Source organism: Podarcis erhardii (assembly GCF_964252035.2).
Source record: "Podarcis erhardii genome assembly, chromosome: 6".
In the NCBI taxonomy this organism is placed as follows: Eukaryota; Metazoa; Chordata; class Lepidosauria; order Squamata; family Lacertidae; genus Podarcis; species Podarcis erhardii.
The window spans coordinates 74,780,334-74,852,422 of record NC_138510.1 but is presented as its reverse complement, the minus strand read 5'-3'; the positions used below and the strand labels follow the sequence as shown (position 1 = coordinate 74,852,422).

Below are 72,089 nucleotides of genomic sequence, written 5' to 3'. Positions count from 1 at the left end.
CCTATGCATCATCCTGCTCATGCAAATTGCATGGTCCTATTGTACATAAGTGATGGAAAGTGTGTGTGTGTGTGTGTGTGAGAGAGAGAGAGAGAGAGAGAGAGAGAGTACAATTCAGTTTAATATGGCACCGAGGGCTGCCATTCCCCCCCGCAAACCATAAATGTGCATGCAGCACAACTAAATATAGTATGTTTAAGTCTTAAATATTGTAGATGAGTAAGGTAAAGGTAAAGGACCCCTGGACAGTTAAGTCCAGTCCAAGGCAACTATGGGGTGCGGTGCTCATCTCGCTTTCAGGCCAAGAGAGCTGGTGCTTCTCTGCAGACAGCTTTCCAGGTCATGTGCTGCATGTAGATGAGTACCACAGAATTTGTTAGATATCATTTAGGAACTTGGGTGCTGATATCTGGAATGTTTTTCTGAATTTTTCAAGTTTGTAAAGAGGTGGGATGAGATCCAACAGCGGAGAGCCATTTGGATATACGTATATAGACTTAAGCAATTTACATCCATTGCTTTCAGTGAGTCTGTTCAGAGTATGTCTTAGTTGGACATCACCCACTGATTTCTCAAAACATGCCAGGAAGATAACTACTTGAACAGGGAGATGAAGAGAATAACTACTCTTCTTTTTCCTGGGAAAAAAATTTTGGCCACTCCATTAACTCAACTTTTTCTCTCTAACAAGGTGGTCCTCTCTTGGACCATCCTGGGTTCCCAAGGAGATGTGGTCGTCTCCTGCTGCATGACAAACTCCATCTGCAAAGCTACTGATTCTTGGGAGAATAGTTTAGCACCTCCCCCCCACCCCCCCACCCCCAACACATTTTGTCTGGAAGTCTCTCAAGCGGAATGTAGATGGTGTTTTTGAGCCTGGTCTCCATACAGTCAGTACTTGGCTTAGAAGTGCATTTGGAACTGATGGGCTTGTTTAACAATGGTTCTGATCATCTAAAGTGCTGTCTTATATTGGAGGTTGTTCATGCTGATGTTGATTTCTGTCCTTTTTAACCATTCATCTGATGCACGAGGCACAGATGGCTGCAGAGAACAGTCTGCCAGGAAGAATGCATTTGGGTAATGGTTATCAAAATATGAGGCAGCGGTGATGTTGTTAGAGAGGTCTTTCAGAGCTGCGGACAGTTGCTAAGGGCAGTGCAAGCCTCTCTCTCGCTGTTCTCCATTGTATGCTTGGGTGGTAACAGGCATGGCGTTCTTATCACAGAGTCGCTGCTGAAAATGAAAATCCAGGGTCAGGTTCACCCATCTTTCCATGTCAGGCAGAATTAATGGGCTACAACTCCCATCATCCCTGACTAATTGTCATGCAAGCTGACTGGAGCCCAAAAATATCTGATGCAAGGCTGAGTTAAGGAGGTGTGTGATGTGACATATCAGAGATTAGGGCTGCACATTATATCTAAGGCAATGTTTCCTGCAAGCATACTGCAAAACAACAGAAGAAATGGCCTTTCAGGGCACAAGACCTCCCATGGCAGCTCACATGAATAGCATCATATTTGTCATACATCAATAAGTTCACAATCCAAAACAAAGAACATTAAACATTAAAACAGCAGCAGTTAAAACAATACAGAGCACAACTCACAATAAGCAAGCCAATAGGTTAGATCAGTGTTTCCCAACCTTGTGCCTCCAGCTGTTTTTGAACTACAACTCCCATCATCCCTGACTAGCAAGACCAGTGGCAAGGGATGATGGGAATTGTAGTCCAAAAACAGCTGGAGGCACAAGGTTGGGAAACACTGGGTTAGATAATATCTCTTCAAGGTATGCTTGAAAGCCAGCAAAGTAGAAGCCATGCCTACTTCCTTAGAGACAACCACAGAAAGATCCAATCTATAGGCATCTGTGTAACTCTGCAGGGAAATCGTTCCTATAAGGAAGATGAGAAAACTTAGCAGTCCTATACATGTGTACCCAACTGAGTAAGTGTATCTAGGATTGTATCTCCATGCTGGCACAGGTGAGGAGCAAGACCAGTTTAGGATCCATCAGGTTCATGGTCAGCACAGCTCTAACTCTCCATGGCCACTATGCTTTCTACAGTAAGGGGGAGCACACTCTGCAGTACAGAATGTTGGCTGGATCCTAACACACACACCCCCTGGGTGCATATATCGAAGATTAGGGTTGCACTTTATATCTAAGGCAACTTTTGCTGCAAGCATACTGTAAAGCAACACCAGAAGTGTTCGTAAAATCCTTCTCCCATTGTTGCTTCTCATAGCGGGGGGGGGGGGGAGTACAGAGGAAGACAGGAGTATTCTTGGCATTCTTAGCCCCAGGGAGGGACTAGCAGAGAACAGGACAAGGTTGATGATCCACCTTTGGTTTTTGCTTCCTCAACCATGGGATTCCACCCTTATTGGAATCAAAAAACTTTTTAAAAGGTTATCTGAATTCAGCAAGAAAATGGCACCATCAAGAATATCTGGGGAAACCCGACTTTATTTTCAGTTCTCAAAAGGGGGTAAAACGCCTAGCCCATGGAACTGTGGACCCAACAATTCATTTGTAATCCCTGCCCCTTGCAGAAACAGCACAAGTGGTATGACTTAAAGCCCATTCTCCCTCCAAGAATCCCAAGAAATGTCCCTCACAGAGCTGAAATTCCCAGCGACTCTTAACAAACTACATTTCAAGATATGCTTGAAATGTGCTTTAAACTTAGGGTATCTATGCAGCCCTAGCTCCAAAAGCAGAACCACCTGACCTTGCCCTATTTGTATCCTTACACTATTAGTATCCTTACACTGATCTCCTATAGTTCTGATTGATTCCATCAACAGGTCACTGCCCAGCCACTAGCACCCACAAAGAGTCAAGGGAGCTCAGCAGGAGGAAAGAGTTTGCTATGACTTTCCTTGAGAGTTTGCATGAAATAACTTGGAAACAACAGGAGGAAAAGAGACAGAAATCAAAGGATCGGCGCCTCTTGCACACTCCTACCTTGGACAGCTCCTGAAGCAGCACTTGCCCTCTACTGCAAAGTGCAAAACAATGTTAAGATAGTCAGTGACATCCCTGACATGGTGAATATTTAAAGGGTAAGATGAGAGCAGCAAGAGTCTCAGGTGGTGATGTGGAGCAGGGGTGTTGGGGGGGGGGAGATGGCAACATGACATTATTCCTCCTCGTTTCCAAACTGGGTCACCTGGTTTCTCCTTACCATTTCCAATTAGCAAATGGTTTTAAACAAGAGCATCTGTCAGCAGCAGGCAGTGAACACGCAAGGAGGGAGGTGGCGGGTGGGGGGAGGTAGAGCCGAGACGGAACAGAGATGGGAAAATAGAAGACAAAAATCCATGTGGAAGGAGGGGAAAGGGAATACCAAGAAGAGGATGGAGGTCAATGAACTACTGGGGCAGAAGAGGCTGGGATTGGGGCAGGGATGTAGGCCAAAAGAGAAAGTAAGGAGATTCCTCCCCTTGTTCGTAATGTAGATCTTCACTCACCCCTTCTTCCCTGTGGTGGTGTTGAGGGGAACATTATGTTGTTAGCCTCAAGTACCAAAACATATTGGGCTGTACCTGTGCAGATGCAAAGCACCCGTACCCCATCCTTTGCCAATGTAACCCATAGTGACTCGATATCTTGGAGGAAAGTGGAGTCTACTGATTAAGACAGAAAGATGACGTCATCTTGGCTTTTGTGTTCGCCTTCCCAAATCTCCATAACCAAATCCGAAATGGTCTTTCAGTTGTTCAGTCAAGGGTTTGACATGCGAGATTTCCCAATATAGAAATGCTGTGATGATTCACTGTAAAATAAAAATTGCTGCTGAACAGAAAACTTGTTAGCCCAGGATGAGTATTTCATTGGCGATGGAACGCTATGCGACACTGAAAATGCCAGTCACGTTGATGAGCCTCCACAAGGCAGCATCCTTTTCTAAGGTGGATCTACTAGTCATTATGGTTATTTATTAAATCTGTATACTGTAGATCCGTAGATCTCAGGGCAGTTCACAACATGGAAAGCACCGAGCTGGTGTTGCTGCATTACAGAGAAATGCATGGAAGTCCATCTGCATTTGGATACTTCCCATGCAAGCCAGCCAACAAGGTCCAGCCCAATACATTCTGCCGCTTGAGGAGAACCACAAAATGGTGCCCTCACCAGTGAAGAAGGTGAGTAAAGATCTAGATCAGGAACAGGTGGAGAGTGCAGATCTACATCACGAACAAGCTGAGGGGAATCAAATCCACCTTACCTGATGGTTGAAGTGGGAATCATGGCAGGGAAATGGCCTGCTCTGAATCTGACTGGGTGTGCTCCAGCAGCAGGTAATTTATCCTTGGAGGCTGAGTCTGCTGCCCCTCTGGATCCTGCTGCCTGAGGCGGTCATCTCACCTTGCCTCATGGGTGGGCCATCCATGCACTCATAGCCACCAGAGGAATTGGAGTGATGGTGTAAAGCAGCCTTCCCCAGCCTGGTGCCCTCCTGTTGTTCTGGACTATAGCTCTCATCCCCACCCCCAAGCTGGCATGGTCAGGGAAGATGGGAGTTGTAGTCCAAAAAATCTTGAAGGCACCAGGTCGGGGAAGGAAGGCCGAGGTGAGCCATACTTGTGGAATGCTCAGTTGATGTTTAAACAATTCAAAACTAGAAGGAAACCCAAGAATTGATAACTGTGTATAGACAAAGCTCCATTCTCACCTGTGGGAATATGAAAACTTTATTTCTTACAACACATAGAAGGCTGAAATATTCCAGTCCAAGGTGCTCTGATCCAGAGTGGCCTTCATTCTTTCTTTTTTTTCTGTTTATGTCTGACAGTGTGTGGCTATTACTTATTACACCATAAAGTCCACCTTGCCTCCTATGCTTTAGGTTGTACTTTAGAACAACTCTATTCTCGTTTTACAGTGATCTGATGCTACACAGGCCATGCAGTAAATCCCAGGAGGTTGTTGACACTTTCCATTTGGAATCCATCACTTTTCAGCGTCAGCTCAAGGGGGCAGGTGGGTAAGCAAAACTCTGAAGCTCTGATGACAGCAAATCAGAATCAAGAGCGAGAGTTTAATTTGGTGTTTATGAATCAGGGAATGTTCACCACTGGTCAGTAGGATGCTGCTATCTTTGGATATCTGCACTAAACCTTATTTAAAATTCCAATGAAGAGGAGTAGGGGGTTGTAGCGCTGAATTTTTCATGAGTGCCCAAAATTTGACTCCTCTGTATTTTGCATTCATAAAGTGTTGCAACATTTTGCAAGCTCAGCCACATCAGCATTTCTGGCATTCCTCTGCTGTATCTGCGTGAATATCAATTGCCATCTCCTTTTTTTCACTGTTCACCATTTTCACAAAACATGGACACCCCATCTTTTCACTTTTCAGAGTTAGGTTCTAATTTAAAACTGACAGAAATTATAAGCGACTGATCAGGCTTTCGTATATATATATATATATATATATATATATATATATATATATACCCAAAATGAATTGTGGATGCATAGACTTGTTCCTGAATAGATGATTAGTAGGAAGAAAAGGAATGGGTTTAAATCTGTTTTTAGTCTATTGTTATTTTAATTTTTGGAAGCTCTTACATTAATGTCATCACCTTTTCTTACTGATAATTTTATTGTTTTATCTTTTTCGTAAAGTGCTTAGAGGGGTATAAATTTTATAAAATGAATAAATGGGTATAAATCCTCACATTGCCAGGACACATAGAAAACTTTTAACAAATAAGAGATTAGGACAAGAATTTATTTCATCAGATAGAGTTAAGAAAAGAGGAGTTGTGATCTATGTCAAGGAAAAATTTGAACCAAAACTGATCTTTAAGGATGACCAAGGAAGATACCTGGCAGTGGAAATTCAAATTCATGGAGAAAAGATTTTGATTGTTGGAGTATATGCACCAAATGAGGGGAAGGCTGAATTCTTCAAGAAGTTGCATGAGACTTTAATGGACTTTTTGGACTTTAAAATTATAATGATGGGTGATATGAATGGAGTTGTCTCCACAAACATGGACAAGGCCCAAAGACAAACAATATCTAATGATGGAAGACTACCAAAGACATTCTTTGAACTGACTGACACTATGGACCTGATTGACATTTGGAGAACTAGGAACCCTCTGGAAAGGGAGGGGACCTTCTTCTCTGAAGCAAAAATGACATGGACTAGAATTGATCAAATATGGACTTCTAGTAATCTGGCATCAAAAGTTAAAAAAGTAGAAATCTGCCCAAAGACCTGTTCTGACCACAATGCTGTCAAGATGGAAATGAAACTGACAACAGCTGGAACCTTTAGATGGAGAATGAATGACACTCTCTTTGGAGATGAAGAAATTTGTAAAAAGGCTCAAAAGACACTTAAAGACTACTTCGAGATTAACCTGAGATCAGACACTGAAAAAAGAGTTATTTGGGATGCAAGTAAAGCCGTGATGCGTGGCTTCCTAATACAACAGAATTCAATAAAGAGGAAAAAACAGAATGAGAAGAAAGAGAAAATTTGGAATCTAATAAAAGAAGGGGAGAAGAAATTGAGATCTAAGCCTAAATCTCAAGAGATACTAAGAGAAATAAAATTTTATCAAACACAATACATGGAATTGATGAATCAGGAAATAGAATGGAAAATTAAACAAATGAGACAAAAGACTTTTGAGTCCGCAGATAAATGTGGGAAGCTACTGTCTTGGCAATTGAAAAAGAGGCAAAAATTGAATACAGTGACATCACTCGAAGTAGATGGGAAGTCTATTAATAAACCAAATGAGATAAGTAATTGTTTTCAAAGTTTCTTCAAGAAATTATACAGACAAGGGCCAAAAAACGAACAGGAGATAGAAGAATTTATTGGAAAATACGGCTTACCAAAAATCTCTGAAAATAATAGAAGGAGTTTAAATGAGAAAATTACAGATCAAGAAATAGAGAGCGCCATTCAGGATATGCAGCTGGGAAAATCACCAGGACCAGATGGACTAACTGCGAGATACTATAAAGCACTGAAGGATTGGTTAATACAACCATTGAAAGAAGTTTGCAATCAAATTTTGGAAGGGAAAAAGGCTCCCGAATCGTGGAAGGAAGCATTCATCTCACTTATACCGAAGACAGAAACTGAGAAACATCAAGTTAAGAATTACCGCCCTATATCACTCTTGAATGTGGATTATAAAATTTTTGCAGACATTTTAGCAAAAAGATTCAAAAAAGTTTTGTTAGAGGAGATTCACAGGGACCAAACTGGCCTTCTACCAGGCAGGCAATTGTCAGACAATGTGAGGAATATTATAGACATTTTAGAACTTCTGGAAACTGACATAAATAGAAAAGCTGTTTTGATTTTTGTGGATGCAGAGAAAGCCTTTGACAACATTTGTTGGAGCTTTATGAAGAGGAATCTCCAAGGGATGGGGGTAGGCAAAAACTTTGAAAATGGTATAAGTGCAATTTACTCTGAGCAAAAGGCCAAACTAATTGTAAATGGTATGGTTATGGACGAAATTCCAATAGAGAAAGGGACACGACAGGGATGCCCAATTTCCCCTCTATTGTTTATATCGGTACTGGAGGTTTTCCTAAATATGATTAGAAGAGACCAGCTGGTTAAAGGTATACAGGTCGGAACTAAACATTATAAGTTAAGAGCATTTGCAGATGATCTAGTCTTGACATTACAACAGCCAGAAACCAGTACAAAAAGAGTTTTGGAACTTATTGAAATATTTGGTCAGGTAGCAGGTTTTAAATTAAATAAACATAAGACAAAGGTGTTGGAAAAAAATCTCACGGTGGGGGAAAAAGATAGTTTTCAAAGAGAAACTGGTTTGGAAATTACTAAAAAGGTAAAATATCTGGGGGTGAATTTAACATCTAAGAATGTGAACCTATTTAAAGACAATTATGAGAAATGCTGGGCCGAAGTGAAGAAAGATCTCGATATATGGTCAAGATTGAGACTTTCCTTGTTAGGCCGAATTGCTGTTATCAAGATGAATGTATTGCCGAGATTGTTGTTTCTGTTCCAGACATTGCAAATTTTAGATAAGATGGACTGTTTCAAGAAGTGGCAGAAAGATATATCTAAATTTGTCTGGCAGGGCAAAAAACCCAGAATAAAATTTAAGATTTTGACTGATGCAAAGGATAGAGGGGGCTTTGCCCTGCCGGACTTAAAACTTTATTATGAAGCAGCGGCTTTTTGCTGGCTGAAACCATGGCTACTTCTTGAGAATACAGACATTCTGGACCTGGAAGGTTATGATAATAGTTTTGGTTGGCATGCATATTTATGGTATGACAAGGTAAAGGTACATAGAAATTTTAAAAACCATATTGTTAGGAAAGCATTGTATAATGTATGGAATCGATATAAAGATTTGCTTGAAAGTAAAACCCCCAGGTGGTTGTCACCAATGGAAGCCAAGGCGGTAAAAAGACTGAACATGGATACAGAGTGGCCAAAATATTGTGAAATTATAGAATATGATGGTGAAAAGTTGAAACTACAGAGTTTTGAGAAATTGAAACCTAAAGTTCGAGATTGGTTACATTATTTCCAGATCAATGAAACTTTTAAGCAGGACAGAAAACTAGGATTTCAGAAGGAGAGGTCAAAGTTAGAAACAGAATTGCTAGAACCCAATACCAAGAATTTGTCTAGAATGTATAATCTGCTGCTAAAATGGAATACACAGGATGAAACGGTTAAATCAGCTATGATTAAGTGGGCACAGGATATTGGTCATGATATTATGTTTGCTGACTGGGAGCAGTTATGGACCACAGGTATTAAATTTACGGCATGCAGTGCCCTGAAAGAGAACATAATGAAAATGATCTATAGGTGGTACATGACTCCAGTCAAGCTTGCAAAGATATATCATTTGCCCAATAACAATTGTTGGAAGTGCAATGAATGTGAAGGAACTTTTTATCACCTTTGGTGGACCTGCCCAAAGATTAAGGCCTACTGGGAAATGATCTATAATGAAATTAAGAAAATCCTTAAGTGGACATTTGTAAAGAAACCGGAGGCTTTTCTCCTGGGCATGGTCGGCCAATTGGTACCAAAGAAAGATAGGACCTTTTTTATGTATGCAACAACAGCAGCAAGAATCCTTTTGGCGAAGTATTGGAAGACTAAAGAATTACCTACTCTGGAAGAATGGCAGACCAAGGTGACTGAATTTATGGGATTGGCAGAGATGACCGGCAGAATTCGTGACCAGAAGAAAGAGACAGTGGAGGAGGACTGGAAAAAATTTAAAATCTATCTTAAAAATTGTTGTAAAATTTCGGAATGTTAAGATGTCAAGGGATTGGATACAAAGAATTACAGCTATAAATTGAAATTTATAAAATAGAATTTTTTTAAAGAGAATTAAATATAAAAATGGGATGAAGAATTGCTAAAAATTTTTAAAATTTGGATGCAGGGAAGGGGAGGTTTGGGGAAGTCGTGTTATGTTTATTTGTTTTTTGTTTATGTTGTAAAATCAATAAAAATTATTTAAAAAAAAAAAATAAATAAATCCTCAAATTTAGGGGAATTTGAAACTGGATGATGGCAAGGAGAAGAGATTGTCTTGCATTTTCTCATTTCCTTTTCAAAGGACTACAGGGGTGCCCCAAATCATTTTGTGCTATGATTTAGGACAAGCATCTTAAAAGGATGATACATGCAAAGGAGTGCTTGCTTACTCAAAAGTAAGCCTCATGGAGTCCAATAAGACTGACTTACATGTAAGTGTAAATCAAATTCCCAATATTCTGCCTTTAGGGAGAGAGCTTGCATGCTGGCATACAATTCCCAACCTGGCTTGAGCCCAGACACTTGACCTTATAATTTATAAATTAAGGAAGAGATTGCTAGTATGAATCACACATTAGGAAACATTAGGAAAGCTAATGTTAACAGGCATGGGATGGTATAATCTAAAGCCGCAGTTCTGAAAGCACAGGTAGTTGCAATGGAATTCAGTCACCCAGTCTTTATGTGTAATGTACTGTAGATAAAGGATGAGAACCCCGTAACTTCAGTATGGCCAGTGGCAAGGGGTGAAGACAGATGTAGACCAACAACGACTGGAGCATCACAACTTTGGCACATTCGAAGCTGAATGTTGACTTTCCTATGCTATTCATATAGGATCTGTTCCACGACTGCAACATCTCTGGAAAAGTGCCTATGATTATGTCATGACTAAGGTCTTTGAGGGCAGAAACTGGAAAGTGCTGGAAGATTCTGAAAGCCTCTAGCACATTCACTTCTGATGCAAATATTGTTTTGACCACCCAAGGACAGATTTAGGTTTGATGAGGCCCCAAGCTACTGAAGCTGTCCTTTGTCAACAACAAATTGTCGCTGTTTTTTGTGTTGAATATATGCTATATGGTAATTTATGGACCTAAGAGGTCCATACACAACACAAAACACTGTTGCTGTATGTAGGTTTTATTTTATTTGTTTTTTATCTTATATTTTGGAAATGTACATCCAGTTTGTTTGTTTTTTCATTTAAATTTTTTGGGGGCCCCCAAGAGAGTGGGGCCCTAAGCTATAGCTTGTTTAGCTTATACGTAAATCTGGCACTGGGAGGGACGCGGGTGGCACTGTGGGTTAAACCACAGAGCCTAGCACTTGCCGATCAGAAAGTCGGCGGTTCGAATCCCCGTGACGGGGTGAGCTCCCGTTGCTCGGTCCCTGCTCCTGCCAACCTAGCAGTTCAAAAGCACGTCAAAGTGCAAGTAGATAATTAGGCACTGCTCCGGTGGGAAAGTAAACGGCATTTCCGTGTGCTGCTCTGGTTTGCCAGAAGCGGCTTAGTCATGCTGGCCACATGACCTGGAAACTGTACGCCGGCTCCCTCGGCCAATAAAGCGAGATGAGCACCGCAACCCCAGAGTCGGCCACGACTGGACCTAATGGTCAGGGGTCCTTTTACCTGCAAGACACTGTCATTCAGATTATTCTATCACAGCTGTTCTCTGAGTGTTTCTCTTGTGCCCAGCCATTGGCTGTTAAACTCTGATGTCTACCAGCTTTTTGGTTGAAATATAGCTGAAGAGGTTTGAGCCACCATCTTTCTCAATCAACGTGACCAGTGGATGAGTTACAGATAGGTAGCCGTGTTGGTCTGCCATAGTCAAAACAAAATAAAAAAATTCCTTCCAGTAGCACCTTAAAGACCAACTAAGTTAGCGAAAGCTCATACCAAGAACTAACTTAGTTGGTCTTTAAGGTGCTACTGGAAGGAATTTTTTTATTTTGTTTTAACCAGTGGATGAGAGAGATTTACAGCATGGGGAAGGCAGAGTGCATGCATTCCCCCACTAACCCCACATTCCTCAAACCAGTAGAGGCTTGGTTTCACCAGTCAGAGAGTTTCTCTTTGGAAGCAAACACCACATGCAATAGTTGCTTTAAGACATTGACCTACATACTGCAGGGTCTACAAGGAGAGGACATGAGAGGACAGCACTTGGCATACGAAATGAGAAATTAATGAATAGAATAGAGACAATTGCTTTGAGCTGTTGCAACTTGAAGGCACTTTTCAACTTTCTTGTACTCTCCGGAGACGTCTGTTGTATATGTGAGCGCACAAATGCACATACACACACTGAACCTGCCCCACTGTGAAACTCCTTCTATTTTGTACAATTCTATCCTGTTCTCTTGAGGTCTACAGTGTGGACCAAAGCAGAGAATGTTTCTCCGATAGAAATAAAACTTTAGAAAGTGGGGGGGGGGAGTGAAGCTGCTAAAAGCTAATGTAAAAGTTAATAATTAACAACTGTCTTCCCTCAATTCTATTCAAAAATTCCATTTTCACATATCGTTCACAGTTGTTTTCCCTTGCTCCCCACCCTTGCTAATATTTCTCAGATTTGCATTTTATTTTTTTGAACAAGCGGTTTGTGAGAACAACCAAAAGTACTTCCACACACACAATTTGAAATCAAAACAGCATCAAGATCGAACTGAAAAGTTTTTCAAAAGCTATTTTTTTATAAAAAAAATATCTCTAAGTTTATATATTATGGATGTAAGCTGTTCCTGCATGGATAAGCACTTTGGTGAAGATCTGCAATGGAAGTGATTGTCCTGCGTCCAGCTGGGATCCAATTCACTTTGCAAGAGTAATATGCGCATTCTGGAGACGAGCTAAAACTGCCAAATTCAGCCCAAAGGCTGTTCTTACACAGCAGACTTTGACTCCCATAATGCAGCTGTCTCCTGGGAGGATTATCATATTAATGTGATAAACTCAGATCGTGCAGCGGCTGTCAATATTCCTAAGAACACATTTTGTCGAAAAGTGGAACTATTTGTTTTACTTAAAAACATGTCTGCATTCAAAAGAATATATTTTATTCAGCAGAAAATTCCAAAGCCGTGTGTAAGATCAATACAAAGCAATTCAGTAAAGCTACGATGAAACAGAACACAGTAGGCAAATACAGCAGGCAGAGAAGTTGCTATCACTGAGCATCAGCTACCAGAAAATTCTTCGGCGAATACATACTTTTTTAGCAGATGGGAAAAGCTCAAAGTAGGTGCCACCATGGAAAAGGCCCTGCTACAGGTTTCCACAAGCTGGAATCTTGCAAGTTGTGGCACATGCAGGCAGACCTCCTCCCAAAATCTTAGTGAATAGGCAGGTTCGTATAGAAAGGAGTTGCTTCAGGTGACTAGGTCCCTCCCCCCTTTTTTCCTGCTTTATACACTGTGGCGTTTGCCCTCCTAGGTGTGTGACATCCTACTGGGTTCATAAGGAAAGGGTTAACTAAGTGTAAAATGATTAACCAATAGGAACCCAAGGGGAGGAGTTAGAGTTAGAGTTGTTAAGAAGTCAGTCAGGAGTTAGAGAAGAGAGAGAGAGGGGATAAGTCTGTGGGTTGGGCTAGTCTGATGTGAGAGAGTGAGAGAATCTGTTAAGAGGAGTCAGTTAAACAGTTGAGATAATCAGTCAGAAGGTATTAGGAAGGTATAGGCCGGTAAAGAAACTAAAATTAAGAAACTGACAAGACTATTATCTGAGAAACCACAAACTTGTTAACGCATATAAAATAAACTTGTTTATTTGGTTTAATTTTAACAACTGTCTGGACTCAGTGTTTTACCCGAGAGTAACGGGTTGGTGGCAGCGGGGAAGCGAGGACAGTGGTGGCACAGGGATCAATAGACCGTCAAATGTCCGGGGACCCTGTGTGATCGCCACATACACTGACAGAAAAACCTTAAACTTGGCTAAGTAGCAAATGGACAACCAGCACATTTCCAATTGTTTCTACTTCCTTCATTTCAAAGACCATTTTGGACATCCTTTCTGCCTTCATTATTTCTTTTGCTGTCTAAGAGCTTCGTAAGCCACAGGGAATTTTATTGGCAAGCTGGCAGGATCTTTCTAGCTGCATGGGTAGGCTGAAAGTTAATCTAAATATTGCCAATATCCCAGTGGCTATGCTGTGTTTTCTATAAACAGCACCCATTGCCCTCAATACCCTGACATCATCTCCGCAGCGGTCTTGGCTTACTCAGCCCACCTGAGATTTCAATTACTCCAATTAAGCAGGAGTGGACCAAGTATAATGAGACAACCTTCTTCTCTTGGATGCCGTTTTTTTCCCCAATGTAAACCAATGTTCTAAGTACGTAAATAAATAAGAACTGTCTCTGGTGCATGAAACCCTTAAGGAGAATATAGTGTTATAAGGATTCCAAGAAGGATTCCAAAAATGGGGCAAAGAGCAGGGATGTGGACTGTGTGAACCTCCAACCTCTGTGGGCCTGAAAAGGGGCAGATTGGGGCACACTAGAAGAAGGCTAGGACACGGGTGGCGCTGTGGGTTAAACCACAGAGCCTAGGACTTGCTGATCAGAAGGCTGGCGGTTCTAATCCCCGCAACGGGGTGAGCTCCCATTGCTCGGTCCCTGCTCCTGCATACCTAGCAGTTCAAAAGCACATCAAAGTGCAAGTATAGGTACCTATAAATAGGTACCGCTCCGGCGGGAAGGTAAATGGCATTTCCATGCACTGCTCTGGTTCGCCAGAAGCGGCTTAGTCCTGTTGGCCACATGACCCGGAAGCTGTACGCTGGCTCCCTTGGCCAATAAAGCAAGATGAGCGTCGCAGCCCCAGAGTCGGTCACGACTGGACCTAATGGTCAGGGGTCCCTTTACCTTAGGAGAAGGCTTGGATCTGAAGGAGCCAACACTTTTCCAGTTCTCAAACTAGGAAGGTGACTATGCCAGTCTTTGAGCTCCATAGTTTATGTCTCACCCATAGCTTCCACACACCAAAATATCACCAGAGCTCGACAGGGCAGTTTGTCCACCTTTAGTTTTCTCCCTTCTTGTCCCTAGAATTTAGGACTGCAGCCTAAGGAAATGTATGTGAAACACCTTTTATGTAGAGTATAAAAATGCTAAGGAATATTATCATATGAAAATGGCACTGTTCTTTCTTTGCAGGCTGCTTCTGTGAATTGCCAAAAAAGGAGAGGGTAGTATCTCATGACAACTACAAATGCAAATATATACATAACAGATAAGCACACACTGATGCACTGCATTTACGGCAACATTTTCATTAACTTCAATGGCAGCTTAAAAGGAGGCTTCCGGTTTCGGCCTATTATATTATTCTCCCCCAAAATAACACAGCTCACCATGGAAACAATTGCTCATGGTGAAGTCAGCTTCCTTCAGGATCCTGCCAGGAATAATACAGGATACTTTTGTGAGTGCACAACTCAATGTGTGAGTCATTTTCTCAACTGTAATAATGCTTAGGCTGCAACCTAGAGATCTTTCAATGGGCATGCCAAGCTAGCAGACGCCTCTCGCCGGTTCTGGACAACACATTAAAAGTCAAAGACTGGCAGGTCCAATGCAAAGGTACCTGCCAAGATGCAAGTAGGGCTGCCAAGTTTTAATCTACACCGATTCACACTGATTCAAAATATTTCATTCATCATTTCCCCTTCCATCCATTCATCTGTTTCTTTCATGCATCGTCACCCTGCTTTTCGTGGTTCTCCAAGCATCATGAATATACAGAGAAAATCCATCCAATACATTTAGGCTGAAATCCTATACACACCTGCTTATGGGTGAACACCACTTTACATAATTTAGTTCTGGATAGACATGTGTAGGACCGTGTTGTGAAGGTGAAACTAAAATCAGCCATAAACTATCAAGGAAGAAATGTTAGTTTTGGTAAAGCCTCCCAAGTCATTAAAAAACTACACACACAAACCCAAAAAATGTCTTTACCTCTTTAGAAATAAGCTGGGAAGGTGAAAACTCATCGGCAGTGAGTTTTTCAGCAGAGATGCAACAGCTTTTGCATCCATTTTAACCCAACAGGGAATTCTAAGAATGCAGAAGTCATGAAGGAAGCAAAAGTTATTTTGATAAGACTGGGAAAAAGTTATGAATAGGGTCAATTGTCACTAACTTTTTGCCTAATGCAATTCAGAGGTTCCTATTTTGATAAGTTGATGATATGTGGGGAGAGAAAATTAATGTCTTTTCTGGAGGTTTTGCCCGTTTGTTCATTTTGTTGGTAAAATGTTTGGTCAGCATGATCAGAGGTAAATTGGGGAATCAACACTATTATAGTCCAGTCCCATGCATTAAAAATAAGCCCTATAGAATTCAATGAGCATTACTTTTATATGCACCCTTAGGCCACAATCCAAATTCCCCCCTCCTCCTGCAGGGCTGTGAAGCAGTGGGGCCACCACACAAGCAGCCCTGATGCTCATAGCAGCCACCATGGAAGGTGGGGAGGCAGGCTGGTGTAGCAGTTGGGTCCCAATCAGTCTCAATGCATTGGATCTTGGGCTGGCTCAGCCCCACTTCCTTCTCACTCTTGGAACACCATGTTTCAGGGCTTTCCATTGGCCCAGGAGTCTGGCTTCCTGACTATTCACACATTCAGCAGCCAGCAACTGACTCCTTGAGACAGACAGCTGAAGGGAGGGACATATTTGCCTAATCCAAACTCCCCCCCAGCTCCACATAAGGGGAGGGCATTGGATTGCTATGCCCATATGATGATGCAACCTTTTGTGGGATCCACCTCATCAGATGAATCTCTCTCTTCTCTTTCTTTCTCTCTCTCTCTCACACACACATACATGTTGTGTGTTGGGGGTGGTGGAATAGAGGCAAGGGAGTTATAAATGCATAAACAACAATGACAAATATATGGGACCATTAAGATACATGTATATATGTTTGTAAGCTGAACATAACGTCCAGTTATTTATTTGGACATATAGAGATTACTGGAAAAACTAATGATATGCTAACAAAAAGGGACGCAGGTAGCACTGTGGTCTAAACCACAGAGCCTAGGCCTTGCCGATCAGAAGGTCAGTGGTTGGAATCCCCACAACAGGGTGAGCTCCCGTTGTTCGGTCCTAGCTCCTGCCAACCTAGCAGTTCGAAAGCACAACAAAGTGCAAGTAGATAAATAGGTACTGCTCCAACAGGAAGGTAAACAGCGTTTCCGTGCGCTGCTCTGGTTTGCCAGAAGCGGCTTAGTCATGCTGGCCACATGACCCGGAAAAACTGTCTGTGGACAAATGTCAGCTCCCTCGGCCAGTAAAGTGAGATGAGTGCGCAACCCCAGAGTTGTCCGCTACTGTACCTAATAGTCAGGGGTACCTTTACCTTTATGCAAACAAAATTCATCACATTATCCCTGCTGTCATCTCTGGAGGTGTATTTGCAACTGTTAGCAGAAATTATCTGTGGTTCTGTACGTTCTCATTCTCTCTTCTTTTGCAAAAATCTTTCCTTATATGGCCTGTCTTCCCACTCACTTTCTTCCTTTGCTACAGCTGCATCTATGGGCTGCTTCTTGCATGACGTTGCTATTTGGGTGTCAGTAGCCTAGTACAAGCAGGGGGAGGGGATCTCAGCCCTCTAAGGCAAATGTGGCCCTCAAGGCCTCTGCAGATGGCCCTCAAGACTCTGCCTGGGTCACATCCCCTCACTGGCCCTGCTTTCCATCCTCCTCTAGTGAGTTTACCTGGCTGGAATGTGTCCTTGGATGGTGACCACACGTCTTGCTTGCCTAGATGGAGGATGACATTTTTCTGGCCACACCCACTTTTCCTACACCCACCAATGATATGAAGCCCCTGGAAGGTTGCAATAGATCCCTCTTGGGCCTGAAAAAGGTTTCCCACCTCTGCCTGAGTAGGGTGGTTTCATCAGATATGAAGGGCACATGTGTAAACAGTACAGGAAACATAAAAATTGTTTTCAAGAGAAAATAAATAAAAAATGTTTAAAACAGGAGTTGTTTTTTAATTGGAGTGTAATTGTTTTACATTTTTCAATTATAGTTTTAAAGAGAGGGGGGAGCCTAGCTTAAAGGAAATCTGAATTTAATACAAACTTGTTCAATCCCACACACAATTTCAAAGACTGAGTTGAAGGTTGCTTCATGAGAAAATATCTCATGCCTCTGTGGAAAATATATAATAATAATAATACAATTTTATTTATATCCCACCCTCTCCAGCCAAAGCTGGGCTCTGATATTTGAGCTTAAGCATTTAAAATTTCACAGGAAATTTTGCAATATGCTAATAGTTGTAGGCTTCATACAGGACCAAGAGATCGTTACAGATGTAGGAATCCCAGAAATGCTTCTTTTTTTCTCACCGTGGTCATCCACTGAGTCACTGTGGTTGTTCTTTGAGGTCCTTCAGTTACCCAAGTCCTATAATGTTTTCAGTTCTCAAATTACGAATGTTTATGACTCTACAAATCAAACACCATGCACATTCACTTTCTATCTCCTTGTTGGAAACTTGATAGCCTTCAAGGAAATGATCTTGCTTAGTATCCTTGCATGTGTACCAAGTGCCAAATAAAAATCTGCCTCTTATCTCTAAGCAGGTATCACTATCCACAGGAAAGGGCACATAAGGATGGCATAGCTAAAAGTTTTGGATTATGCTTCTAATTTGCACATTTTTTAGGCTCTGTTTAGATCCAAACAAATATGATAATTCTTACAGCAACCATTTTGTATGAATGCTGATTCAAGAAATACCGGTATGTGAATTTCAAAATAGGAAACTTGATATAAATTAGTGATTTAAATATTCATTCCCCCCATGGGCTTTTTAGATGGTTTGATTCTTAAGACTGAACGCTGGTGGTTATCTTTCCTCCTTCTCCTCATCCTTCTCCTCTTCCTCCTCTTCTCAGTTTAATCTTGAATTATATCCAAGAAAAAGCCTTTACATCCCTCTGCCTTCCCAGTGATACCTCTTTGCCCCATCCCTACTGAAATCTAAGCTGGTTCCTTGATTTTCAACCAGTACAATAGTCATCAATACATGTCATTCTTATTTTACACAACTGCTTTCTTGAGGATTGCCATAGCATTTAAATGCTGCTTCTGAGTACGCACAGAATCCCATTTCTTCAGTAAAATGTAAAGGGACCCCTGACCATTAGGTCCAGTTGTGGCTGACTCTGGGGTTACAGTGCTCATCCCGCTTTATTGGCCGAGGGAGCAGGCGTACATCTTCCAGGTCATGTGGCCAGCATGACTAAGCCGCTTCTGACGAACCAGAGCAGTGCACGAAACGCTGTTTACCTTCCCACCAGAGCAGTACCTACCCGGTATTTATCTACTTGCACTTTGACGTGCTTTCGAACTGCTAGGTTGGCAGGAGCAGGGACCGAGCAATGGGAGCTCACCCCGTCGTGGGGATTCGAACCGCTGACTTTCTGATCGGCAAGTCCTAGGGTCTGTGGTTTAACCCACAGCGCCACCCGCGTCCCGATTTCTTCAGTAACCTTAGACAATTTCATCCATCTGGTATTATGGTGGTGCATGTCTCCTGAGCTCAGCCTCTCCCTTCTAACCATTATTCTAGGAATAGTAAAACATAGTCATAGAATCGTAGAGTTGTCCAACTCGTCTAGTCCAACCCCTTACAATGCAGGAACATGTAGCTGTTGGGCTATTTCACGTATCGCACAGAAGCCAAGCAAGTTTCACCACCAAGTGCATACTCAAAAGGAAGCCCGGGTTCATACATTCATGGACCCCCTTTGCTGTGTTGGCTTCTGATATGTTATTGGGCCCAAATTGAGGTGTTGACTTCTAACATATGAAGCCCTGAATGACATTGGACCCAGATACATTTTTAAAAAGGGCTTTCTATAAAAACCTTCAGGAGAAGCCCTTCTGGGTTTATAGCCATATGTGACCTGGGAAAGAGCCTTTTCTGTAGTGGTGCCCTGGCTATGGAACTCCCTCCTGTAAATCTGATAGATGCCATCACCGGCTATGTTTTGACTTTATTTATTTATTGAATTTATATACCGCCCTATGTCCGGAAGTCCCAGGGCGGTTCACAGAATAATTAAACCTATTTCTGTCCTCCAGGCTTTTATCGGGACTCAGTCTTGTAAGAGGTGAAGACGGTTGCTCTAGCACTGCCGGGGTGGATGCCATGCTGAGTCATACGTTGTCTGCTATGAAACTGCTGTTTCACTGATTGTGATACTTCAAATATGACAGGCCTATAAGAACTGCTGCTGCGGCTACCACCCAGGAGGACTCCCCTGCTCAGCGCCTGACGGCCCCAGTCCTGCCACTCAACACCTGGCCCAGGGCGGGGCCTGACGGGCTCTGTAAAGGACTGCTGCTGCTGCTGCTGCTGCTGCTGCTGCTGGACAGAGAGGGCTCCGTTTGGTTTGGTTTTTATTTAAATTGCTGTTATTTTTTACCTATGTCATTTTAAACTGATATTAATGCTGTGTTCTTAGTTTTAGATTTTGATTTATGTGGAAATTGTTTCCCCTTTGGTTGTGTATTTTTTTGATATGGTGTTCTTTATTGTTTATGACTTTTGTAATTCTGTAAATCTTGTTATGCTGTAAGCTGCCTTGATCATCGTTTTTTAACTGTGGAAAGGCGGCATACAAATAAAAAATGATGATAACGATGATGATACATTTATGTATATAGAAGTGAGGTGTATGGAATTAGGGGAGACCTCTGGTGATGGACAAGTCATGCTCCTTCTGGGGTGGTTTGTCCACCTTTGGTTCCCACCCCTTCACTCGGCTCTCATCTGCGGCTCCTAGAAGCTGTCAGCATGAGACAGCAGACACATCCTGAGAATGGCTTCAACTGGTCAGCTAAACCAGGTGAGGGTAGCCGATGGGTCTCAAGTCCTCTTTGAGTTAGGGACTTCCCCTGCATGCAAAGGCAGGCTCTGGGAGATTGAGCGGATGAGACCAATAGTAGGTCCAACAGTTAAGAAAGCAGTTGTAGAGGGAAGTGAGGCACAGATGGGGCTCATCAACCTGGCAAGGTAGCCCATCTAGGAGAAGGAAACCTCTGATCCTAAATCACGGCTGTCTTGTGGGACATCTTTGCGAGAAGAGAAGGCTAAGGAGGAAACCCTACACAAATCCAGAGTGGAGTCCCTAAGATGGTTGGATGGAGCCTTGCATGCCTCCTTCTGTCAACTCTTGCAGCCAAGTTGGTGCCAAACGTATTGATTTGATTTCCTTTGGACAACATCATTGAGGCTCAGAAGGGGGTCTTGTTGTCTGGGCATCCCAGAACTACCATACACACTGCCCACGCTTGCGTCCCAATCCTAAGGACATTACCAGGATTTCAAAGGTGGAATCGACATCCAGGGGGAATTTCCAAAAGGTGACCTGGATCTTCGGCAAGTCAATCAATAAATCGCCTTTTTTGGCATTTTTGTAAAAGAAGCTCAACAAAATCGGGGTCTTTCTAAAATCAGCTCAACAACTTTCAGGGTGTCCTTTTTGAAATATGGTAACCCTACAATCCTGATAGTTTCCCCCTACCCCTGAGCATGGAACTTACTCTTTAAGAGGATTATACAAATTCTGGAAGGATAAGGCTAGCAGTGGCCAGCAGCCTCAATGGTTATGTTCTCCCTCAACTACAGGAGGCAATATTTTTTCTGAATAACAGTTGTTGGGGAATCACAAATAGGGAAAGCGCTGCTACTGCCCTTGGCTCTTGCTTGCAAGCTTCCCACAGCCATCTGGTCTGTCACTGTGAGAACTAGCAGTGCTGGAGCACAAGCTTGGTAGGTTACAGTTTGAGCCTCATATTATGATAGAATTGTAGTCGGAAGAGACCATGAGAATCATCTAGTCCAAACCCCCACAATGCCATTTGCCCAATGGGGGGCTCACACCCACAACCCTGATACTAAGAGTCTCAGGCTCTTCCAGCTGAGCTGTTAGGAGGGGCCTCAGTGCACAAAAAGCAAAACTAATTGTCACATTATACAGCAAATATATATAAAAATACAGAAATACAGGCATCATTGCTCTGATACAGCAAAAAGATGCTTAAGGGCTACTCCATTATTCTTGGCCCCATTTCTAAATCTGTGCAAAAACAGCTATATTTGTTGTTGCTGTTGTTAGTATTATTACGTGGGTGTAGCCAAGGGGGAAAGGAGCAGCTGCCCCCAATCAATAAAGATCAATACAAATCTGAGGTTCTGCCCCAACAAAAGCCTGCCCCCTTCAACCAAAATCCTGGCTACGCCCATGTATTTACATCCGGCAATCCAAATTCCCTTAGGCCAGGTGTGCAGCAGCACCTGAGCCAGGTGAGCTCCCGTCTGGTCTCTCCAACTGGACATCCTCGTGTAATCCTGAACCCCGACCTAGCTGGGGCCCTTCCCCGCATCCTGCCGGATGGCGCGTTCCGCGTCTCCCGGACGCGTGTGGGCGCCTGTGCGCGCGCGCCGGAGCGGCCACGTGTTCCGTCCGAGGCGTCCCATAGGAGGCGCCCGCCCGCCCACGCCGCGAACGTGTGAAGGGGGCCTTCCTTCGCTCGCTCGCTCGCTCGCGCGTCCACCCTCCCCGGGCGACCTACATTCTGGCGCAGCTGCCTTCAACCCCCGACGCCACCCCACCCTGCCGTCGCCGAGGAGGAGGAGGAGGAGGATGCTGCTGCGTCGGGGCTCGGCGGCGAAGAGGTTAAGGCGGCCGCCTCCCTGTGCCCGCGCCCCTCCTTCCTCCTCCTCCTCTTCTCGCTCCACCACCATGTAGGCAAGCGGGCCCCCTTCCCCTTTTCGCATGGAGCAGCTTCCTTGACGTCAGACCTATGAATATTGCACGAAGAAGCCGGCTGGCGAGAGCGACGGCTGGCGGCAGCGCTCGATGTAGGCAAGGCGGGCCCTTCGCCGGAGGGGAGTGCGCCGGGCACGAGGAGGCGCTGATCGCCGCCGCCGCTTTGGAGAAGGAGGCCGCCCGGCGCCTGCTGGCCGACAGGGGAGCCGGAGGAGTAGCGGGCGGCCGGCCGGCCAGCGCCGGTGGTGGCTGTGGCGGTGGCGGTGGCGCCGACGGCCAAGCGGGCTTCTTGCTGCTGCTGCCGCCCCGAGAGGAGGAGGTCGTGGGCTGCGCGCTGCTCCCGCACCGGGAGGTGGCCCCGGGGGGATGTGACATCAGCGCCGCCGCCGCCGCCAGGCAGTGGGGCAGGAGAGGGGGACGGCTGCCCGGCAGCGCCGCCGCCGCCGCTGCGGTCGCGCACTCGCTGCCGCCCGCTCCGGCTGCGCGTCTCCTGCCCGCGCCGTCCAGCATGTCTTCGAAAGAGAGGCAGAAAAGCAAAGTGGTCAAGGAGAGCGTCACGCTGTTGCCTTGTTTTTATTTCGTCGAGGTGAGTGGGGCAGACGATGGGGGGGGGGACGCCATCCTCTCTTTTTTGGGTGATGATGATGGGGAGAAATGATGTAAGGGGGCAGGATCTGTCGCCTGCCCCACCTGGCACGCGCCAGGGTCAGCTTCCCCAAAGCAAAGAGCAGTTGTGTATTAGTGGCGTGGGGGGGGGGGTAAGGTTGAGGTGGGTTGCCTGTCAACATTTAGCATGTATGCTTTACATGGGTGGGGAGAGCCTGCTTGGCATTTCTGCCCAGAAACTGGGTCTCCTCCTGATCTCATCTCTAATCAAGGACTGGTGGGAGGGAAGAGAGGCGATGTAATTCCCTTCCCTTTGCATCACCTTAAAGAACTGTTTCCTGAAAAGCAAAAACAAAAACAAAAAAAATGATGATGATGCATCAGGAAGCATCGGTCTGTAGGAGTGTAAACCTGGCTTGAAATTGGGGGAGGGGCGAAACACATACACACAGAGACTTCATCCACTGGGAGAAATCATTCCTTTAAAGATTGAAGGAGGGTTGCAAATGAAGGGGAGATCACTTCACGTGCTCAGGATCATTCCAATAGGAGAGCAAGGTTGGGGGGAGGAAGGGGGTTGTTCTACATGTACATGTAGCGGGCACACATTATTTGAGAAAATTAAAACGAGGGCACATTAAGGTTGGGAACAAACGTTTTTAGATTGCTAAACAATTGGTGTTGCATTATTGTTGGCATGCACTTAGATGGTGAATGTTCAGGTACATGGGAGGTGCTTGGATGCTTCCTGTTTCCATACATGGTCCGAGGTGTGATGTGTGTGTTCGCAGAAGCAAAGCGGTTGTGTGAATGCATTTGCCTGCCGCCCTTCCCCCACTGATGGCTTCAGAACTGTTATGGCTGTTCTGTATTGTACCTTGTTAGTGTTCCACAAGCACTCATTTTGGTTCTTTTCTGACAGCGTGATGTATAGGCACTTGTGAACTGCTTCTTTTGCAACTGGGGCACAAAAAGGGATTTCGTATTTGTACGTTTTGTTGATAGCTCAGGAAATGAGCAAGCATATCCTTGGAAGACCTGAGGATATGCTGAGGAAAGAAGTGTTGGACTGAGTCAGTCTGTGTTTGCTTCAGAGATGATTGACAAGATGATTCAGAAAAAGTTGTAGAAGTCAGCCGCCTCCCACCATCACCTGGAGAAAAGAAGCTCATCCCATCCCATCTAGACCCCCAGTGATGGGCTCTGTGTTGACAGGATAGGAAAACTCTGGTCCAGGATAACCAATAGCTGCTTCACAAAGCCTAGCTGTTGTGTCTCATTTGCAATAATCAATTGGCATATAGCAAGGTTGGCTCGCCAAATATATTGTTGGACTCCAAATCCCATTGGCTCCAGCCAATATGGCCAATGGTCAGGAATGATGGGACTTGTAGTCTAACAAATCTGAAGGTCCACAGATGTTCCACCTTAGTCATATAGAGCGGTTAAGTTTTAGATATCTGGAATACAAGGACTGTAGAAATTATTACACTAAAGGTGTAAAGATGCAGAGACACTGAAAACTGGTGCAAGCAAATGAGTGTTTTTAAAATGTTCCTTGGGTGCATTGTTTTACTGATCACTCAGAAAAGCATTTATTATTTTGTTTACGGGCAATGCCCTATATACTGAAGCTTAAGTATATTCAGGGAAGAGACTTCAAAGATTCCTCAAGTTCTGAAAGGGGAAGGAGGGAATGTGTGAGTTATCCCAAATAAGAAAAGTTTTAAGTCTTTCCCTAACTGTCCTCCACTTCCTTATTCTCCATAAACAAGAAATAAAAATGGAGTCATTAGCATCTGTGCCAGAGTGCTCAGATGATATTAAATGAAAAAAGCAGAAGTTTGGGGTCCTTACTCCCTCCTGGGCACGTAGCAGAGTGGGAGGAGATAGGATAATGGATGGAATGTTCTTCGTAGGCCCTTTCTGACTCTTGCAAAGTTTGGCCTATATTGGGAGAGAGCAGCTATGACATCACGGTCACCATACTTTGAAAGGTATGGTCCTCCTGACACCGTAGGGTAGAATAAGGGCTGAAGCTCAGTGGTAAAACATCTGCTTCGCATGCAAAAGTTCCCAGGTTCAGTTCCCAGCATCTTCAAGTAGGGCTGGGTATGTCCCTAATCTGAAACCCTCCAGAGCATCTACCAGTCAGTGTAGACAATGCTGAGCTAGCTGGACCAATCTAGCTGGACCAATAGTCCAACTTGGTATGAGTCTACTTCCTATATTTCTTTGAAAATGCTCCATTGTTGATAGGCACTCAAAAGATGAGATGCTTAATTTTTGAATTACTACATCACTGCTTCCACTTGGGCCTTCTTTCATCATCCATGGTCTTGGTTCAGTCCAAAATGACAAAGTCAAGGGAGTCTAAGACTGGTTGGCTGCTTTGCCAAAGGAAAGTACTCAGAGGTTTCATATTAGTTTTGCTTAGGTAAGTGTAGCTGTTTGCTGATTTCAGAACACAACACCCTCTGAAACAGGCTGCAGAGAGCTGAGCAACATTGATTAGAAGAATCTAATGTACATGTGGAGAATGGAACATTATTTATTTCATTGGAGCCACTTCGAGCCTGGCCTTTTCAAAATCAATCCCAAAGCAGGTTACAACAGGGAAAATTAATATTACATGCTCAACAATTAAAAAAAATTAAAAACACATCAAAAGCCATTACAAGAAATCAGAATCAACTCTACTGACCAATTTAGCCAAATGCTTGTGTGAATAAATGTCTCTTTAAAGCAGATGTGGTGGACCTTTGACCCTCCAGGTGTTGCTTGAACTAAAACTTCCATCATCACTGGCTGTTGGTCCTGCTTGTTGGGGCTGATGGGAGTTGTAGTTCAGCAACATCTGGAAGGTCAAAGGTCCCCCACCACTGCTTTTGAAGGTGCCCACAGGCTGTGAGCATTGGTGCCAACTGAGTCTGTGAATTGAGGGCATTCCATAATCAAGGTGGCGCGATTGAGAGCATCCTCTCACAGGTTTCTACATACCATTCATTGGCACATGTCACATTGTTAAGGGCACGTGTCACAATGTCTTAAAGTCTGGGCTGGTATATAGGGGAGTAACCGATCCAATGGGTATGTGGGCCCTATGCCATGTAGGGCTTTAAATCTCAGCCCAAGCACATGTCACAATGTCTTAAAAGTCTGGGCTGGTATATAGGGGAGTAACCAATCCAATGGGTATGTGGGCCCTATGCCATGGAGGGCTTTAAATGTCAGCCCAAGCACCTTTGAACTTGGCTCAGCAGCCGACTGGTAGCAAATGATGTCATTGCACTTCAAGCCCCCCACACGTGGCAGCAGGGGAATGGGAAGCATGATGATATCACGTTAATGCATTTTGTTTCTCTGTCCAGAGGAGGGAGGAGGGTATGTGGGCTGGCTCTCTCCCTCTTAAATCAGAGAGTATGTGGAGGCCGCCATCGCTCCAGAAGAACCCACACAGAATCAGTCTAAAAATGGCTTTTAAAAGTCATCACTTCATTTTGTCGCCCAGGGAATAGCTCTCAGAATTGTATACAGTACAGGGAAACCAACCATTAAGACTTCACTGCACTGAACAATGAAAGAAATAAAACACACTGCTGGCTGTTATTTCTCCAAAGCCAGCAGGAGAGGGCAAGGCAGCCTGCAGGTGTGGAGAGTGGGAGGGAAAGAAGAAAATGTAAACTTGCATGGTTTTAGGTAGCCACAGAGCATGAGGGCAACAGTGAAGAGCATGTAATAGAAATATACTTGCATGCAGAGGAGAGAACACTTTCTCAGGTGGGGCGTTTGAGAAGGGGAATGTTACTCATTTTGGAATGTGGTGTGTTCAGTGAGGATTCTCATGTTTGGATTTCCATGGTCTGGATGGCTCCAGACACATATCGCCCTCAGAACTGCACTGAGGTGATTTACAGTTCATGAAGTGTACAGTCTATCAGGGTTCTCACTCATGTGGATGATCTTTGAGTGCATAGGCCTCCCTCACAATAGCACCAAATGTGAGGTAAGCAGAGGCCTACTTTACAAAGGACAGTCCTCTGTTTGATAGTGTCCTCTATTTGAGGGTTGTCCAGTCCAGGGTTGCATTCACATTCAGGGTTGCATACATTTAAAGCACTATGATACCACTTTCAGCAATGATGGCTTCCACCCAAAGAATTCTTGGGCCTCCGTAAATATGGCCTAAGACTGGTTTTAAAATGACCATAGAAAGAGAGAGCAAAAGCTTTGAAGATGCCCATCAACAAGTTTTCATCACTTGATCTGCAAACTAAGCAGGCAGACAAATCACCTCTGGTGTCTTCTCCACTACGGTTAGATGTGTCGCATTTCTGTTTCAGTTATAGTAAATATTACCGCATGACAATCTTATGAAAATTGGTGTCCTCTTTTTGGATCAGGCACACTCTTGAGCCTAAGTCTGTTGCTACCACCCATCTTCACATTCTGTTTCTGAACATCCTGGCGGATGGGGTTTCCTGAGGACCTGCAGACAGAAAGGATTTAGCAAACCTGAGTTATACGTGGAGCGCCCCCCCGCCCCTTTTAAGGCAACTTTCAAAACTCATACATGAATATTACATCAAACATAACACATCAGGCAAGGCTTTGTGGATTTGTCAGGGCAAACAAAGAACTGTTAGATGGAGGTAAGATTAATTTAGCAAAGCATAGCATCATTTCAAGTGTGGGAAAAGAAGAGTGACATTTTCTGCTTATCTGCTGGGAATCTTTTTGTACAAAGAAGGCATGCATACAGTGATATGAGCCCCTGAGGTGGCTACCAGCTGGAGGAGAGCAAGGCCGAAGTTCTGTATGGTAAGCAGGGAATTTAGACTTCTTTTCTTAAAGGTCATTGATTATTCCTAGAAAGCAAAAGCAAGCCAATCGTCCAGCCTGCCAGAGATTGTTAGCAGCCAGCGTCACAGCCAGGCAAGCACTAGAGGTGTTCACATCTGATTGTATTATCTGTGACCCTGTGTACACTGTACTTGAGCTGTGCAAAGCAACAGGTGTACACTCTTTCACGCAAACACAGTGTAGAACTGGTGCTGTTCCGGGTGCCAAATAATACCACGTTTGTAAGAAATCCATCTTTTAGTGTGGCAGCACCTATACATTGGAACTTTCTTCCTGTTGACAACCTCAGTGTTTAAACCTTAAATGGAGTTAGGCTTGTGTCCCCAAATCAGATTCAGAGAATCCTTAACCTCCAGCAGAAGAGCCGGGCCTTCTGGCCCCAGGGTCAGAAAATTAGGTGCTCTGGCAGAGATGTGAGTTGCTTGGTGAAAGATCCAAATAGGATCTGAACTTCTTCTGAGGTTCTTATTCAGAGCAGAGCTGGGGAAACCCAAAGATCTACCTGGACCGATACTTTAAGATACTTACCCTCTGCTAATGTTACAGTGGTACCTCAGGTTAAGAACTTAATTCATTCTGGAGGTCCGTTCTTAACCTGAAACTGTTCTTAACCTGAGGTACCACTTTAGCTAATGGGGCCTTCCGCTGCTGCCACACAATTTCTGTTCTCATGCTGAAGCAAAGTTCTGAACCTGAGGTACTATTTCTGGGTTAGCCGAGTCTGTAACCTGAAGCGACTGTAACCCGAGGTACCACTGTATTTGTAGATCCTACAAGGTATACAGCACTTAAGTTGAATCCTGACTCCATTTAAGGCTTAAACACTGAGGTTGTTCTGGGAAAAGGGAAATAGAACGTTAGGAGACTTGCCAGTGCAATTATCCAGTGTTGCCACCCACATGGTCTTGACAACAAGGCTCAGAGTAAATTCAAAGGGAAGGCAAAGATAAGGGGAGAGAAGTGTTTGGTTTATAATCATGGACAAAGGATAGCATAAATTGTCTGGAAGACGCAACCTTTTGCCTCTGTGCGGCTCTTACAGTTGAGATGGTTTCAGAATTAATACAAAGGCAGACATGTTCGTGACATGAATTTAACTATGGATGGATTCAGCCCACCAGCTTTCACTCATGTTATAATATTCTGAAGCTGCTACATTTGGAAGCCTGTTGGGAGCTCACTTTTATAAGTCTTTCAAAAATGCAACCAACCCAAGGACTACCTTATTTTATTTTATTTTATTTTAAAGCCCAAGAACATGTGACTGGCTGAAAACGTGGTGCTGGAATCAGTTTGCCAGTACTGGGGAAACTGGTGCCTAGATATGCAAATATACCTTCTATTTCTTTAGTATAGCCATGAGTCAGTGGCTTTTTCATGGTATTCCCACTAACCTTGGGCGGGGGGGAATAGACACGCACACAACCACTTGCCAGGTTGCTTGGGAGAAATGCCTCTGGCCTTCTGCAGAGAATTTCATAGCTCTAGTGTGTCCTTGTTCCCAGAGGCAGCTAACATATTGGCAGCCACTAGAGACAGGGACTTAAATATGTGGAACATATACATTTGGCCCCAATTCACTTTCAAACAAGATTTGAAAACCCATTTCTTTCAAGCAGCCTTGACCATTTCAAACCATTTACATTATTGCTGGTTTTAAAGAAATGTTGTTTTTTTCCTTAATTGCTTATGTTGATTTTATATGAGAGTTGTCCTGGTGCATTGTGATGTCCACTACCGAGAAGAGATGATGGCCCATATATCTGAGGATATGGCTAGAAACAAAAGCAAGTTCAGGATCATGTACAAGGACTTTAGCGTAGGTACAGGATCATAGCTGGAAGTCGAGCAGCTGAAGTAGATAGAGAAAATTGTCCTGGATCTACTGGCAGATCTTTGTAATCTGGACTAGGTGGACTAGGTGGTTAAAATCAGAGATATGAAAAGCTGCATCTGGTCAGTCAAAGGCTCAGTGCTATTTTCTGCAGCCATTGGCTTCTCGGGAACAGAATTTCAAGTTGCCAAGAGTAATCTTTTCAGATCCCCCTGGTAGACCGGGGGTGGATCTCTCTTCTCAGGGCAATGAGAAGTTTTCATTTGCAGATCCTTCATTCATGGCCCTGGCAAGTATAAATGGCTCATGTGAGACATAAGTTGCTGCTGGATTCTCTCTGATGTTAGTCATTTTATTATATCGATTTTTGTTCTATTTATATATGTGTTACAAGGTTTGTAATGATGTATTTTTATGAATTGCCATATACCAACCACCCTGGGAGCCTTCAGGTTTAAGAGAGGGATATTAAGTAATAAATAGACAAATGTTGTGCTTAGTATGAAATAAGAGCATAAGAATAGCCTGCTGGATCAAACCACTGGCTCTTATTTCATATTAAACACAACATGTGATAGCCCTCTCCTCCATGAATTGGTCTAATCCGTTTTTTAAAATGCTGCTGTTTTAATTGTTTAGTTTTACTAAAATGAGATGCTTTAGCTTTTATATCTTGTTTGCAAAGTTGCCTTGGGAAGGCTTTGCCCTGCATACAAATATACTGGTGACCTATATTACAGAGAGCCGGCCTTTATTTGACATGTCCAACTCTAATCTAAGGACAGATAATCCTAAAAAGGGCTAGCAGGGACCTTAAATTTGTCCATCAGTGTTTAGCAACTGAGGTCACTTGGTCACAATCTCCCCCCATTATGGTAGTTTGTACTGTGTTTTCTTTTGTTTTGTTTTTCAAATCGTAGTAATTACTTCTAAATTTTGGATTTATACTATCAAGCTCTCTCCCACTTGATCCATCCCCATGTTGAGATGATTTGCTCTTTCTGCCTCCTCAGCTGCACTTCTGCCTATGGTGCTGAACCAGCACTATGGTCCTTGTCCATGGTGCTGAACTTGCTTTTGATTGCAGCCTAGGCTCATCTAGACTTCTTCTTGTCCTGCCTCTTTCCACTAGGATAACCCAATATTTACAGCTGAATTGGAGCAAACTTCTACCAGGTTTTCTGTGGATTGATGTTTGCTCCAATTCAACACTAAAGAGCGAATTTTCCCAGTGAAAGGAATGGGGAAAGCGGAAAACCACTCAGACCCGTGCTTTCTAGGCAAGGGACAAGTGAAAGCTGTCTGTTTCAGAGCACTGGGCCTGTTATAATTAGTCATTAAATTTGTATATCCAGAGGTTAACAGAAGTTAGGCTATTCCTTTTACAAATTGGGGGCACAGCTGGGCCACCAGCCAAAAGTGATGGAAGACAACTCTGCGCCACCTGAGCCTCAAGCAACCACAAAGGATCCAGGAATACCCCCAAGCTACATAACCACCACTTCAGAGGGAGGGTAACCGCCTCAAGAGCAGGCAGCCTCCCATCTGTCCAGTCTAGGGAACCACCCACTAACAATGCCTCAATCTTATCTGGATTTAGCTTCAGTTTATTGGCTCCCATCGAGTCTGTTACCGAGGCAAAACAATGGTCTAACACATCCACTGCCACACCCACAGATGTAAAGTGAACTGTGGGAGGGAAATGATTTTCTGTATCCATTTCAGTGGGGGTTTAGGCCCGGTTTTAGCACAGAAACTGCTTGGGTCACCCTATATAAGAGAGAGACATGGGAAATATAACCTTGTTAATTCTCCTCAACCTCTTAGTGGCTTTTGATGCCATTGACCATGGTATCCTTCTGGAGAGGCTGTCTGAGTTGGGGGTAGGTTTGTGGTGGCTCCTGTCCTCCTTGGATGGTCTCCCCCAGAGGGTGATGCATGGGGAGTGCTTTTCAGCCCCATGGAGCCTTCAATGTGGAGTTCTTCAGAGTTCAATTTTATCCCCTATGCTATTTAACATCTACATGAAACCACTGAGCAGCGTTTGAAACTCCCATTGTTCTAGGTGCGTTTTGCGATGGGGAGTTTCATTAATGCAAGCAGTTTCTGAGCTGTGGGCACAGTACTGAGCCCAAGATTTCAGTTTAAAACTGCCACTGCTGGAAGAAAAGGAGGACCTTTTTCTGCCTCCTCACTTCCATCCACTTTCTGAAGACTGGAGAAGGGACCCTCATAAAAATATTAGGGGGGGCAGGCAGGGGAAGTATGGCTTTGTTTTTTGCAGTCTTCAGATGAGGACTAAGGCATGTGAAAAACGAACATAAAATTTTGGCTGCAGTTCATTCATTTTCAGCTTTGTATTCTTGTTATAAAAAGTGCACCTAAACGCTCCATTGTGGCGCCCGTAACCTCAGTTTAATGTGCCGCTCAGCTCCTAGCTTTCATATCTCAGTTCCTAACACTGCCACTGAGTGGGGTCACCCGGAGTTTTGAGTACGTTGTCAGCAGTATGCTGATGACACACAGTTCTGCTTCTCCTGCACACCAGTGTGGACCAATGAAATGTACTCTCTGAAGGACATGAAGTAACTTTGCTGTGTACATTTTGCAGAAGGGAGACGATAGCTTGTGTGTGTAGCAATGGATTACAGTGGGCCTGCCACTTAAATGAGGGTTCAGGTCCATGTATCCACATGCAAAGGCAAAATTGCATTGTCAGGAACCCCCAGAGCTGCACACCTGCTTCATAACCATCCCGACCTGTCTGGAGCTGGGCTTGCTCTCTGCATTGCTTAGAGTTGGGAAGGAGGAATAATGTAACTGAGCAGAGTGGACATCATCAGGATTCGTAGTGAGAAACAGTTGGGCTAAGTGGGTTTAAGGTAATCTCCCATGTTGTGATCATAAAGTAGAAAAACATGTCACTTGTCAAAGAACAAGCCAAGCCAAATTGTGGTTGTCAGTACAATAGTATTTTAAACAAATACAATAGTATTTTAAACAAACTGGCCTGTCCAACCATGTATTGTTTAAGAAGCTGCACTAGCACATTCTGCAATATATTCCTGGAGAATAAAAGCTGCATCGTCTGGAAAAAGTAGTAGCAGGATTTGGGAAACCCTCAACCTCATGAAAATAGATTAACGTCTCACTTCACGAATTCCAAGGCTGAGTCATGGCAGCGAAAATAAATGTGTCTGGACTTATGCCCAACTCAGGCCATGCCCTACCACATCACTCTCTGTCTTGCAAATTGAGCATCCAAGCCAGCTTCATTAAATTTACTGAGAAGTTTCCAATGAAATCAATGGGGAGTGAAGTACACCTAGCCTTGTGCAGGAATGTGGCCATTGATTTTATACCCTTGGCCCGGAAACTCTCACTAGAGGGTCATACACTCTGATACAGTCTTAGGACATCCCCACACTATAGATCTATATTGGCCAGCTTAATGGACATAACAAGAAATTTGGGGATCCTGGGTTACTTACGAGGCAAAGGATTATGTACCAGACCCCTGGGACCTTTCAGGGAACGATGGTACGAAGGGTTCCTTGAGAAAGGGGAAATGCTATTCAACCATAAAGACATAAGAAGATGCCTACTGGATCAGACTAAGAGCTAATCTAGCACAACATCTTGATTCCCACAATGGGATGTCTCTTGAGAAGGCCACAAGCAGGGCATGATGACAGCTGTCCTCTCCTGATGTGGTTCCACGGGAATTGGGATTCAGAGTCATTCTGTCCCTAATAGGATACCTCAGTTGGTTAGAGCATTGTGCTGGTAATGCCAAGGTTGCAGGTTCGATCCCCGTTTGGGACAGCTGCATATTCCTGCATTGCAGTGCTTTGGATTAGATGATCCTCAGGGTCCCTTCCAACTCTACTATTCTATGATTCTTTGATCTTTGAACCTGGACTAGTACTAGCCCATGATAGCCTTACACACCTTGCATTTGTCAACCCCCCATTGAAAGCCATCTGAGAGGCTTTCTTCATTAGTCTCTGACATAGTTATGCCCCTGAGAGTACCACCATAACACTTTATACTGACAGGTCTAGAGAAAAATGGCAAATATTGAAACCTATCCAATCATATAAACAAGGCAAACATCTGTATATATGCCATTGATAAGTATGAGTTTCTTTTTTTCTTGCTTTCACCTCCTGTGCACAGGATCAGATGTGAAAACCCATTGAATGTCAGGAAACCCATTGAAGATATAGGAAAGTGTCCCAAGCCTGTTAATTATCAGAGTCCCATGGACGCCATTTGTAAACTCTTCTATATGTAGTGCCATTCGCCTTCTCCATTGCTTCCCGCTGAAATATTTGGCTCATCGATGCATTAATGAATGTGGGCTGCGCATGTACATATATGCAAAGCAAAGTTGTGGCGATTGTGCTTTGGTGTGTGTGTGTGTGCATCAAAAAGAAAAAGAATGTGATTCCTTTGCTTTAAAATGCCAGCGTGGATACAGCGTTAAGGGAACAAACCCTGTTTCAATCATTCATTATCCTGCAAATAGCAAGTTGTTCCTTTGTTATTGCATTATGTCATATTAGAAAAGGGGGGGGGAATTATGCAGAAGTCTGTTTTTTTTATCCTCCAGATGGAGTGGGATTTAGTTCTCACATGTTGCAGGGAAAGTTACAAGGACACAGATTATTTGATGAGATACAAAGGGGGAGATGGAAAGCAAAGAGATAAATTATATAATTAACTCTTGCAGGGCCAATATCACATGTGAGCAGCGTTGCGTTCCTCTACGCTTAGCACCATAGGACACGGGGGAATTCCAGAAGCAAATCTGAAGGTTGTGGTTGCTACCATACCTGCATCAACTCTACTTGTGATTTTTAAATTGCGGTGTTTCAAAGCTTCTAAAGCGTTGGACATTTAAAAGCCTATCTAAGCAACATCTTCCTCTTTTAAAAGCTGTATGCTCCTGTCCTCCAAATGCTTGACCAGTGAGTTAGACTGACTGACAGACATGCTGTTTCAAGTGTCTCTGAGCATGCAAACAGTGCCTTATTCCCAAAACTGGCTTTTCCATAGCACGCTATCCATAATATAAAGCACATAACTTAGACTTCAGTGTGTGCAACTGGTGTGATGGTGGAATTGTGCCTTATTTTTTATTCATTCCTACCTCCACTTTCCTCTCCCTATCTTCCTCTCTTTCTCCTGTGTCAGATGGTACAGGGGCTGGAGTCTGCTCTCTTGTACTGTGTAAAGCACCAGGTCACTATATAAGTACAGTGGTGCCTCGCAAGACGAAATTAATCCGTTCCGTGAGGCTCTTTGTATAGCAGTTTTTTCGTCTTGCGAAGCAAGCCCATTGACAGTTTAGCGGATTAGCGCTATTAGCGGTTTAGCGGCTTTTAGCGGATCAGCTGATAAGCGGCTTAGCAGCTTAGGAAAAGGGGGGGGGAAAGGGGAAAAACCCCGCAGGAACTCGCAAGACATTTTTGTCTTGCGAAGCAAGCCCATAGGGAAATTCGTTTTGCGAAGTGCCTCCAAAACGGAAAACCCTTTCGTCTAGCGGGTTTTCCGTCTTGCGATGCGTTCGTCTTGCGGGGCACCACTGTAATAAATAAGGATGTAGCATAGAAGCCCAAAGATGAGTTCTTACCCATCTATGGAACGTACTTGCTCAGCGACACTTTGCAGCTGGAGTTGCTGGTGGAAGAGGCAGGGAACAGACAGGGAACAGGCGACAAGGGAAGGAGGCATCTCTGTAACTGCAGCTTACAGACCTTCCACTGACTGAATTGGACAGGAGCTTTCTGTCAGCTGTTAGGTTACATGCTGATTTGACTCATTTCATTTCATTTAGAGAAGATGTGTGTTCTGGAGTGTCACTTAGTGAAGGAAAGGCACTAGCCCTCCCCTTTGCTATGTTCAGATAAATTCCCTTTAGAAGACATCTGAAGGCAGCCTTGTACAGGGAAGTTGTTTAATGCATTCCTGCACCATGTGGTAACCTATCAGAATGCTAGATCTGTTTTGAGCTTGCTCAGAGCTCTTTCTTTGAAGGCCAGATTTCCTTGTAGCTTTCAGCATGTTCTGATAACCAGAGAAGCAACAGGTAGTGTTTCCTACATTGGAGAGCTTTTGTTTGTTTGTTTTGCATTTCCTTTATGGCCTTCTGAGAGAGAGAGAGAGAGAGAGAGAGACCGGGAGAGAGCACAAGCAAGCAATGCAATACAAACGCATGCAGAAACAGAGAAAAATAAAACAACGATGCAATAGGGAGGAAAACCTGAAAGCGACTGAGAATACAATATAGCATTCAACTATCTCATATTTAAAAGGGTTGTACTGGTTACACTTACTGCTTTTACTGTATTTTGTATGTATTTATATTGATAATTTTTTATTTTTTAAAAAAGCAATGCAGCACAGGCATGTTTCTGAAATAAATATATTTTACTTAATCGTATTGTATGTATTTTTGTCAATCAAACTGGGAGGAGAAATGGTGAGTGGCTTGTGTATGTGTTGCAAGAAACTCTGTAGTAACTAGTTCGCTGCACTCAATATTAAGAACTGCAGCAGAAGCTGGGCAAGATAGGGCAGGTTGAACAGAACCATGAACAATTCCAGAGTATTTTTCAGGGCATTTCCACAAATGTGTGTGTATTCGCTTCCAACAAGTCCTTCCCCTCCTGTAACTTCAAGATATTAATTCTTGCTTACTTTTTTTTGTCAGAGAATTTCTAAAAGTTTGGGCTCTGTGCCCGTTTGGATATCCTAATGCTCACCTCTGCTTCTCCTGCAGCATGGCTGCTAGGAGATCAAGTAAGCACATTTTAGTGTTGCCCCCAAACACTAACCTAAATTATGATTTGTTGAAATAAGGCAGCATCATAAATCATAGCTGGAAGCTGGCTAGTTTAAAATAAACCATAGTTATGCTTAACCACTCCTTCATGGATCACTGCCTTGTCGTGGCGAAGGGGCTTGAATAACTCAGAGAGCTGGACCATAAAGAAGGCTGATCGCCGAAGAATTGATGCTTTTGAATTATGGTGCTGGAGGAGACTCTTGAGAGTCCCATGGACTGCAAGAAGATCAAACCTCTCTATTCTGAAGGAAATCAGCCCTGAGTGCTCACTGGAAGGACAGATCCTGAAGCTGAGGCTCCAATACTTTGGCCACCTCATGAGAAGAGAAGACTCCCTGGAAAAGACCCTGAGGTTGGGAAAGACTGAGGGCACAAGGAGAAGGGGATGAGATGGTTGGACAGTGTTCTTGAAGCTACCAGCATGAGTTTGACCAAATGCGGGAGGCAGTGGAAGACAGGAGTGCCTGGCGTGCTCTGGTCCATGGGGTCACGAAGAGTCAGACATGACTAAACAACAAAACAACAACAACGCTTAACCACAGTTTGTTGGATTTGAACAATGGAACAAGCTGCAATCAATTAAAAAGCAGAAGCAAATGTTTCTGAACTCCCTGGGCCAGAAGAGGATGGGGTAGATTTAGGACCTTCATGTGAGGCTACCCTTGTTCCTGTCGTGATAAGCCATGGGTAGGCAAACAAAGGCTTGGGGGCCTTCGCCTTCTAAATCTGGCCCGTGGTTGGTCCAGGAATCAGCGTGCTTTTACATGAGTAGATGTGTCCTTTTCTTTAAAATGCATCTCTGAGTTATTTGTGAGGCATAGGAATTCGTTCATTTCCCCCAAAAAAATATAGTCCAGCTCCTCACAAGGTCTGAGGGACAGTGGACTGGCTCCCTGCTGAAAAAGTTTGCTGACCCCTGTAGATAAACCATGGAAGTAAGTAAAAAGTGTGTGCTCTTGATCACATTCTGCTTCTGGCCGAACCACATAAATTGCCAGGTTCGCTCCACATCCATGGAGCCTTGAACTCTTGTTTCCAACAGCAGACCGACAGATTGGCCAATGAAAGTCAGAAGCACGCAGTCGCAACCCCCCTGGTGACCCCAGGTATGGAATAATCAGATGTGTACTGCTTTAAAACATGGAGCTGTCAATCCTACTGTCATAACACACTGCTGTTCGTTGACCTGTCCTTGGATTTCTTTTAACCGTTTAGAAAGCTACATCTATGTGAGTGGTCATCTTAAATTCCACAGACAAAAGTATGCATTTCAGTGAAGTATATCCTCTTTTCAGTCCTCAATCCATTGCCAATCAATTTCATTGTGTTGGGAGAGTGATTAATACCTGGCAGCATCATCTGAAAAGGTAGTAGAATAATTCCTCACGTTGAATACTTTTGATTTGGTGGTTAACTTTTCACTATGCTTTCCTAAGGATTAACATATCAGTGTTTGTCCTTTTTATTATTACGACACTTGTGCGATACTAAAAAGAACTCAAGCAATTTAGAGGTTAAACAAGCTTATTAATTATACCGATCATCTTCACCTCCTATTCTCCTGAAATCAAGGGCTACTGTTTCCTGCACAATGCATTTCCAGAAAATTAGGATCCCAAACAAACAGTTTTGTCACTGAATACTTAGAAGCATCTCCCATAAACCCACTGTACTGAAGCTTCACTTATTTTTTTCCCCACTGTAAATTTCAAACGGGAGCAAGGGTTAATTGCGGAAGCTAGCTCTCCACCAACCAGCTAAAGTTGCCGATATTAGGCCCCTTCTCTCTTTTGTATCTGTTTGCCTTTAAAATTCCAATTTGAGCCCAGAAGTTAAGGCAATGTGCATTATGCCACCTAATTACATCGGACATGCTCAAGGTGTTTGAAGTTAATACCTGTAATTGCAATGCTCCTGCTGTTCAAAGCAGCACACTCAATAAATATTCATAAGTTCAAATAGCCACCTGCAACTTCTCCTTTGAAAACATACATGGTTTTCCCTTGGCTTTTTTCTTTTTAAAAAGTCTATTACGTGCAAGTGGTGGCAAAACTATTTTTGGCAGCGGGCTGAATTCGCACTCGGTCAAGCCTCTGAGGCCCCACATGGCAGCAGTGAGTGCGGCACATAGGCATTATGCACCTTTAAGCGCCAGGCAAGAACATTTCTTTCTGACCAGGCCTTTGGCTGATTGTCATCCGATGCCCTTTTAAAATGTGATAGGGAGGAGGGGGATAATTGGGTTGTCCTTGTTTTTGTTTTTATTATGTATCTTGTGTTTCCATATTGGGATTTTATGTTGCGACCCTCCCCGAGGCATGCGGGTATAGGATGGTATACCAATTTATTAAATAATCAAAATAAGAATAGGCATGCAGCCGCCACCTTCTACAACTGATCTGTCTTGAAGACCTGGAGGAGGGGGTTTATCACCTGGGCTGTGGAAGGTACCCCCAATTCTGTTTGGGGTCTGGTTTGATGATCCAGATCAGGCCACAGTCCAACCTGGACCAGTCAGGACCCAACTCAAGACCCAGACCAAATGGGGAGGGACATATATAGCCCCTATTTAAAAATCAAGGTTTTAAACCCCGATTAAATGTGTCCTGTGGCATCGTTGGGAGACTATACAGGCAGAGACTCTTGCCTGCATCATCTCCTCTCTCCCCCTTCTGACCACATTGAATCAGTGCTTTAAACTCTAATTTAAGATGTGGTTGGTGGCGAGGAGAGAAAGGAAGAAAGAGATGGTGCCGGCAACAGCTCTGCCTGTATTGTCTCCTCTTCACTACCCGACTGACCACCACTACTCTCCACCTTTTGACAGCCCCAGATCACTGCAGGTGGACCTGAACTGCCTCAGAGGGATCTAGTGCTGCTTCAACCCACTCTGGACCAATCTCAGAGTGACCCATATCGGTCTGATTTGGTTTGGGATCTGAGATTTGTATGGACTGGATGCAGAGTTATCAGCATCTTCCCTTTTTTATATATATAATATTTATTCAAGTTTTAAAGGTTACAAAAGGAAAAAAGAAAAAACACCAAATTAAGCAAAAAAAAAAAAAGAGACAATACATCACAATAAGTAAAAACAAACAAAAAACACAGAAAAATACAAACAATTTTAAAAAAACAAATCAAGCCTTCCCATAACTTATCTTTCATTTGCTTGTTTCCTTGACCTCCTCACACCTCCCTTTTTTGTATTCTAGTTCAGTTAGATATTTCAGCAAATCCTTTCCATCTTTGTTTTTATCCTAATAATTTATCTTAATATACTTAATTTTACATTCTCTTCTTTCACCAATTAACAATCCATTTTTACTTAGTCCTTTATAACATTTCTGCTAAAACCACATAATTTCATCCCAGCATCCTTCTAACATTCCTTAATTTTACAATGTTTCTGTAAGTAAACTTTAAATTTCTTCCAATCTTCCTCCACTGACTCTTCTCCCTGGTCTCGGATTCTGCCAGTCATTTCCGCCAGTTCCATGTAGTCCATCACCTTCATCTGCCATTCTTCCCGGGTGGGTAGATCTTGTGTCTTCCAGTACTTCGCGATGAGTATTCTTGCTGCTGTTGCAGAAGTTATCAGCCTCTTCCCAGGCATCAAATGGGCGGCCTGATGAGCAGAGAGGGAGCAAATTGCATCTCTACCAGGGCACTGAGCTGAGAGGTGAAGGTGAAACCTCTCTGACCACCTCAGTTCTGTGTTTACAGGAGAGCTTGGAGGGTTGATCTGACCCGAGGTCTAGGGGTTAGCTGCTCCAGATAGTACCAAGAAGAAGGTGTGAAAAAAGCAATCAGGGTGCTACATCGCAGATTAGTGCAAGAGAGAGTCTGCGTGAACTTTCCCACTTCCTTCTCCTCCCCATGCAAGATACTGCAGCCTCTCCTCAGGAAAAGGCACGTGATGTGGCCCTGGGGCTCCAGTAGCAGCAGCTAGGCCTCTGCTTGGCTGCTGTGAGTGTAGATACAATCAGACACATTTAAGAGATGTTAACTGATATATGATCAGGTTTCTGTGCTTTTAAAAAAATTGTTATTGCTGTTTAGTTGTTTAGTCGTGTCTGACTCTTCATGACCCCATGGACCAGAGCACGCCAGGCACTCCTGTCTTCCAGTGCCTCCCGCAGTTTGGTCAAACTCATGTTGGTAGCTTTGAGAACACTGTCCAACCATCTCATCTTCTGTTGTCCCCTTCTCCTTGTGCCCTCCATCTTTCCCAACATCAGGGTCTTCTCTTCTCATGAGATGGTCAAAGTATTGGAGCCTCAGCTTCAGGATCTGCCCTTCCAGTGAGCACTCAGGGCTGATTTCCTTCAGAATGGATCGGTTTGATCTTCTTGCAGTCCATGGGACTCTCAAGAGTCTCCTCCAGCACCATAATTCAAAAGCATCAATTCTTCAGTGATCAGCCTTCTTTATGGTCCAGCTCTCACTTCCATTTAAAAAATAAAATAAAGGTGCTTAAATTATCGTTTATACTAATCGCAAACTCAGTCTCTGAGTGGCAATGCTTTTATGTTTCAGAAGTACACAAATATTGTGGAAGCAAACTGAGGGAGTTGTTTGCCCCTTGGATGCTTTTGCTGCTAAATATTATGTTTCTGCTGACCTTGGGGTTTCACCAAGTGTGCTGCCAAGTCCACTCACCTTCACCAGTGGGCGGTGTTGTGACCAGGCATCCGGGATCGTTAGTGATCCGGCCAGAAGGTAGAGGGATGCGGCCTGTGTCATGCTGGTGCCCGGCTGTGTCACACCCCCAGCTGGCCATAGAAGAAGAAGAAGAAGAAGAAGAAGAAGAAGAAGAAGAAGAAGAAGAAGGGTAGTAGTAGTAGTAGTAGTTTGGATTTGATATCCCACTTTATCACTACCTGAAGGAGTCTCAAAACGGCTAACATTCCCTTCCTCCCCCACAACACTCTGTGAGGTGAGTGGGGCTGAGAGACTTCAGAGAACTATGACTGGCCCAAGGTCACCCAGCAGCTGCATGTGGAGGAGCGGGGAAGAGAACCCAGTTCACCAGATTACGAGTCCACCGCTCTTAACCACTATACCACACTGGCTCAATTGTGATGCAGCCAGGGGGCATTAAGGGTATTCTGTTAAAGGCATCAGGGTGTGTGGATCCTGTCCAAAGCCTGGATGTTGGCTAGGGCCATGCCATGACCCCAAAGGGGATTCCGCGGGGTGCCCTGATTTGACGTATGTCATAGGGCTCCCCCTACTGGTGATTTACCCTTAGTGAGACTCCTTGTAGATGGGCAGGAGTCAGGATATAGCCTGGTTTCACCCAATGCCTAAGCCAAACCGCTCACATCTGTAACCAATAAAGTTGTGGCCTCATTTATCCCATACACCTAAAATATCCATGTCTGTGTGTTTGTTAACTAAGGGAACTGCAGGGCATGGAGCCTTGGCACGCAACTCTCTCTGATTAGCCCCGTTTCGCCTACAAAGCCATCACAACTCTGCGTCTTAAGTTTGCTTGTGTTGCTATATAGGCTTGCAGATGAGACTCAAAAAAATGTATGCATTGCTTTTAACAAGTCTTCCTCCTCCTTCCTTCCCAGTTGCCCATACTGGCCTCCTCTGTGGTTAGCCTCTACTTCCTTGAGCTGACGGATGTCTTCAAGCCGGTTCACTCTGGATTCAGTTGCTATGACAGGAGTCTCAGTATGCCATACATCGAACCTTCACAAGAGGCTGTTCCTTTCCTGATGCTGCTCAGTTTGGCTTTTGCAGCACCTGCCATTACGGTGAGTTGCAGAACATCCCACTTACCCCTCTTATCACCCTTTCAAACTACTGTCGGCGCATCGGCAGAAGAGCAGAGTTCACGTTTTCATCAGGGAATGCTTGAATAAATCAGCAAATGTTTGAATCGCACAGTTACATCTGCATACAAAAGTGATGTAGTGGTGGGCAGGGAGAGTGGTTGTTTTGTTTTTGTATTTATTATGTAATTTGTGTTTTTTTGTCTTGTATTTTGTGTTTTTGTCTTGTATTTTTATGCTGTGAATTGCCCTGAGATCTATGGGTGAAGGGTGGTATAATAATAATAATAATAATAATAATAATAATAATAATAATATATTGATAGATGATAGATGATAGATACCGTATTTTTCGCTCTATAAGACGCACCAGACCACAAGACGCACCTAGTTTTTGGAGGAGGAAAACAAGAAAAAAAATATTCTGAATCTCGAAGCTAGAACAGCAAGAAGGATCGCTGCACAGTGAAAGCAGCGATCCCTCTTGCTCTTCTGGCTTCTGGGATAGCTGCGCAGCCTGCATTCGCTCCATAAGACGCACACACACATTCCCCCTTACTTTTTAGGAGGGAAAAAGTGAGTCTTATAGAGCAAAAAATACGGTAGATGATAGATAGATGATAAATAAATAGATAGATGATAGATAAATAGATAGATAGATAGATAGATGATAGAGATATAGATAGATAGAGATATAGATAGATAGATAGATAGATAGATAGATAGAGGAAAGTGTTCCCCTCTTTCTTCAGGAAGAGTGCAACCCCATCCAGATCAGGTGATCCACCTAATTAGAGGAGCAGCATGGTGCAGTAGTTATAGTGTCAGACTAGGACCTGGGAGACCAGGATTTGAATGCCCACTGGGTGATCTTGAGCCAGTCACTCACTCTCAGCTTCACCTACCTCACAGACTTGTAGGAATTAAATGAGGAGGACCATGCAAGCCACCTTGAGCCCCATGAAGAAAAAGGGAGGATATAAATGCAATCAATAACGGCTAAATAATTCAGAAACTACTCACCCAGGGCTTATCCACACTTGCTTTTTGCTTCACTCTTTCCAGTCAGAGGCCTGCACTTTAATGTTCTGTGTCTGAGTGTGGTGGTTTGTCTATTTGTTGCCCCCAGCTTTCCCTGTGAAAACCCACTCTTTAAACCGGAATCGGAGCAAACATCAGAGTGGGTTTCCCGCAGATTGCCATTCTCTCTGATGGAGCTTTAAAGAGCAATGTTGAACAAAACGCAAATTTAAGAATCCCCATCAGTTGTTCTTGGTCGAAGTGACACCTTCATAATGGCTGTGATCATGTTTTCAGAAGCTGTTTTTGACAGTAGCTCTCAGTTTATAGAATCCCCCAGGTCCCTTTCGCCATCTACATTCTTGAGGAATTATACAACCTCCGCTGCCCTTATTTTGCCGTAGGGGAAATAAGAAAAGCCCATTAAAATACACAGTGCAGCAGGGAGAAGGTTATTGGGCTAGCAACAACGTCAGACCACTGAACTCTCCGCTCACCACGCAGCAGGAAGTCTGCTGCATCAGCAATTATGGGCTTCCACAGCTTTTAATTAAAGCTTCAACATGAAATAAATAAATAACACCTCGCCCGCGTAACTTCATGCTTAAAATACATGGGGGTCACCCTGATTACTGGTAATTAGAATCCATTTCCTTATAGTTATACCTCCTCCCACAACCAAAGAGTGAGCATTAAATGTATATTCATGCATGTACATTCCTTGACAACAGGCAAGTAAACGTGTGGAAAGGTTTTGCATTTTGAATGCCATCGTGTGTCTGCACTGCTAAATCTCCGATAGCTCAATTTACACCTTGGATGAATTTGCTTTCATCAAGGGTTGAACAGGCAAATGCGTACCAACCCTAAGGTTGTGGGTTTGTGAGTGGTTGTTGTTGTTTTTAACAGTCCATGAAGAACTGAAGAGAACTATTACATTCCAGTAGGTGCAAGAGAGATTAAGAACGAACATAGGTTTCTGTGCATTGATCTTGTGGTCGTTTCAGGCTTTGGGTAGGATATAATCTAAGCGAAAGAGCACTACTGAGTTCTTCCCTCAGTGCATGAACAGCTTGTTGCAATTTTTGTTTAGCAGGGACAACTGTAGAATGTTGTTGATTTTTATACTCACAAGCCATTCAGTCAGATTAAAGCAGGCATGGCCAAACTCAGCCCTCAAGCTTTTTTGGGACTACAATTCCCATCATCCCTAGCTAACAGGACCAGTGGTCAGGGATGATGGGAATTGTAGTCCCAAAACAGCTGGAGGGCCAAGTTTGGCCATGCCTGGCTTAAAGGATGTTAAATCTAGAATGGCCCCCAAACCATGCCTTCTATTGCCAGTGTTTATGTGAGAGCTGTTGCTTATATAGACAAAATGGTGCCCCACACACAGTCCCATTGTTGGGGATAGGGCCAATGCAGGGCATATTTAGGCCTGCCCTGGCCTGCCTTCAACCTTTTCATTCTACCCACCCTCCCATCCCTCCCATTGCTGGTCACCATTTAGGGCCAAATTGGTAAGGGAGTCAACAGTTGATTGGCCTTGGTGGTTTTATTTTTCACTATTTTGTACTGATTTGCTGGCAGGTGTAATGAACAAAGATTAACCAATAAATAGGTTAAACTGGCAGTTAAATAGGTTAAACATTGGCAGGTAGGTCTCCAGAGGTTATCAGGCAGTTAAGGTTGTAGTTCTGAGACTCGCCTTCAGGGCTGTGGGACTCACTGGCATGGTAAAGGGCACCTTTGGGGCCAACGTGTAACATCAACCTAGAATCCTGGGGGCCTCTTTATTCACCTGAAAGGTGAGGCTTAAGGGACAGGTTAGATGAAGTGGTACCCCTCACCTTTGGCAGGTTGGCTCACCCGCAGTTTGTTATGAGTAGGGAGTATGTCTCACCATGGTTCCCCTCTGCAGGTTGGTGGCGTTAAAATCACTGTGGCCCAATTCACCCAGCCTTGTGTTTTTGTCTCCTTCCTGACATGTTTGGTCACTGAGCAGGGCAAGTTATTACAGCTCAGCCCTGATGGCAGTGTCAAAACAAGGCATTTCAAAATGTGAATTCTCCACCCAGCGATGAGTTCAATTTAGTGTCCTTGAGCATCACATTGTATCTTAGTATCTTAAGCTAACTACCTGGGAGGGTTGTTGTGAAACAAAAATACTGATCTTGGGGCTCTTTTGAGGCGGACGGTGTGGGTGCAGATGTTCTAATTGTGTTTGTTAATATAGTCATATAATCAATCCAAGAAGCCCCAAAGCATGCCATTGTTAGAGAGGTGGAACAGATCCAAGGTCAACCACTGTCCCTATCCCAACAGATCAAAATATCTCCCTTGCAAAACAATGAGTTTTCAAGACAGTGAAATGCATTACATCTAACCTTGCCATGTTCTTGGAACAATGTTAACAGGCACAAATGAAGTTTGGTCTCTTATGACTATATATGAGTCCTTCTAAACAAATCATGCTCTGGCTACATAATTGCTAGCGTTGCCTTGAACCCTTCCTTTGTCATAACAGATCATGGTGGGCGAAGGAATTCTCTACTGCTGCCTTTCAAAACGTCGGAATGGGATAGGAGCCGAGGCCAATATCAATGCGGGAGGCTGCAACTTCAACTCTTTCCTTAGGAGAGCCGTCCGATTTGTTGGTGGGTTTTGGCTCATTGCCTTTGTTGAAGAATTTCTGATTTTGATTTGTAAGAATCTTGCTGCTTTTGGTCTCTTTAAAAAAATAAATTGAAGGACATGCCAGATTTAAGATGTACAAGAATGTATCATGAGGGCTGGGTCAAACATCTTCATAAGTGATATACAGAGATGAAAAGAGACCATAAACATGCTCACAATCTAATAGGCATGACACAAAAGGGAGAAAGGGATGAGAAGGGAAGAGGAAAGTAAGATGTTATTTCTGAAGTTATATAATCTCATCAGGATCATCCAGTCTGGACAGGTGGAAATCCCTGCCTTTGCTTATGTTCAAAAATATAAATATTTCTGTAGTATAAAATAGTACAGTCTAGGAAGGATACCTGACATCTGGAAATGTTACCCTAAAAATAAATAAATCAGGAGGTTGCTTGATGGGCCATAAATACATCACAAGGAAAAGTCAACATTTTCCTTGATTGTAAAGAAAAGAAGGAGGGACGAGGGTGGCGCTGTGGGTTAAACCACGGAGCCTAGGACTTGCTGATCACAAGGTCGGCGGTTCGAATCCCCGCAACAGGGTGAGCTCCCATTGCTCGGTCCCTGCTCCCGCCAACCTAGCAGTTCGAAAGCACGTCAAAGTGCAAGTAGATAAATAGGTACCGCTCCAGCAGGAAGGTAAACGGCGTTTCCGTGTGCTGCCAGAAGCAGCTTAGTCATGCTGGCCACATGACCCGGAAGCTGTATGGCGGCTCCCTCGGCCAATAAAGCAAGATGAGCCCCACAACCCCAGAGTCGGTCACGGCTGGACTTAATGGTCAGGGGTCCCTTTACCTTTACCTTTAAAGAAAAGAAGACTTATTATAGATCCCCTTTTACAAGAGAAAATGAGAAATAAATACACAGCTGCCAGTGATATTAATTTGGCATGGCTCTGTTTGAAATAAAGAATGACAGTCTAGAGCTAAAATCATTGGGGGGACCCACACACATTGAGCAGTTTCTTAGCTTCACACCACAAGTGCTCAGTATCCATTTTCCACAGTGCGTAATGTGTTCCTTTTCATTATAATATTGAACTATTGCACGGTCCATTTACAAAGCACCCACCCACTTTTCTCAGCACAGCTCACCCCACTGCTACTTAAGTCAGTGTGGTGTAACAGCAAGAGTATAGAACTAGACATGTAGAGCTCCAGGTTCCACTCAGCCAGGAAGCTCATTTGATGACAAGCATCATCTCTCAACCTTTCCCTCCTCACAGGGTTGTTGTGGAGAAAGGGGGGGGGGACCGAGTATCCTGCTGTAAGATGGTTGAAGAGATGTAATATACTTTATTTTAAAAAAAAAAAACCAACTAATTATGATACAACATCAGTCATGCTATCCTGGGTAAATGACTTTTATTACCAATAAAAATATAATGCATTCAAAAACAACAAATAGAAAGTAAAAATAATACTTGGTGGAAGCAGATCTTGTTAAAATCATTGTGGCTTGCAACTAAATTACATGTTTAGAATTAGTTGAGCTACAAGGCCAGAACTTTGGGGAGAAGTCCAGACTGAGCAGAAGAGCCCCCAAACACAGCAGGTCTTGCTTATCACATTTTGAAGTAAGTGAAATATTACACATGCCAGCCTGGTTTGCATACTGCACTAAACCATGGTTTACTGAACTGTAGCTTAGCATGTATATGTGAACCCCACTCAGCAGCTGCACTGTGGTTTGCTTACTACCAACAAACCACAGTCTGAAGCCATGCTTTTCGTTGACTTAAGAGCCTTGCTTTGTTTTCATTATAATAAAACAAAGACCAGGGTGGTGGTACAGTGACTACCGCAGTCGACACAAGATAATACCACCAAGGCAACTACGTATCTGTAAACAAACAATAAACGTCCATAAAAATGGCAAAAGTAGTTTCTTTCCCGAATAGGTTTTATATTAAACAATTGCAAGTGCTGTAAAGAAAGAGTCCGCTTGTGATATACTGCTTGTTCAGTTATAGTTGGTCACGGCTGGACTTAATGGTCAGGGGTCCCTTTACCTTTAAGTCCGCTTGTTCAGTTATAGTTGTGATATACTAGTAGCTCGGACATCATTCCAGTAATCAGACATTTTGTCGCCAAAGAGTTTAGTCATCAGCCTTCTTTAGATTTAACAAACTGAAAGACACCATCCTCTTTCTATGCTCCTCCCAATGGAAACATGCAGATGGGGACAGATATATCTCCTTTAAGTCGTTTACATACTCTCTTCTCTTGTATATTATTTACTACAAAGCTTGATGACTAAGCTCTTTAGCAACAAAACATCTGATTACTGGAATGATGTCCAAGCACTGAACCACTGTTATATCAGAAGTGGACTCTTTATTACTGTGTTCACAATTGCTCGAAATAAAATCTATCTTGGAAAGAGAAGAAATGAGCACTGAACCACTGATATATTACAAGTGAACTCTTTCTTTACTGTGTCTGCTGTTGTTTAAGATAAAACCAATTTGGGAAGGAAACTACTTTTGCCATTTTTATGGATGTTTATTGTTTGTTTACCGAGAGTTGTCTTGGTGATATTATCTTGTTTTCATTATGGCTTGGTGTTACATGTGAGTCCAGCACCTTTCCTTGCTCATGGTTTGTATGACACTCACCTGACTACAAAGGTGTTATACAAGAGCCACGGGAAAACAAACCAGACTTCGGAGAAACAAGCCATGGCTTGTTGGATCATCTGTGGCACAACGTGTGGCTAGCCCATGGTTTGTTAAACAAGCCATGCCTTAAACAAACCATGGTGTGAACCAGGCCACTCTCCTAAAGAAGGGAGGCTCCCTTAAAACCATTAAATCCTGATTACAGAATTACCTAACTGCACCAATGACCTTATCCATTTTTCACTGTTAATTGGGCATTGTTCTATTGATTCCAAGGGAGGCAAAGCACTCTATTATCCAGATTATGATCCCAAGGCTAGAAGCATGTTTTATTACACAAGCAAACTCCAACTGGGAAGCAAGCCTTAATGATGATGTGAGATATCATGTGAAGATATAGCCGAGCTGTTACATACTAAATCTAAAGAGAGGTTTAGCTTTAAGCCATGACACATTGCTCTCTGTGAAAACACATATTGATTAAAATACGATAACCAAATGAAATTGTTCGGTGGAGACAGATTTGGGCCACAGGCCACCAGTTTGCCATCCCTTGACCTACAATGAAGTGCTGTATCTATTTGGCCAAAGATGTTAAGGCTTCTCCCGCTTCACTTCTAGGTGTCCACGTCTTTGGCCTTTGTGCCACAGCTCTCATCACTGACATCATACAGCTGTCAACTGGGTATCAAACGCCATATTTCCTGACTGTATGCAAGCCTAACTATACATCACTCAACGTATCCTGCTCAGAAAATTCTTACATCGTGGAGGATATTTGCTCAGGAACCGATCCCATCATCATCAACGATGGAAGGTTAGACACAAAAAGATGGGGGGGAAATATGGTCTTTCATTGTTTATTATGTCTTGGTTTGGGGGGGGGGGATAGCTCAGTGGTAGAACATATGTCTTGCATGCAGAAGGTCCCAAATTCAACCTCGGCATCTCCAGGGAGGGCTGCAAGAGATCCATGCCTGAAACTCTGGAGAGCCAGTATAGGTAAACAATCCTGAGCTAGATGGATAATGGTTTAAGGCCACTTACTACAACCCAGTCAAAAATGTGCTGCCATCTATTTTCATCCATAACTGTGGACCAAAATCTGCTGATAATATCTGTAAGCTTTTCCAAGCTTTTCCAAGACCTGGGCATGCATACATGCATTTCATTCTCATGATTTAGATAAGCTTATACCCAAGTCCATTATGCATTAATATAGCCAAACTATAACAAACTAAGTTTGTTATACCCAGAACAAACTTAGTTGGTCTCTAAGGTGCTGCTGAACATTTTATATATATATATATATATATATATATATATAAATGTCGACTGCATCAGACCAACACGGCTACCTACCTGAATTAAGTCCATTAATTCAAGAAGTCTATTCTGAGCAGAATTTATTTGGATGCAACCCAATGGCGATAATTACTCAACCTTTTTTCCCTAGATTGTTGTGCATTACAGATTCTTCTGTGTAATTGTAGAATCTGTCCATTGCAATACATAAACCAAAACCCACGTTATTTGAGACCAGAAGTTTACTCTGTTAATGGTGCCTAAATTCCACATTCTCTCCAGTACACTGAATGGGATTTTTTTAAAGCCCTATAGTGTGATGATATTACAGCTTGTAAGTTAAATATGATTACAATACTGGACCACCCAGTGCTTTGGTTATTTTTAAATCAGCCCTTGCAGAATGTATTTTTAAGTGAGAAATTTAATTTGGGTGTCCTTCCTTTGCAGAAAGTCATTCCCTTCGCAACACGCCACCCTGGCAGCATTTGCAGCTGTGTACGTTTCGGTGAGTAATTAAGCCTCTTTGCAATAACGTGGACAAAAGGGTAAAGTCAGAATGTCATTTCATGTCTTGTTTAAAGCAGGAAGGTTGAGACTGCAGCTGCCAAGCGTCCCCCCGCAAAAGAAGCAGGAAAAAACTTTTTCTCTGTCCCCCATTTATTGATTTAGGGAGGCCTGAAATAGAAAAATCAGAAATCAGGGCTGAAATTAGAGGGTAAAATTTTATGAAATTGTTTTTTTATTTCAGAATAAGTCAAGTACTTCTTAAAATGCCACTAATTCATATTAATGCAGATCAGATGCCTCTAACCTCCGCATCAAATGAATGAAACTGAAAAGAGTTGAGAAGTTTGTGTTAATTTCTACAAACTTTCCATGATCTGAAGCCCATGGAGTTCAAAGCGAAAGCTCAGGATGAGAAGCTATGGACCTTAAGGAGACGCACATTACTAACTCATTAAGGAAACAAGGAAGCAAACCATCCCACCTGGGAGATTTAACTAAATTGCTTTTTTTAATGTTTTGTTTTGTTTTAAAGATGTACTTCAATTCCACGTTAACCGACTCCTCTAAACTTCTGAAACCACTCCTAGTATTCGCATTTATCATCTGTGGGATTATATGTGGACTGACTCGCATCACCCAGTACAAAAACCACCCAGTTGATGTTTACTGTGGCTTTTTAATTGGGGGCGGAATTGCCCTGTACTTGGTAAGTAGACTGGAAGTGTGCAGAGACGCCTGCGTTTTGGTAGCTAAATGCCCTACAAATAAGAAATATTTTGTTTCACTTTTATTTGTAGTAGATTCTGTTCTGCACGATACTGTAGGACGGAGGTTTTCAACCTTTTTGAGTCCATGGCTCCCTTCTTTTTTGCAGCTGTGGGGCATTGTGCTCCAAGCCTTAGAAGCCCAGTTATGTCACCCTTGCTAGTGTGGTGTAGTGGTTAAGGGTGGTGGACTCATAATCTAGTGAACCGGGTTCGCGTCTCCGCTCCTCCACATACAGCTGCTGGGTGACCTTGGACTAGTCACACTTCTCTGAAGTCTCTCAGCCCCACTCACCTCACAGAGTGTTTGTTGTGGGGGAGGAAGGGAAAAAGAGATAGCTGCTTTGAGACTTCTTAGGGTAGTGATAAAGTGGGATATCAATTCCAAACTACTACTACTACTCCTCCTCCTCCTCCTCCTCCTCCTCCTCCTCCTCCTCCTCCTCCTCTTCTTCTTCTTCTTCTTCTTCTTCTTCTTCTTAGTTGAAACTAAGTTGAAACCAATCTAACCTCCTTGAGGCTCGGGACCTCCAAAGTGTTGTTATTTGTGGACCTTAAGGTCCTCTGCGGGGCATACCAGGAGAGGCAGTATGAAGGCACCAAGTTGGGGAAGGTCAGCCTAAAATCACCACCCAGCACGCATTGAGACAAGTGCCTGAACACTGAAACCATTAAAATGGATAAGGCCAGCTGTAGCAGCCTTATATCATTTATAAAGCCCATTTGGAGTACACGTATGATGAACTTGGCGTTCTTCAAACTTGAGACTTGTTTTTGTCCTTAGAGAGTGGAATGCATTTTCTTTTTAATGGACCACTGAATGTGTAAATAGAGTGAAGCTCAAGCTCCTGCTGAGGTTCTGCACAAATTGATTTGAAACTGATGAATTTGTCTCTCGCCAAGATATTGCATTACATGGCTATTAAGCAACAGAAAGGGCATAACCTTTGAGCAGAAAACTAATCAGGTTGAGGCCACGATCGGTAAATCAGGCTGGTGTGACTGTAAAATTGAGTGTGAGGGACAGGAGTTATCCCAAAGCTGAAAATGAATATGAAATAGCAGTATTTACATTAAGAAAAATAATCTTTAGAGAATTCTTTGAAATTTATGTTCAGCAACGTTGATAACTTGCCTCGGATTGATTTTTGTCCTAACTCATTTACTGGTGAATTATGATGAGAAATCATCACCTTATCACAAACCTAAATGGTAAATGATAGCATTTCTAGTATTATTGTTATTGCTTTTATTGCCATCCTTCTTCATTTTAAGCCACATTGTTTAGTAAATGATGCACTCAAAATGGTTTTTGATTTAGAGGTAAGCTCTGTTGAAACATCAATGGATGCTTCCCACAGTGGTCAAGATCCAAAGGACTGTTTGGCTTAACCCAAGCACCAAGCAAGGGCTTTGAAAGGCTGATGTTTCTTGCCCAGAAGCAGCCCATCTGGCAAGCAACATTTGAAATTTAAATTATGGAATGTTTCAAAACAATTGGTGAAGCCTGTTGTTTGGAGCAGGGCAGGGAACAGAATCCCACTGGGCATGCCCAAGATATTAAAATATGTCAAGGCGACATTTCCAGAAATGTCCTGCAATTTGCTGGCCTGTCTGTGTTGGTCTCTCAAGACATATTAGAACCAAGACTTCATAAGGTGGATTCTCCTTCTAGCTTCTGCACACACAGCCACTGAATGTCAATAACGTCCAAATATTTATTTTTCATAATGGGATCCTGTGTTTTGTTTTCTTCTCCCAACGCCAGGGCCTGTACGCTGTGGGGAACTTCCTGCCGAGCGAAGACAATATGTTCAACCAGAACCCGCACAGAGAACCGTTAAGATCTTTGACTGACCTGAGCCAAGATCCCAGTCGAATTTTACCAGGGAAAAACGGAAGCGGCAACGACATCATCCCCCCTCACCATACTGAGAGTATGTTAAACAGGAACCACAGGGACACTGGCTCCCTGACCAACCTCAAAAGGGCAAATGCCGACGTAGAAATTATAACGCCGCGAAGTCCAATGGGGAAGGAGAACATGGTGACTTTCAGCAACACACTGCCGAGAGCCAACACGCCTGCGATGGAAGAGTCAGCTCGTCGGAATGCAACCATCCATGCATCTATGGATTCTGCCCGCTCCAAACAGCTTCTGTCCCAGTGGAAGAACAAGAATGAAAGCCGGAAGTTGTCCCTGCAGGTGATAGAGACGGATTCTGGGCAGTCACCACCTCGAGCAATTGAAATGAGGTCTAGCTCTGAGCCATCCAGGGTTGGCGTTAATGGCGATCACCATGGGCCTCCCAGTCAGTACCTGAAAATCCAGCCTGGCAGCATGCCAGGCTGCAATAGTGTTGGCCTTTCTGGTGGGCCAAGAGTTTCTATTCAGTCCCGGCCGGGTTCTTCACAGCTTGTCCACATCCCCGAAGAGACGCAGGAGAATGTGAACACGTCTCCCAAAACGAGCTCCGCCCGAGCTAAGTGGTTGAAAGCCGCCGAGAAGACTGTCGGGTGCAGAAGCAACAGCCAGCCAAGGATCATGCAGGTCATCGCCATGTCAAAGCAGCAAGGCGTCCTTCAGGGCAGCCCAAAGAGCTCCGACGGCAGCACAGTCACCTGCACAGGCTCCATCCGATACAAAACCTTGACGGACCACGAGCCGAGCAGCATCGTGCGAGTCGAAGCCCACCCCGAAAACAACAGGCCCATCATTCAGATGCCGTCGGAAGGCGAAGGAAGTGGCTCGTGGAAATGGAAAGCTCCCGAGAAAGGAAGCCTTCGCCAGACGTACGAGCTCAATGATCTCAACAGAGACTCGGAGAGCTGCGAATCTTTGAAAGACAGTTATGGATCCGGGGACAGAAAAAGAAGTAACATTGACAACAGCGAGCTCCACCATCACGGGATGACGACAATCAGGGTCACGCCAGTGGAAGGCAGCGAGATTGGCTCAGAGACCCTGTCTGTTTCCTCCAGCCGTGATTCTACGCTTCGAAGGAAAGGTAATATCATTTTGATTCCTGAAAGAGGAAGCAGCCCGGAGAATACCAGGAACATCTTCTACAAGGGAACATCCCCCACAAGAGCTTACAAAGAATGAGGCTTGGTGCTTCCGCCCAGCCATGCCACTGACAATCGACACCGTTTGGTACTAGCTTTGTACTCTATTTTTGAGCTGATGCCGAAATATTCTTGATGTGCCAAAATATCGACCATCAGCCTGACCATTTTTGGATGTTGCTGATGTGTAGTGATTGTGCATGAATTTGTGGGTTTCATGTTGCAGTGGAGGGGGAGGGGGAAGCACAAATGCAAGAACCTATCAAACGGGATGTTTCCTAACAGGTTTTTCTTTTCCCTCAGACTCAAAATGTTTTTCCAATGGGAACAATGTCAACAATAACAGCAATCTTAAATACAGACACCTTATTTCCTGAATGTGCCAACTTTTTGATTTATATATGTCTAAGGACAATGGGCAAAAGGTGTACTATCAGTGTTGTACTTCACCTTTGCGGGTTTTGCACCAAAATTTAATACAAGTCGGTGCTGATTCTAACTTTACTTTTACTTTTACTTTTTTAGTAAACTTACATACCTGTTCATTGCTACAGACACATGACGTTTTGATGTGTAATTCCTTTCCAAGTGATATTGCTGAAAATATGATGCTGGCTGCATTCATTTAGAGTAGAAAAATATTGACAGCTTTGTTATAGTGGGTATTTCACATTAAAAGATTGCAAAGGTTTTGTGTAGTTCTTTGAAATGTTTACTGGAACAAAAAAAAAACAATGTGAATGATACTCCATGAAATGGAAACATTTTCTCTTCTGGTTAATTTTTCTGTTTCTTTCCAATTGTTTAGTTTCAGGTGCTACAAAGAGGTCACTTCTCAGTGAGCTAATCTGGGACTAGTTGAAATAGCATGGGATTTTTTAAAAACAAACAAACAGGGATCTCTTAGAGCACTGATTAACACTTCATTTTTAACAGTTTCTCGATTTGTCTCATTGCTTATCTTTCCTAATTTTTATTCATTATTGACTATCTAGTGCTTCACTCTGATAATTGCTACTATGTTGTAAAGATGGGGGGGGGGAATTATAATTCAGGCTTCCGAAGATTTGGGCCTGTTTGTACCCTCCTCCAGAACCTGAGCCACATTCTCTGCCTTCGGAGATGACCTGAACTTATTTAAGAATGCCAAGCAATCCTAATGCACTTACCTTAACCTCCTTTTAGCTAGTAAAAACCGTCAAGGGGTTGACCTGAAACAGCATCAGTGAAATTACTGGGTGTTTAAGTTTCGAGGTCCTATCCCAGATGGGTTTTTGCCATCATAAAGACTCAAAGTAAGGCAACATTAAGCAGGTACAGTATTTTATCCTGTATCCCTGCACCACTGTGGCAGTTTAGCCTTCCTCTGAGTTATTTAAGATCCCATAAGGCAAACCTGATGAGGGTAGTGTCAGGGAACGAGACATCTGGTAATCTCTCTGGGCATAATACCATAGACAAAAGTCCCAGTCCAATGGATGGGCTAACCCTGTCATTTGTGGGAAACTGCTGATGAAACACGTATTTGAGTTCTCTCCAAGACGTTGTTCCTTCACTTGTCTGGCTTGGCACATAATGCCCATTAAGCTACTCCTAGAATGTTCATTTGGGTTGTCGTTATTTTGAGATTTGGAATGGCCTGCAACAGCCAAATTAATACACAAGTGCTGTATTGTACCACAGATTAGATTCAGTGGATATTCTCATTAAACATACTTTTCAGTTAGGGATTTGAAAAGCCTTTCCTTGCTGTGAACTCATCCTGAGGAGATGAGAAGCTGCCAAGATTATTTTCTAAGGAGAAAATTGACTGGTTTGGAATTGGGATGACAATCGCAGCCTGCTTGGCTGATGATCAGGGATGATGGCAGTTGTAAACTGAAGTGTTGCCCTAAGTCATACAGAATGTAGCTAATGGAGATATCTAGGGATAGACAAACCACACTATTTTTTATCTGAGACATTTTTTCACTCCGTCCCTTCCTTGTTTCTGCATTAGTTTGCTATTTCTTTTATAAAAATCTGACACGAAAATTCACATTTAAATGTGACTTTTAAAACCTATTTCTCTCAAAATATGATTTTTTAAAAGAAAAGATACAAATGTTAAAGCGTATTTTAAAACACATTTTTAAACATATGGTATTTTGATACTTTCTGTTTTGCCAAGAACTGCATCAGAATATTCAAGAAGTGCAAAATCTGTAATGAAACAAAATTCCAGTGTGGTGTAGTGGTTAAGAGCGGTAGTCTCGTAATCTGGGGAACCGGGTTCGCGTCTCCGCTCCTCCACATGCAGCTGCTGGGTGACCTTGGGCTAGTCACACTTCATTGAAGCCTCTCAGCCCCACTCACCTCACAGAGTGTTTGTTGTGGGGGTGGAAGGGAAAGGAGAATGTTAGCCGCTTTGAGACTCCTTAAAGGGAGTGAAAGGCGGGATATCAAATCCAAACTCTTCTTCTTCTTCCAATCTCCACATTAATCTGGAGACACGGATAAGATCAATTCATACCAGAAACTCACAAAAATCAAATTCTGTGAATGCCTCTTGCAGTAGTCAGCTAGAAACCTTGAAAATCACAGGAGCATCTACCATTTGGAAAACCTACAGACCTATCCAGAATCCAATCACCTCAAAATACTTGGGAGTTATACCCAACTAAGTCCTACTCAGAGTGGATTGTATGAAAATAATGGACCTAAATTAGTTGTGTCCATTATTTTCAGTGAGTCTATTACAAGCAAAACTAGCACTGGATACAACCTTTGGATGCTAATGATTTTCCTCCTCCTTAACTTTTTTATTTTGTTTAAAATATTTGTAGGCCGCCTTTCTGAGTAAAACCCACTCAGTGCTATAAAATAGCAGACAAAAATACAGTGGGTATAAAGATACAAAGTTAATCTAATTACGCAATCACATACATGTGTTCTTGGAAGTACAAACCTTGTTGGGTTCAGTGGGACTTACTCCCAGGTATCTGTGTATAGGATTGCAGCCGTTTCCCTTGCCAAAGAGCCCAGTGGTATTTCCCCCTCACCACAGCTGTGAAGTAAATTAGACAGAGATATCGATTTGCCCAAGATCACCCAGTTTCACAGCTGAGCTATGCATTCACACCTTGCCCCCATCGAAAGCTAGTCTCTGGGGTCCTAAAACAGAGGTCATTCCCAGTTTTCCTACCTGAGAGCCTTTCACACTTGCCCAGACAGTGACAGTACTGAGGTTTCACACCTGCGAAACGCGCTCTCCTGCGCTGTCTTCAGATAACGGCTCAAAAACCCCATGTCGGTCCCATGCAACAGTATTTCGCAGGCAATGACTTGTGCAGAAACAAAAGCCCCATGTGCAGTGACTTCAGAGAGCAGGTTGGGTTTAGCATTTCTCATCTGGATTAGATTCAAAGGCACCATTAATCTTCATACCATTTTGCGACAATGAGTGCGCCATGCTGAGAACTGGGGTGGATATCCAGTTGTATCTCCACATCCCATTTCAACAGACCCTGTGTCGGTTGCCATCCATGCAAATTCCCAATCCAGCTCAGGAACCAAGCATGCCGCCCTGATCGCTGGATGCAGGCATCCGGCCAGCAGATTTTCATATCCAGCACTTTCTTGCACCCAAAGATCCCAACGTTTTGTGTAGAAAATCTGCATACAGATCTACCTAGCTGGGTTGGGGGTGACTGTTTTCCATATACAGTATTTATAAGCATTTTTTAAAAACTGTAAAACAACCCAAGCAGATCTGCTTGGTATTGACCTTTCCCTCCCACTTTTTTTTTACAAAAAAATATTGCAAACACTTGGCTTGATGAGGGATTGTAGTTTAGTTTAGATACACCAAGCAGGGAAGACCTTGAAACAAAGAGGTAGGACGCAATCACGGCTGACCTAGAAATATAGTGAGAGAACACAGAGTTGTTAATAACTTGATAATCTAAGAAGGGAAAATGACAATTTAAGCAACTGCAATAAAACAAGGACTAAAAAATAGCCCTTCTGGGAAAGCAGCTTATTCTGTCAACAATAGGTGAGTGGAGTGAGCTTTAGTGGGAGCAATGGTTTGTAGTTTGCTTTGTTTTAGTTAGTTTACCATAGATAAAGGCATCACAAGTTGCTTTTAAGTCTCTGAAATTCACTGCATCCTTTCAAGTGCAGTGTGCTATTTTTCCTACCTAAACTTTTCCTACTTAATAGCAGACAATTTTAAAAGCACTTGCAGAATCATTGTAACTGCATTCTTTACTTAAGAATATTGAAAATACTCTTTTTTTACTCGGAAGTGCCAAAGGCTACTCTTTTTAATACTGGCTTCTCAGAAACATAATTACGTTAAAGAACAAAATAATAACAATAAGATATACATTGGAACTCTTGAATCTGGCATGTATATCATTTATGGAGCCTTTTATAAAATTAACCTTTGTTTACATTCCACTGATACCTTAATTTCAAACAAATCAGATAAATTGACAGGTGGCATCTTCTAGTTTTTTCTTACTCGCTAAAACGGGCACCAATTTCTTTGTTAGGCTGTGCTTTACTAAGAAAAACAAATAAATTGGGTAAAATACAAGATATGTTTTTAAACGAGAATTCTATATAAAGTATTGTGTTCTAATAAAATGTTATGCACTGTTTTAAAATGAAAACAAAAAAAAAACCTATTTGTAAATTGCTATAAATGTATTTTGTTAAATAATTACAGAATCAATGCTACTGTGTGAGTTTATTGTGCTAATATCATTAAAATAAATATGAAATTCCTCATTGAAGCAGAGGTATCTCGTCTGTGTCCCGCAAGAGTTACAATTGTCAATTTGTCCTCTGGTTGGTTCTGTGTAATAGAATATGCATGTGCATTTCTGAAGATTAAGGGTGTGACTCTATGGTCTCTGAGAGGGCATCTCAAGGACTATAGAATGCTATGGACCATGCTGTCTTTGGATGGAGAAGGTGATCCACAGTGGAGGTCTTTCCTTGGCCAGCACTGGATAACTCTGCCTGCAGATCTGGGACAGAGGCCTCTGAGCTTCATCTGGTGGAACGCTCTGTCACAAGAGACTAGGGCCCTGCGGGACCTGACATCCTTCCGCAGGGCCTGCAAGACAGAGTTGTTCCACCAGGCCTTTGGTCAGGGCGCAGCCTGACTCCCTCCTCTGGCAACCTGCTTAGAATCTTGCTTAATTAGTTGCCATTAATTTGATTTTAATTGATTTTTATAATGTAATATTTTTAGAATGTGTGAATATCTGATGGTTTGATTGTTGATTGTTGTTAGCCGCCCTGAGCCCGGCTTCGGCTGGGGAGGGCGGGATATAAATAAAATTTATTATTATTATTATTATTATTATTCCTTAGTCATCCCCCCAGAACAGGAAAATTAATTGCATAAAGATGTATTTGCAGGCATTAATCAACAAAGTGTATGCTACTCCCATTTGTTCAGGATTCAAGGCCAGCTGTAGACCAAGGTCCCAATGGTGAGAAGCCAGATTGTGCTATAATGATTAAACAACAAAACTATACAGAGCTATTCATGCACAATTCATGACCTACGAACATTTCAAAGCATTAACAAAGATTCACATGCTGAACAAGGTCAGGGGGGACAGCTCCTGTTCATGTGTTGCAGTAAAAGCAACCAAGATCTCGTAGGTCTTTCAAGACTCACAAATTTATTATGGCACAAGCTTTGAAGGGACACAGTCTGCTTCATCAGTTTCCTGAGTTAAATCAGGTACACGGGCAAGTGGGAATTAATTTTTTTAAAGCAATATGGAGAAATGAAGCCATGGCATCAAAAATATAAAGAATATAAAGTGATACAGAGGGGGGAAGGGGGGAGTGAGGGAGGGGGGAGAACAAAAATGTGTGTAAGAATATATATATACACACACACACACACACACACAAATGCAATGCAGAATTGAAATTCTTTCAATCAAATATTAATATTAAAGAGCAGTTTCCTAAGCCCCAATATTTTTCTGGGTACAAAAACAAATATAAACAGGAGAATTGCAGACTCTATAACGAGTGGTGCTTAAAGGTCTTCAACATAACACACATAACAAATAATTCACATTATTTGTGAATAATTGCCATCAATTTAAAGCATTCCTGGGTTCGAATGCCATGTGTTGGATCTTGTATCTTGAGAAGGACCCTTTCCTAATGCTCTTTTGCTATGTGTTGTGCTTGGCAACACAAAATCTAAAATAGGCACAGAAAATACCAGGGGTTGTATCCAAAGTAGCACTGAGTAACACATCCCATCAGTGCAAGGATTTGCACTTGAGAAACAGGACTCTTCCCCCCTCCCTGTTTGCCCCCTGAATTTGCTTCAAGGGGCTCCCACAACCCTACAGAGATTTGGCAAAAGTGTGGGGCACAGAGGGGAGGGGGTAAAGCCCCATTGTGGCAGTGGAAATTCTTGTGTTGACAGGATGTGTTAGTTGGGTATCGCCCGCACATAGTTCAGAAATAAGTTTTGGGAGTCCATATTTGTGTCAGAAACTAGCATGATGGAACCTAATAATAATAATTTTTATTTTTATTTTTATTTATACCCCCCCTCCCCAGCCAAGACCGGGCTCAGGGCGGCTAACACCAGGTATAAAACAATTGATTAAAATACAACTTAAAAACAAGATTAAAATACAACATTAAAATGCAGCCTCATTTCAGTAGAATCTCAAATCAAAAACTTTTTGGGGATGAAAACGTCAAACCTAGGCTGGAATTATGCAAATGAGCAGGTTGCCTTGACTTCACATTCTATGAAAGTGATATTATAAAGCTCTTACTAGTGTCGCACTGCTGTCATTGAGATCTATACAGTGGTACCTCGGATTAAGAACTTAATTCGTTCTGGAGGTCGGTTCTTAACCTGAAACTGTTCTTAATCTGAGGTACCACTTTAGCTAATGGAGCCTCCTGCTGCCACCATGCCGCCGCCACATGATTTCTGTTCTCATCCTGAAGCAAAGTTCTTAACCTGAGGTACTATTTCTGGGTTAGCGGAGTCTGTAACCTGAAGCGTCTGTAACCCGAGGTCCCACTGTACTCACCGAAATGTTTAAATGTACTCATTTATAATATTTCTCCTAAATCACACTGGATAAATAAGTAGCTATGCTATGGCTCAGCTTTCCATGGGAGAATCTTCCTTACACCATCCCTGATGTACCCAGGAGGTGTTGTGCAGTTTTGTTGTGCTTTAAAAAGGAGGTTCCTATTGCTAGCTGTCACCTCTCTCATGACCTGGGAAAATGGATTTCAATTCACTGCATCTGCTGGGTTGCCGTGAGGTATTCATTTCATTCAACAAGGGGGAAAGAAGCTCCATTTTTAAAAATAAAACTCAGTATTTAATTAGTAAAAACTTAAACACGTTGAGAACAAAATTAAAACCAGTACCTCTTCAACAGTTCTGTAAGAATTGCTTGCAAATCTTTTTATAGCTTGGAATACAAAGGATTCAGTTAGATGAGATTGTATATCCATGATCAGGCACCGCACCATCTGTAAAATTAAAAAATCTGTAAAATTAAAATCTGTAAAATTAAAAAATGACTGACCTCTCACAGGACTTCCCAAAACATAGAATGAACATTTCGTATTAAATAAAAAACAAAGAGCCCTTAACAATGTTGACTGCAGAAGAACCCAGAAGATTAAAGGATATAATGACAGAATTTGATATTCTCAAAGTTTTAGCATTAGTTTGTTCGTTTACCTGGGAGAAAGCCTCACCAAATTCAGCAGTACTGAGTTCACAGCAGGCATGGATAGAACTGCTGTTATAGGTTGCATCCGTGCTACACAGTTAAAGAGCTGTTATATCACGTCTTGGCTTCCCTCAAAGAGTCCTGGGAACTATAGTCTGTTAAGCGTGTTGAGAGTTGTTAAAAGGTAAAGGTAAAGGGACCCTTGACCATTAGGTCCAGTCGTGACTGACTCTGGGGTTGCGGCGCTCATCTCGCTTTATTGGCCGAGGAAGCCAGCATACAGCTTCTGGGTCATGTGGCCAGCATGACTAAGCTGCTTCTGGCGAACCAGAGCAGCACACAGAAACACCGTTTACCTTCCCGCCAGAGTGGTACCTATTTATCTACTTGCACTTTGATGTGCTTTCAAACTGCTAGGTGGGCAGGAGCTGGGACCGAACAATAGGAGCTCACCCCGTCGTGAGGATTCGAACCACCGACCTTCTGATCAGCAAGCCCTAGGCTCTGTGGTTTAACCCACAGCACCACCCACGTCCCGCGTTGTTAGGAGGCCTCTATTCCCCTCACAGAGCTATAATTTCCAGACTGGTTTAACAATCAATTCCTCTTCCCAGAGAACTCTGGGGACTGCAGCTCTGTGAGCGGATTGAGGTCTCCCTAACAGCTCTCAGCGCCCTTAGCAAACTACAGGTTCCCAGGATTTGGTGTAGCCATGACAGTTAAAGTGGTATAATAGTGCTTTAAATGTACAGTGTGTCATCAGATATGGCCCAGGTATACCTCATCCTGAAGCAAAGTTCTTAACCCGAGGTATTATTTCTGGGTTAGCGGAGTCTGTAACCTGAAGCGTATGTAACCTGAAGTGTATGTAACCCGAGGTACCACCTTACTAAAATCCCCATGTTATAAGGCCAAAGCACATACTCGGGATTTCTGAACAGGTCAGGCAAAACTAATGTCTGTTAAATTATTTTAAGTAATCACTCTTGCTTAAAAGCTCAAGTGCCCTGGTGGATTTGTTTTAAGACCTACCTAGTCTAGCATTCTTTGTCAGTATTCCAGCAATCAGCAAGCTCTGGGTGGTCCACATGAAATTACTTTCAAACCACCTTTAAGCAATTCATTGATAAAAATTTGCAATGAGGGTTCAGATAAGAAAATGTTTATTGAGTTCCTCTTATACCGAATGGTGGCCAAGCCGGATTGCAAGGGCTCTTTCTGTTGGCCCTGATTAGCAGCGCTGGAGAGCAGAAAATTGTGAGCCAGCAAAAAGGATACAATTACAATACTGTTGCAGATTTTCAGACTGGCTGCCAAAGGGATCAGGCACCTGTTGCTACAGTGATGAGGCAAGAGGCCCGTTGTCATAGAAACATACCAGCATCACAGGAGCCTGATGTGCACACGGCAAGCATTGCCATCTTTGTATATCAACATGGCTCAGCTTCTTTTGATAGCTTTATTGACGGCACATCGGCATTCAGAATCGCAAAGTGGTGATTATGGTATGGTTCGCTTGAAATGAATTAGTCCCCACAGTTTCATGGACCGGAACAAAAAACCAAATTCTGAAGCTCAATTCTAAAAGAGAGAGAGAGAGCAAAATTTGCAGACCTCCTCCTAGTTCCACAGTATGGTTTTCTCGTTCTACCCCCCCACCCACCCCACTTCGACCACCAATGCAGAAGGGGATGTGGGGGCCGTGATGGGATTTCTACAGCCATGGCTGGGAGCAGAGGAGAAGATGAATAGAGGAGTAACAGGGTGTTGTGCCTGAACAGAAGTGATCCTTTCTAGATTATGCTGATTCGATTTCGGCACGATATTTTCTGTTTCCATAGCAACTAATCCAGTTATCTGCTTATAAATAGCCGTTTATAGTGCAGCATTATGGAAATTCAATTTTTAATCATCTTTCTGCATTAACAAGGAAAAGGAAGACTGGAATCAAAAGAGACATATTCTCTATGGGGATTTGGCAGCATCGGCAATTAAGCTGCTGCCTTGCTGAGGTCCTTGTTGACGTGGACACAGGGGTAAAGAACTTACATGCAAAAATGGGTATGAGAAACACTAACAGTTTTGATCACGGATGAAATATACATGGGTCTTTAATGAAGAATTTATGAGCCCTGTTTGTGCTATGTTCAAGAACAAATTAAGCAGGGCAGAAGTCGCCATATCTTCCTACTCTCTTGCATAGGGCCACTTCACATGTTATAACTGGAGTGGGGGGTTGATCCCTCTGCCCTCATCCAGTCCCCACCTGCTTGCTTTCTTGCTTATGCCAAGTCCAGGGGTTGGCACCACTTGCCAGCTTTCTCCTTTTCAAACTGAGTGTTGCCCTTGCAGAATTCCCAGGGAGGGGGACAAATTTAGAATGAGTTGGCTCCTTCTGTCATTGGCTCTGGCGCCACCTGCTGTTGGCCTCCTTGCCTTCCACCCCACTAGCCCCGATGGGCACCAGCCACCACTGGCGTTTCATGCGTACTGGCTCGCCACACAGATTGTGCTCACCCATGAGATTGTCTCCATGCTACAACCAAAAGATATCTGTAGGCAGCAGTCCTTGCAGAGGCAGACCACTGAAAACTCAGTGGCATCTCCATATAGGGCTAGGAATATGCCCTGCTTAAATCCTGAAGAGACAGTGCCAGTGAGTGTAGACAATATTGGGTGAGTGCCAGGAGCAGGTCACCAATAAATCACACGGCGTCAGTGAAGTTGACTCTTTATTCATGGAAACAAGGTCGACTCGGGAGCCCAGGCCTAGTATGCACAGCAACTCATCCCAGCGTGACTTGCCGCTGTGCGGCAGCTGTGGGGACTGAAGGTCCCCACAGTTCCCTACATCTCCTCCTCCCCTGGGTCCTTTCCAAGCAATCTGAGACTTGATCACCATGCCTGCCTTTGCTCCTCCCTCTTCATACTTCTTCTGGTTCTGGGAGAAGGGAGCTGGTCGCAGCAGGAGAGGGATGCCTCCCTGGCTTCTTCAGCAGCCTGCCTCATCTCCACCTCTTGGTCCTCCTTCTCTCCAGCCTCTGCTTTTGTCTCTGATTCTGGACTGCTCTCTGCCACAGACTCCTCCTGCTCACTAAACCCTGTTACTTCTTCGGCTTCCGACACTTACACCTCCCAGTCTGCTCCCTCTTCTTCCTCTGACCACTCATCGTCATCTCACTACCACTCCTCGAACTCTTAGCCTTCTTCCCATGGGCATTCCCTTGGGGGTTCCCCAGCTAGGTACCTCCCACCACTCCTATGCATCCAGTTCACGACAGCTAGAAATCTCCATGCTCTGACTTGCTGTAAGTCAGCGTCTATCTTCCACACAGTGAGAGCCCATCCCCCATGAAATGTATCAACTGAAGCAGTAATTAACCCTGATTTAAAGGTGACACATGCTGGCCGAAGCACATATATCCACCTAAGAGTTTCACTCGGCTGTTTTCTTTTGCCTCATGTACCATGCCATCAATATTGCTGACCCCATCTGGAAAACCAAAATTGAACTGCTCAAGCCATATTGAGGAAGCTTGAAAACAAATTTGGCGAGCTATCTGCCATTAGGCAGGACCAAGTGTGGAGGAGCAGAGTGTTTACATTTTAAATATTTATATTTCATATTGAAATATTGAAACTGGCATGCTCCTTTTCATTCTGTATGGTAATGAGTACTAATGTGAAAGTTTTGGTGCTCCGGCTAAAATGACGATTTTCTTCAAGCATTCACATTACAGTCTTAATTCCTTTAAGAGTCATTCCCTCACAACCCTGGGAACTGTGGCTCGTTTTAAACACACACACACACCCCATTTCAAAGTCAACAAGTTAAAAATACAGGCAACAAAAAGAACACATATAACAATACGTACAACATACTTGCTAATTAAGGGGAAGATGAAACATTGATTACAGCCCTTGATGTAACGTAAGTAGTAGGTTTCTGGGACAACTAGAAGAAGATTGCTTCCAGATGACCTGTTTATTGAGCACGTATCCTGATTTGTTTGAACAAAGTTTAAGGGGAGGTTAGGCAATATTAGTAGTTTATTGAGCATTCCATTGTTCGTGGGAAAGTTAGGCAATGTTGCTATCTGCATTATATATTTGAAGCAGCATCATGCACTTTAAACAGTCACGGCTTGCCCCAAAGAATCATGGGAACTCCATTTTGTTAAGAGGGTTGTGAGCTGCTGTTGTTTAAAAAAAATAATTTTTATTTTTAAAAAAATTTAAAAGAGTGTTGTGAGTTGTGACGAGACTCCTATGAGCTATGATTATCAGAGCAGCCTAACAACCAGTCCCTCTTCCCAAGGAACTCTGGGAATTGCAGCTCTATGAAAGGAATAGGGGTCTCCCCACAACTCTCTGCACCCATAACAAACTACAGTTCATAGGCTTATTTGATGGAATCCACGACTGTTTAAAGTGGCACGATACTGCTTTAAATGTGCAGTGCAAGTGGGACACAAGTATTATCCCACACTTTCCAGTGTATTTACTTGTCACTGTCCTTATTGTAAAAAAAAAAAAGGCCAATTTGAGGCAAGGTGGGGAAGCAGTTTTCTTTCCTGCAAGAGGCCAAACTGGCTTTAAACGCCAGCATGTGAATGAATCCTACCAAAATAGTGATGATCAAGAGAAGGACCCTAAAACAGCCTAAGGAGATGCTACTAACTACTGAGAGACTTTGGACATGTAAGTAATAAAGCCAACTTACTGTCAGGAGAAGAAAAGATTATGAATCTGTGTTTGGTCATAATGTAGTTGCAAGCTTGAAGGGCTCCCACACATGAGAGAAATGGAAATTTTGATGCCACAATATGTGTGTGTGTGTGTGTGTGTGTGTGTGTGTGTGTGTGTGTGTGTGTGTGTGTTTTTCTTCCTTGTCACATCTGCTGAGGAAGCACATTTTGCATATAATCATGGTCTCCCAAGTTTTCCCAATTCACTGCTATTTCTGCAACGGACTCTAGGAACCTCTAACAGAGAATTCTCACCACAACTACCATTCCCAAGATTCTTTGAAGGAAGGCATGCCAGTTAAACTGATATAAAACTAATACTACATTTGCATATTTCAATCAAACAGAACTATCTTTGGCAGATGTTTTCTTGTTGCATGCTTAAAAAATCATCAGAGACAAATTAAAAAACAAACCAACTTTACAAAGGAGCCTTTCCCCCCCCAACTACCCCTCTGCTGGGAACTTTTATGTAATATCTGCCCTAAATTAGCAAGCCAAAAAGTACCCAGGGAATTTAGAAAAGCAGTTTTATGGCTTCAAGGTAAACTCCTTCATATATCTTGGCAATCTCTTTGCAATCGCAGCATAATGTTGGTTGTAACCGCAAGGTATTAAGAGTTTTAAATAGAAACGTTAGTAAGATAGTGTTATGAAGTCAATCAAGTAGGTCAACAGGAGTCCAGTTTCATAAATGAAGGCAGCAAATTAGGCCTGCGGGGATCCTGTTTTAATAAGCGAAGGCACCAGGTAGCTGTACATTACAAAGGAAGGGTTTAGCTTAGCATTTGTAAGAAATAAGCATGCAGCTGATGGAACTGTGATGCTCATCAGCTACATCTTTCCCCTGAAATCTCCTTAAACACACACACACATTCAAGCATCATGGGAATTTTTTACAATTACACTGAGAAAGGTGTATCCCCCCCCCCACATATGTTTCCAATTTAGAAGACAAATGTAAAGTACAAGTTGGAGAGATCTATAAAGAAAAATGAGAGGAAGGTTGTTGTTTGTAAATATATTTATTGTTCGCTTTTTATTGTAAGTGACTTACAATATTGTTGTTTAGTCGTTTAGTCGTGTCCGACTCTTTGTGACCCCATGGACCAGAGCACACCAGGCACTCCTGTCTTCCACTGCCTCCCGCAGTTTGGTCAGACTCATGTTCGTAGCTTCGAGAACACTGTCCAACCATCTCATCCTCTGTCGTCCCCTTCTCCTTGTGCCCTCCATCCTTCCCAACATCAGGGTCTTTTCCAGGGAGTCTTCTCTTCTCATGAGGTGGCCAAAGTATTGGAGCCTCAGCTTCAGGATCTGTCCTTCCAGTGAGCACTCAGGGCTGATTTCCTTAAGAAGGGATAGGTTTGATCTTCTTGCAGTCCATGGAACTCTCAAGAGTCTCCTCCAGCACCATAATTCAAAAGCATCAATTATTCGGCGATCAGCCTTCTTACAATATAGAAACAAACAAACACATACATTAAAACGGGCATAAAAGAAAAACATAAAAAATTGTCTTTTTGATTAAAATGTCCCACCCACTCAAACAGGTCACAGATAATGGCTACTTACCCAGTCCAGGGGTGGGCAGCTGTTACAACCTGTTGCAGCAGACTCCATCCCTTGAGGAGTGGCATGGGGCATGGTGGCCAGCAGTTGGGAAATTCCCGGGCCAGCCACTTGGATTGGCAGGCTTTCCCGCCTCCCGATATTTTGAATTCTGGCCAATCCAGCCAGGCTGGGTGGAGCTTGGGAGCAGACCAGAGTGGAGCAGGTTTCACTCTGGTCTGCCCCCAGCCTATATATGCCAACAGCATATTCCATTGAGCAATTCTCTTGCATAAACTCAGCTGAGGTGAGTGGATGCTGGCCAATACCACAGCAGTGCTCTGGCATTCCTCCCATTCTTTTAAATGGTCATAGGTGGATTGTGTAGTAGCAGATAGATGCCTTCCATAATACCCAGCACATCCTTAAGACTGCAGTGCTTTTAACACAGCTCCCGTACATTTCAGTGAACGTTGCACCAGGGAACATCCCATTGCTGTTGCGACATTACACCTTCCTGAAATGTGTTTCTACAATGGGTTCCAAAATACTGCTTGGACAGAGTTGCTAAAATGTCCTCGAGAAAAGCTTGCCTGAATAGCCAAGTAGTCTTTCTTTGCAAAGAACAGGAGGGAGCCTGAGTTGCTTAAACACACTTTGTCCTCAGGAAGTGTGGGAGCCCCTTCATCATCACCTCCCTTTGTGCAGAAATTTCAGGAGTTGCTTTTGAGGTTTGGGGACTGAGCGGATAACACAGAAACACTTCCTCTCATCTCAAAGCAAGAATTGACCTTATCACTTTCTCACAAACTGCAGATTGCTTCCCCTACATTAATGAAAAGGCCTTCTGTCTTTCCAGAATATGAGGATTCAATTACATTAAGAAGCTATTAATTCAGAAGTTCAGCTGTTTGCTGGGTTTGCGGAGTCTCTCTCTGCTGCCAAGGATACAACACTATTTCTGCAAACAGCTGTCTCTTTCTATGAATTGCAGATCAATCATGCTCTAAAGAAATAAAGACTTCAGCGAGATGCCTCATTTTGTCTTGTAATCTAAGGAAAACAAAACAGGACTCTAATCCTTTATTCTTCCAATACAGAAAATAATTCAAAAGAATGCCATATCCATCTCTGAGTCTTTCTCTCTTCGAATATCTAATTGGGAGCTCTGATCTTTTCATTGTGATTATTAGTTTCCAAGAGATTTTATTAACTCATCTGTTGGTGTACAAATTAGGTTCATATGTTTAAGGACGGAGAATTAAGTAAAGGTCTTTGTTTCTACTTTCAACAGACCTTTTCCATATAAGGTATCACTGGAGGACTATTTCAAGCTGATCCATAGGTGGTATCTGACTCCCCACATCCTTATCAGAGTCACAGAACCTACCAGTCCTACACTGGAGAGGGTGTGAGGAGATAGGTACCTTCTATCATATGTGGTGGCCCTGCCCAGTAGTCCAGGATTTATGTGCATGGATATTTCACGAAGTCAGCCTAATAACATCTAACCTTTTGAGAGCATTCCAGTCAATATTTGACAGAGAAGATTCTGGTGCACATGAATGGGACCTATAGGCTTAATTTTTCATGGCAGCCAGAATCGTAAATGCAAAAGGAAAACCTGCAAGCTTGGACATGAGTAATGAGTGGTATACCCAGGTTTGGTCCACAGCCCTAATGGAAAAAAATTACAAAACAGGTTAGAGAGATGGGGAGGGGACAGAAATGTTTAGACACTGAGACATTGGCTTAGCTTTATTCCATACTTACCCCAGCAAGAACAAGATTGCAGTTCACCCTCGATGCACAGAGCATTATGGAGGAATCTCCTTGGGTAAATAGTAAACCATATTTATTATATCATGAGCCTATACCTACTTTCTTTATTTTATATCATTATTGGCAGTGCTTTTTTTCTGGGGGGACGCAGGGGGACTCATACCCTTAAACATTTTGTGAATCTTTGTACTTTTGTCTATTTACTTTATTTTTCTCGATTTGAACGATAAAATGGTGATTTTCTTGAGTCAAAATGAGAGTACACCCTAAACATTTTTTAAGGGGAAAAAAGCACTGCTTCTACCTGACCTGACTGAACCAATAAAATGTGTAATTGGCATTGATATTAATGGCATGGCTACTCTGTATCTCATTGTCATGTTTTGTACTGTTATTTAATGTTATTAAACCCATTAAAAACATATGTTTAAAAAGAAACCTCTGCACTTCTCAAGAACTCTGAGTGCATTGCGGTGGATTCTGGGTCCAGTTCTAGGGCATACGGGATTCAAATGGGGTAGTAGAGAGACCCACTGCTGTGCATTTACCCCATCTGGTCCAAGCATGACCAAGAGCACACCAAATGCTCCCCGGTAGCTATGTGCTGCAAGTCGACCCAGGACTAGCCTAGAAGCCATGTGTCAAAAAGTGTATCAGAACTGGCATGAGTGGGTTCTGGTAAATACATTATTCCACGAACTTGGGAGTCAACTGGTGTTGGCCACAGTCGCATCTTTTGGATACTCTTTTCCTCATCAGCTGTATTTAATAGCAGTGAATACAGACAGGCAGTCACTGAGAAACCACCCTCTCTGGCCTACTGCCCTTACTAAGTCTCCAAACAAGCTGATCTGTGATTGGATAATAGCAACCCTGGAAAAGTCAGCAGAGTCAGCTCAGGAGATCTGAGATTGTTCCTATCAGAAGCTAGTTCATATCTCCAGTTCTACCCCTCTTGAGGGGCAAATTCTGTGAGGCTTGGAGAAAGGAGCTGCTGTTGTCACCATAAGCAAACTACAGACAACTGACAAGGGACAAAGAAGAAAGCAATGACATTGCCTCTCAGTTCTGATTGTGCTCTGGTGTGGTACAAATAAGCACACTGGCCTAGAATTGCAGAGTTTCCCCCTCCCTCATTCATCCCTGGCCCAAACTCTTTTAAATCAGAGAATGTTCACCAGCCTGTGAAATCTGGAAAACATATTTCCTCTGCAACTTGGATAAAAGATGTTAGCAAGCCTGTAATCTGTTAATGGACAGATGCTGACCTGAATTCAGACTGCTTCGAAAAAATACTGAGGTCATCGTCAACAACAGAGATTTGTATCCAGAGCTCACTCAGTTTGAAGCAAAATAAATAATAAAAAGTACTCTACCTTACAAACACATAAAGGCAATATCCGTTTTCTTTTCCTGTCACACAAGTCATCTGCAAGTCATCCCCCCAATCCTTGGTACCAATGGGAACTATGTATTAATATATGAAATGCTTATTTAATAACAGATGAACTCCAGAATTAGATACAGTGACCTGCAGTTAATGACTGACAGGGATTCAGTCCATATTTATCAGCAACAGCAGTAGCAGCAATAGTGAAGATCAACAGAGGAGGCCCTCTTCCCTCACTCTCCAGGGTGCCACAGAATCTATTTTTTATGTTTTCTTAGTAAGAGGCAACAAGATTATTTCATTTTTTAAACTGAACACATTTAGTCTTCACTGGTATTACTGAGGACAGACTGTGTGGGACACAATTCATGTACCAGCTTTAGTTAGTTTCATCACTGATGAAAAATTACCCTCCTTGTCGCTTGCCACATTTGTTTACCCTTTCATAAATTCAATTGTAGTCTCCGATCTGATGAAAACCAGGAAGATAAGATGTTAGAAAGACCATTTGTTTGTAATAATCCATTAACACGGCGATTGCTGGAGTGTCAAGCTTTCCATTATCACAGAACTTGGACTCCCTGAAAGCACGGCAGACATTACAAGGGTTATCATTTATATGTCATTTTCTGAAGTCTTGAAATCAGGGGTGGGGGGAGTATCATTTTCACAGCAGTGATACACTTTTGTCTGTAAGATTCAGAAAATGGTGAGGTGATTGGTAGAAGATGAATAGAGGAACATCTTTACTTCTTCCATCCGGCTAATTATCTCTAGGGTCTCTTCCAATTTTGTCTGCTAGGTGCCTATTGATG

At 43.1% G+C, this 72,089-nt stretch overlaps 1 protein-coding gene across 1 annotated transcript; it reads left to right on the top strand.

The window, feature by feature from the left end:
- The first annotated feature begins 21,927 nt into the window (after nt 1-21,927).
- Nucleotides 21,928-54,582, top strand: PLPPR4 (phospholipid phosphatase related 4). The gene is made up of 7 exons (XM_081865820.1): nt 21,928-22,726; nt 41,879-42,064; nt 45,630-45,759; nt 49,041-49,236; nt 50,175-50,232; nt 50,767-50,940; nt 52,767-54,582. The coding sequence occupies exons 1-7, from the start codon at nt 22,175-22,177 to the stop codon at nt 54,102-54,104; spliced, it is 2,634 nt and encodes an 877-aa protein (XP_081721946.1). The 5' UTR covers nt 21,928-22,174; the 3' UTR covers nt 54,105-54,582.
- The last annotated feature ends 17,507 nt before the right edge of the window (nt 54,583-72,089 follow it).

Excerpts from the sequence above, each read along its gene's own strand:
- PLPPR4 (XM_081865820.1), top strand. The coding sequence starts at position 22,175 with ATGAATATTGCACGAAGAAGCCGGCTGGCGAGAGCGACGGCTGGCGGC. Across the intron at positions 22,727-41,878 it reads CTTGTTTTTATTTCGTCGAG|TTGCCCATACTGGCCTCCTC; the intron begins GTGAGTGGGGCA and ends CTTCCTTCCCAG. Across the intron at positions 42,065-45,629 it reads TTGCAGCACCTGCCATTACG|ATCATGGTGGGCGAAGGAAT; the intron begins GTGAGTTGCAGA and ends TTGTCATAACAG.